Raw genomic sequence first — 72,089 nt, 5'->3', positions numbered from 1 at the left:
CAGGATGTCACTGCAAATCCTCCAAAGAGAGTAAAAGAAACTAAAACGTCATCAAGTACCACAAACATAAAAGAACCAATTCGGGAAAGTAAGCCAGGTACTTTGTCAAAGAAGGACGACAAACTAATAAAAAATCAATCAGTTACAGAACTACCTGGTCCATTTAAACTCTCAAATATAGTTGGAGTAAGTTGCTACGCAAATGTAGCAATGAATAGTCTATTTCAATTGCCACCAATTGTTGACAACATTTACTTACACGGTACAGACCAATTGTGTCTGCAAATGTTAGTACTTCATAGAAACGCAACAAACAATCCTGACAACAATTATAGTGTTTATGGAATGAGGCAACAATTGGACTACTGTGCTGGAATGGTTAAATTCACTATAAACTCACAGGAAGATCCACAAGAATTTCTAATGTACTTACTACAAGTACTGGAAAATAAAAGCATACCTATAAATGAAATCTTCCAGATTTCATACATGTGGAGACATACCTGCACTCTCTGCAACAATGTGACACAAGAACAAATCCCCAATGAACGCTTTGTATATATATCAATACCTAATTGTGAATCCATTCCATTTCAGCAACTTGTACAAAATGCAAACCATGGTAGATTATGTACTACCTGCAATTTGGATAATCGCTCCACCTTATTAATACAAACACATAGGCCCTCATTACGACCCTGGCGGAAATCGAAAAACGATGGTGGAAATGCAATACCGCCATCGAATAACGCCCGGTGCGATTATGACACGTCACCGCAAAGTACGATGCCATTAGCGACACCGCAGTGAACGCCAACGCTAACTGCACCAAGTACGCGCGCACGCGCCATGCCAAACCGTAATTACCACCATGGCGCAACGGTACGCGAATTCTGACCCCAGCGGACATGCACCTAACGCCATCAAGCACGGCGGAAAGTACCATTCCGCCATGGTGAGAAGTACGGCATCGTGAACCAACCGTAAACGGCCCTACTGAGTGCCTGTACACCGCTCCCTGGCCACATTGTACAACTCCCCGTAGGTGCAATGAAGCCACACAATGCAACCAGTGAAATGTACAAGTCATCCATGCCTGCCAACGAACAAATGAATCTCAAGAGGGGCCAATGGGAGCTGCAGGGCACAGATGGCACGAATACAGAAGCCACACAAATGGACATGACCTCAGTCTCCCTCCAAGAAACGCACGCAAACACAGGCACCTGTGACCAGCCATATTCTGATAATCACATCATACCACCAATCCAACTGGCTGACCGGCATCTGTTACACAAAAGCCAATCCCCCGCCCCTGAGCATCACATCATCAAAACAGTCACATTGGCAGCCCTCATCCCTGACCTCACTGGGCTTCGTAGGCAAACGCGCCCAGCACAGTACCACGCAACTATACTCCGAAGCTGGAACCCAATGCAGATCTCCTCACAATACATCGCTCCACAAATAGGAATATGACACATCACCTGCAAAGAAGAACGCTACACGGTTCATATCAGAATAGGAATTTAATGCACAACAAATTCACCAAGCCCATACAGCCATTAGGCCATGAACTCCAAAATACATTTCACCATTGTGGGCTGCATCCGCAATAAATGACCAGCTACTTCTTGTGTGACGCCCTGTACCCTCATGGCACACAGGGGCTACATTCTCGTACGAAAAGGCAACATGGAAGCGCCTCGACCCGCAGGGCCGTCCCAATAGGGAGGCACTAGTCCAGCTGAAAGGCCGAAATGTTGCTCCTAGCCACTAGTACTGCGTAAGGGCATGTGGCCCATTGGCGATCGTCCCATAAGATCGTAATGCTGCTCCACTGATTAACACGAAGCAGCAGGTGTCGGGAGTAAAATCCACCTGCAGGAGTGGCATACAGATGGCAGTGGCAAAAGGGGAGGAGATACCTGTCACCCAAATGAAATGAAAAAGAATAGTATGGCCATCAGAACTACATTTGAATTACTCACTTCAATGATCACACCAAATCCACAGCCATATGCATGCTAGCCCACTCCAAAGGATCATCACCAACCAAAAACCACTAGCGAATCATAACTATCTATATCGAGGTGAAAACACTATCACAAACGCCTGCTTCCATACTCACATGACATGTGAAACTTCCATTGAGTCTGTGCGTAATGCAGCCTGCAAAATCCACTGTGCCCCAGCCCGTAATTCCAGTGTTGTGAAGCAACATGTAATTGGGAACGTCCGGCCTTATCGCCCACTTTGCTATTGCGCATCCCATACTATTCATATCAATCATTGCATCCTCGCCATGGCCCCTGTCCCAAGGACATTGAACAATAGAACGTTATATTTGCAGTCAGACCTGTGGGCATCTCCTCGCCGCTAGCTGAAAACCGAAAGCGCCGTCCTTCGAATTCCTCATTTGCAACATCACGTCGAAAAGGCATCTGTGGCCGCTTGAAATCACAAATTAATCCATCTAGTGCGGCTGTGTGTGAAAATGGCAACTGCCTTCACTCACAAATGGGACGCCCCGCCCGTCGGTGAACCTCGGTGCAGTGTTGCATGAGGGTCCACCGTTACTCGAGTACTACGTTCCACTGACCCTTCACAAGTCTGTTCGCGACTGCAAAGATAGTATGTGAAACAATGGGACCAAAGCAGAATGAACATATCAACCAATGTTACACTGCCATCGGGTACAAATACATGATTGTAATGGCAAGATGCCATTCGTCGAATTGCAGCGTTGTGTGCGGGACGTGCTCGCCCAAAGGGGAGAGCAGCTTGCACAGGTGGAATGAATCACCACAGGTGGAGGCCATACAGCCTGGAAACACATAAATTGCACACCCAACCCCCTCCCACAACCACACCCACTCCGAAATGCTACCGGCAGGACTAGCCATGTTGGCCCTGGGGGACCTGATAGCACTGCAAGTACTCCAACTTCAAGAAGAAGACGAACACCGACTACAACCGGCCGCACGGAGGAGACGCAGGAGGAGGAGGAGGAGGAGGGCAAGGCAGGGCCAGCAAGGGCCGCCAGCACAGCCACTACCACCACGCAGGCAGCCCGCAATCCCACGCCTCCGAGCACATCCGTTCAACCTCACTGATGAGCAGATCCACACCCTCTACCGTTTGGACCGGGACACCATAACTGCCATTGTGGACATGACACAGGCTGACCTTGTCAGCATGATAGATAGCCCAACCGCCATCCCACCCCTACTGAAGGTGGTGTCTGCACTCCACTTCCTGGCCACAGGCACCTACCAGCACACAGTCGGACAGTTGCATGGCATTTCACAGCCACTGTTCTCACGGACACTATTGCAAGTGCTCGATGCCCTCCTGCAGCACGCAGACGACTACATCTCTCTACCACGCTCGGAGCAGGAAATTACCAACACAAAAGTGGGATTCCATGCACTTGCCGGCATACCGGGCTGCATTGGTGCCATCGACTGCACCCATGTGGAATTGGTTGTCCCACATGCCATGGAGGCCCAGTACCGCAACCGAAAACAATTTCATTCTCTGAATGTACAAATGGTGTGTGACTCCAACAGGATCATTACACATTGTTGTGCCCGATTCCCAGGATCAACCCATGATTCTATGGTCTTGAGGAACTCTACTATACCACGCTACATGGAGCGACACGCAGGGAACAGATCCTGGCTACTCGGTGAGTCTCATTTCAAGCATGATGATGTGGGGTATGTGATGCGGCAATGACCTGGCAGGAAGGGGGATGGGGTGCGTACGTAGCAATGGCATTCCTCAAAATACCTTTATTGTCCACATACAGGTGATGCCGGGTATCCACTGAAGAGATGGCTCCTTACACCAGTCCGCAACCCACGGGACCAGCATGAGGAGGACTACAACCATGCCCACTCACGTACCCGTGTAGTCATTGAACAGGCATTCGGCCTACTGAAGACTCGTTTCCGCTGCCTCAGCAGGTCTGGCGGGGCACTCCTGTACCGCCATGAGAAGGTTGCAAAGATGGTCATGGCATGTGTCATGCTACACAACATGTGCGTACGTAGAAATGTGCCCATGCCCCCTGACGCAGAACTGCAAGCACCTGAAGATGGTCATGATGAGGGTGGGGATGTGGCAGCACCTCAAGGAGTCTGCGAGGCACAGGAGGGCCGTGACATTCGTCAGCATATCATAGATGCATGCTTCTAGCACTCACGCCTGGTGGCTGATACATGGACACGGGACTCGTGGCACTGTGTGTTTCTGGAACATGCACAATATGGACTGTACGCCTATAATGGCCTCGTACACAAAGATCAATGTCCACGCATCTCATTGTATGATCGTGCATTGTTTATGGCATATGTGATATCATGTTAAACACCCTATCGACCCGCCACCCAAGTGAGCCCAACACACCCCCTCCACCCTCCTACCTCCCCCCCGAACACCAGTGACCAAAGATGCTCATTGTCAGTGGGCAGTCGCTATTGCAAGCCCCCTCTCCGGGTATCAGGGGCACCCCTGCCTGTGGAGCGCAGGTTCCTCCCAGATCTACGTTGGGGGCTGCCCTGGACGGAACTTGCAACGGATGATGTCTCTGCCTGCTCACGTCCATGCATGTCCCTAAGGGTTTGTGAGAGCTCAGTGAGCACACGGCGCACAGCGGCAAGTTCAGCACATACGTCTTTGGACGTCGCATGCAGTTCCCCCCTCAGGCTCTCGGTGCTTCTCTCCATTTGTGCCCTTAGTGTCTCTGTACTTCTCTCCATTTCGGCCCTAAGTGTCTCAGTTGATGTTTCTATGGCTGCCTTAGTACCCCCACATTCATCAGCATGGTCCTTGAGGAGCGTGGCCAGTTGCTGCTGTTGCACGATCACCTGGTCGAGGGACTGTTGCCTCTGCTGTGCCATGGCCATTTGCGGTGGTGTCACAGAGGGGCTGGTCACCTCATGTTGCCTTGCCACAGGGCTTGTGGGGGATGGCCAGTCGTCGTCTTGTGGGTGCCCCTGCGTGGTATCCTCATGGTGTACGGGATGGAACAGACAGGGGGATTGAGACAGGTCATGGATGGATCTGACTTCGACATCCCCGTTTTCTGTGTCGGAGCATGCTGCCATTAATGCAGTGTCACCTATGGTGCTGCTGCCACCAGAAGCAGTGCCTACTGTGGCATCCATTGGGGGGACCTGTGGTGGTGCTGTTGTGGGCATGCTGGCTGCTGGGGTGCCTGTTGGAGTTCCCTCCTGTGTGCTGCCACTCGATTTGTGCTGCTGCCGTGTCTTGATGCGTGCAGCTGAGGTGGAGGGTCTTTGGCCGTTGGTCTTGGCCCTCTTTGCAGGTGTGCTGGTAGGGGTGTCCTGGAGCTCGTCGTTTGAATCGGACCCTGTGGTGGAGTAAAGGAGGGCGAGCGTTATAAATGGGTCTGTGGAAATTGGAATGGCAATGTATCACATGCATTGGGGTGGTACCTGAGGGTGATTTGGGTTGGGGCCTTGGAGGTGGTTTCATTTGTGTGTGGAGTGAGGGTGCAGTTGTTTTGCAGCCTGCAGTTAGGGTGTGCCTGCTGCACGTGTAGAGGGTGTTTTTAGGATTTTTAATTATTTATGTATTTAATGTGACTTTTAAAGTGTGCTATCAGGCCTATGTATGTGGCCGTTCTCCTGGACATGTGTTACTGTTGCACTATGTGGACACGTGGTACTTCACATGATTGGACATTGTGGTTTTGGCATTGTTTTATTTGGGGCACCTACCTGATTCTTCGGTTGTCTGCACTCCTTTCTCCATCCCTCCGACTCCCTCTATACTCGCCATTCCAATGGTGGAGGCACAGATTTCTTCCCAGGGGGTCAACTTGATAGGTGATTCCGATCGACCACCGGTAGCTGTGGCAATGTTGCGGTTGGCAGAAAGTATGCTACGGACGCGGATCCGCAGGTCGTCCCATCGCTTTCTGCATTGCTGTGGGTTGCGGGGTGCGGTCCCCACCGCACTTACCCGCTGTGCCACCAGGGCCCATATGGCCTTCTTGTTCGCAAGTGCCGTCCTGGTCATTTGCGTGGAGAAGACGGCGGCAGCATTCTCCTGGAGGGTCTCTGTGAGCACGGTGAGTTCCTCACGGGAGAAGTGGACCTGCCGCTTGCGGTCGCACGCTTTCTTCGCTACTTTTCCCATTTTTCTTGGTTTCACTAGGGTGGCTAACGGGTTGGGATGTGTCTCAGGGTAGTGTTTTTAATGGTTGTGTGGAAATAGTGTTTTTATAGGTGTACGGCGTGATGTTTCCCGTTCCGGGACCATGTTTTTACTTCCGTTTCCGTATATTTCCGGTCACCGTACTTTCCGGTTGCCGCTCATTGCGGTGACCGCTAAGATGGGTGGCGGAATTGCACCTAGGGCGCCGTACGGCGGCGGTGTGGGCCGTTTTGGGGTCATTTCCGCCATCGCGGACTTTGCACTTCCGCCATGGCGTGGTGCTCGTGCCCGATGGGTCGGAATGAGCCGCACTTTGCTCCGTCGTGCAATGGCGGAAACGCTATTTACGCTATGGCGGTCCGGTCGGTCGATTTCCGCCAGGGTCGTAATGAGGGCCATAGTAAATACGTAATACTAATGCTTCTACGTTACATGGTACCAAAAACAACTGCAAGCTGACTGGATGCACACATGGTCAAGTATCACTTCATAAGAAAACCTTCACAACAATAGGTATAATCTACCACGCAGGAGTCACAACCAATTCAGGTCACTACACTGCATATATAAAAAATAAATGTGGATGGTTTGAATGCATTGATAGTACCATTACTCTAAAGCAGAGATTACCAGCAAATCTTTCAAACACTTATTTAATGTTCTTAAAACCAAAATGTATTAACTAAACTGTACTTAAACCTTAACTAAATTTGTAGTAAACAAATATGAACTGTTAGAATATTCCAACAGGTATCTAACTGCCCAAAGATTCTACAACAAGTAATCAGATAAATGAATACCACTAAATTAGAGCAAAAAATAGATAGTTAGAATACACCAACTGGTATCTAACTAACCCAAAATTTTACAATATCCAAACTAATGAATCAATACCACTAAATTATATAAAAAAATAGACAGTTAGAATACGCCGATTGGTACCTTACTGCCCCAAAATTTTACAATATCCAAACAAATAAATCAATACTACTAAAATATATTAAAAAATAGACAGTTAGAATACGCCAACTGGTATCTAACTGCTACCAAATTTTACAATATCCAAACAAATAAATGAGATGTAACTGCTCCAAAAATCTGCAAACACTGAAAAAAAAAACAAATAGACTGTAGCATAGCAAAAAAAGTTTTTTTTTTAATCCAACATGGATTTTCTTTTCTCCCACAGACCAATGATTTTAGCAACAAACACAGAAACTGAGCAAATTGCACAGTACACTGGTTTGTAGTGTACTAAATATGAGGGTGAAAAGAAAAATGTTGATTATACAATGTTATAAGTAGTTACAAAATACCAATGCTAACCTGATCTTTTCTTTTATCACAGAAATGAACAAGAAATACATGTACTCCAGTTATTAAACCAAACAGTAAGTATATTATAATAAGTACAACCATCGCAGCATATCACAGCCATAGTGGCTTATAACTTTGTTCCTTATACATTTGTTTTTGGATCCCAAAGTTATAAGCCACTATGAGTGTGATATGCTGTGGTGGTTGTGGCCAGGACATAGAGTCTTGGGTGCATGGCCATATGGCCATGCTCCCAAGACTCTATGCCCTGGCCACAACCACTGTAGTATATCACACCCATAAAGTCAAATATTTTAACTATGCCTTATGGGAACTTTTAATGTCCGCGGACATAATGAGTGTTCTTAGAACACTTTCAACTTGCCAGCAAACAATACGGACATCGTCCTCAGGACACCCCCATTTTGTTTATTTACGAACATTTCAGAACACCGCGAGTGTTCTTAGAACAGTTTCAGCTTGCTTGCGAATAACACGGACTGCGTCCTCAGGATACACCTTTTTCGTTTATTTACAAACATTTCAGAACACCACGAGTGTTCTTAGAACACTTTCAAGTTCTCAGCGAACAATACGGACAGCGGCCTCAGGACACCCCCATTTTGTTTATTTACGAACATTTCAGGACACCGCAAGTGTTCTTAGAACACTTTCAAGTTGCCAGCAAACAATACGGACAGCGTCCTCAGGACACCCCCATTTTGTTTATTTACGAACATTTCAGGACACCACGAGTGTTACTAGAACACTTTCAACTTGCCAGCGAACAATACAGACAGTGTCCTCAGGACACCCCCATTTTGTTTATTTACAAACATTTCTGGACACCGCAAGTGTTCTCAGAACACTTTCAACTTGTCAGCGAACAATACGGACAGCGTCCTCAGGACACCCCCATTTTGTTTTTTTACGAACATTTCAGGACACTGCGAGTGTTCTTAGAACATTTTCAAGTTTCCAGCGAACAATATGGACAGTGTCCTCAGGACACCCCCGTTTTGTTTATTTACAAACATTTCAGGACACCGCAAGTGTTCTTAGAACACTTTCAACTTGCCAGCGAACAATACGGACAGCGTCCTCAGGACACCCTCATTTTATTTATTTACGAACATTTCAGGACACCACGAGTGTTCTTAGAACACTTTCAACTTGCCAGCAAACAATATGGACAGCGTAATCATGACACACCCATTTTGTTTATTTACGAACATTTCAGGACACCGTGAGTGCTCTTAGAACACTTTCAACTTGCCAGCGAACAATACGGACAGCGTCCTCAGGACACTCCCATTTTTTTGTATTTACGAACATTTCAGGACACCGCGAGTAATCTTAGAACACTTTCAACTTGCCAGAAAACAATACGGACAGCGTCCTCAGGACACCCCCATTTTGTTTATTTACGAACATTTCAGGACACAGCGAGTGCTCTTAGAACACTTTCAAGTTGCCAGCTAACAATATGGACAGCGTCCTCAGGACACCCCCATTTTGTTTATTTACGAACATTTCAGGACACCGTGAGTGCTCTTAGAACACTTTCAACTTGCCAGCAAACAATACGGACAGCGTCCTCAGGACACTCCCATTTTGTTTATTTACGAACATTTCAGGAAACTGCAAGTGTTCTTAGAACACTTTCAACTTTTCAGCTAACAATACGGACAGCGTCCTCAGGACACCCCCATTTTGTTTATTTGCGAATGTTTCAGGACACCGCGAGTGTTCTTAGAACACTTTCAACTTGCCAGCGAACAATACGGCCAGCGTCCTCAGGACACCCCCATTTTGTTTATTTACGAAGATTTCAGGACACAGCAAGTGTTCTTAGAACACTTTCAACTTCCCAGCGAACAATACGGACAGCGTCCTCAGGACACTCCCATTTTTTTTATTTACGAACATTTCAGGACACAGCTAGTGCTCTTAGAACACTTTCAAGTTGCCAGCGAACAATACGGACAGCATCCTCAGGACACCCCCATTTTGTTTATTAACAAACATTTCAGGACACAGCGAGTGTTCTTAGAACACTTTCAAGTTTCCAGCAAACAATATGGACAGTGTTCTCTGGACACCCCCATTTTAATTATTTACGAACATTTCAGGACACAGCAAGTGTTCTTATAACACTTTCAACTTGCCAGCGAACAATACGGACAGCGTCCTCAGAACGCCCTCATTTTATTTATTTACGAACATTTCAGGACACCGCGAGTGTCCTTAGAACACTTTCAACTTGCCAGCAAACAATACGGACAGCATCCTCAGGACACCCCCATTTTGTTTATTTACGAACATTTCAGGAAACAGCGAGTGCTCTTAGAACACTTTCAAGTTGCCAGCGAACAATACAGACAGCGTCCTCAGGACACCCCCATTTTGTTTATTTACGAACATTTCAGGACATCGCGAGTGTTCTTAGATCACTTTCAATTTGCCAGCGAACAATACGGACAGCGTCCTCAGGACACCCCATTTTGTTTATTTACGAACATTTCAGGACACCTCGAGTGTTCTTAGAACACTTTCAACTTGCCAGCGAACAATACGGACAGCGTCCTCAGGACACCCCTATTTTGTTTATTTACGAACATTTCAGGACACCACAAGTGTTCTTAGAACACTTTCAACTTGCCAGCAAACAATACGGACAGCGTCCTCAGGACACTCCCATTTTGTTTATTTACGAACATTTCAGGACACCGCAAGTGTTCTTAGAACACTTTCAACTTTTCAGCTAACAATACGGACAGCGTCCTCAGGACACCCCCATTTTGTTTATTTGCGAATGTTTCAGGACACCGCGAGTGTTCTTAGGACACTTTCAACTTGCCAGCGAACAATACGGACAGCGTCCTCAGGACACCCCCATTTTGTTTATTTACGAACATTTCAGGACACAGCAAGTGTTCTTAGAACACTTTCAACTTGCCAGCGAACAATACGGACAGCGTCCTCAGGACACTCCCATTTTTTTTATTTACGAACATTTCAGGACACAGCTAGTGCTCTTAGAACCCTTTCAAGTTGCCAGCGAACAATACGGACAGCATCCTCAGGACACCCCCATTTTGTTTATTAACAAACATTTCAGGACGCAGCGAGTGTTCTTAGAACACTTTCAAGTTTCCAGCGAACAATATGGACAGTGTTCTCAGGACACCCCCATTTTGTTTATTTACAAACATTTCAGGACACCGCAAGTGTTCTTATAACACTTTCAAATTGCCAGCGAACAATACGGACAGCGTCCTCAGAACACCCTCATTTTATTTATTTACGAACATTTCAGGACACCGCAAGTGTTCTTAGAACACTTTCAACTTGCCAGCAAACAATACGGACAGTGTCCTCAGGACACCCCCATTTTGTTTATTTACGAACATTTAAGAACACAGCTAGTGCTCTTAGTACACTTTCAAGTTGCCAGCGAACAATACGGACAGTGTCCTCAGGACACCCCTATTTTGTTTATTTACGAACATTTCAGGACACCGTGAGTGCTCTTAGAACACTTTCAACTTGCCAGCAAACAATACGGACAGCGTCCTCAGGACACCCCCATTTTGTTTATTTCCGAACATTTCAGGAGACTGCAAGTGTTCTTAGAACACTTTCAACTTTCCAGCTAACAATACGGACAGCGTCCTCAGGACATCCCCTTTTTGTTTATTTGCGAATGTTTCAGGACACCGCGAGTGTTCTTAGAACACTTTCAACTTGCCAGCGAACAATACGGACAGCGTCCTCAGGACACCCCCATTTTGTTTATTTACGAACATTTCAGGACACAGCGAGTGCTCTTAGAACAATTTCAAGTTGCCAGCGAATAATACAGACAGCGTCCTCAGGACACCTCCATTTTGTTTATTTACGAACATTTCAGGACATCGCGAGTGTTCTTAGATCACTTTCAATTTGCCAGCGAACAATACGGACAGCATCCTCAGGACACCCCCATTTTGTTTATTTACGAACATTTCAGGAAACAGCGAGTGCTCTTAGAACACTTTCAAGCTGCCAGCGAACAATACAGACAGCGTCCTCAGGACACCCCCATTTTGTTTATTTACGAACATTTCAGGACATCGCAAGTGTTCTTAGATCACTTTCAATTTGCCAGCGAACAATACGGACAGCGTCCTCAGGACACCCCCATTTTGTTTATTTACGAACATTTCAGGACACCTCCAGTGTTCTTAGAACACTTTCAACTTGCCAGCGAACAATACGGACAGCGTCCTCAGGACACCCCTATTTTGTTTATTTACGAACATTTCAGGACACCACGAGTGTTCTTAGAACACTTTCACCTTGCCAGCAAACAATACGGACAGCGTCCTCAGGACACTCCCATTTTGTTTATTTACGAACATTTCAGGACACTGCAAGTGTTCTTAGAACACTTTCAACTTTTCAGCTAACAATACGGACAGCGTCCTCAGGACACCCCCATTTTGTTTATTTGCGAACGTTTCAGGACACCGCGAGTGTTCTTAGGACACTTTCAACTTGCCAGCGAACAATACGGACAGCGTCCTCAGGACACCCCCATTTTGTTTATTTACGAACATTTCAGGACACAGCAAGTGTTCTTAGAACACTTTCAACTTGCCAGCGAACAATACGGACAGCGTCCTCAGGACACTCCCATTTTTTTTATTTACGAACATTTCAGGACACAGCTAGTGCTCTTAGAACCCTTTCAAGTTGCCAGCGAACAATACGGACAGCATCCTCAGGACACCCCCATTTTGTTTATTAACAAACATTTCAGGACGCAGCGAGTGTTCTTAGAACACTTTCAAGTTTCCAGCGAACAATATGGACAGTGTTCTCAGGACACCCCCATTTTGTTTATTTACAAACATTTCAGGACACCGCAAGTGTTCTTATAACACTTTCAACTTGCCAGCGAACAATACGGACAGCGTCCTCAGAACACCCTCATTTTATTTATTTACGAACATTTCAGGACACCGCGAGTGTTCTTAGAACACTTTCAACTTGCCAGCAAACAATACGGACAGTGTCCTCAGGACACCCCCATTTTGTTTATTTACGAACATTTAAGAACACAGCTAGTGCTCTTAGTACACTTTCAAGTTTCCAGCGAACAATACGGACAGTGTCCTCAGGACACCCCCATTTTGTTTATTTACGAACATTTCAGGACACCGTGAGTGCTCTTAGAACACTTTCAACTTGCCAGCAAACAATACGGACAGCGTCCTCAGGACACCCCCATTTTGTTTATTTCCGAACATTTCAGGAGACTGCAAGTGTTCTTAGAACACTTTCAACTTTCCAGCTAACAATACGGACAGCGTCCTCAGGACATCCCCTTTTTGTTTATTTGCGAATGTTTCAGGACACCGCGAGTGTTCTTAGAACACTTTCAACTTGCCAGCGAACAATACGGACAGCGTCCTCAGGACACCCCCATTTTGTTTATTTACGAACATTTCAGGACACAGCGAGTGCTCTTAGAACAATTTCAAGTTGCCAGCGAATAATACAGACAGCGTCCTCAGGACACCCCTATTTTGTTTATTTACGAACATTTCAGGACATCGCGAGTGTTCTTAGATCACTTTCAATTTGCCAGCGAACAATACGGACAGTGTCCTGAGGACACCCCCATTTTGTTTATTTACGAACATTTTAGGACACGGCAAGTGTTCTTAGAACACTATCAACTTATCTACGAACAAAACGGACAGACATACCGTTCTAAGGACACCCCCATTTTATTTATTTACGAACAGATCAGGACACCGCATTCTCAGGACTCCCCCATTTTATTTATTTAACATTTCAGACACCGCGAGTGTTCTTAGAACAATTTCAACTTACCAGCGAACAATACGGACAGCGTCCTCAGGACACCCCCAACTTCTTTACTTAAGGACATTTCAGGACACCGCGAGTGTTCTTAGAACAGTTTCACCTTGCTTGCGAACACGGACACATATTGCATCGTCAGAACACCCCCATTTAGTTTATTTAGAACATTTCACCTTGCTTGCGAACACGGACACATATTGCATCCTCAGAACACCCCCATTTAGTTTATTTAGAACATTTCAGAACAGCCGTGTTGTCTGCAGACAAATCGAACACAACAAGAGGGTCTACCACATAAGAAAATACAACATTTAACCCATCTCATACTCTTCCACCCTCCCCAAACACTCTTACACACCAACACACTCTACTAAATGCAATATTTCAACCAAGTTTCACTGCGCTGTCCGCGGACGTCCGTGAATCCAATATGGCGGGCGCTACCGAAAATCTGACGTGCTTCACGCTCTACGCCGTCCAATCAGCGAACACGTTTCATGTCCGCGGACATGACGTAAGCCGATTGGCCAATCAGGACACTGTCCGAGGAGCGAACAAGGAAGTGTGTCTGCGGACTGAGCACAGCTATCACTAATTTTTTTGTACCTATTTTTTGGTCATTTTAAAAAAACTACTGGACGGATTTTCACCACGCTTTCGGGACCAAGCTGCTACTCCTGGTCCATATTTGGTGAAAATCCATCCAGCGGTTTGGGCTGTAGGCACGAGCAAAGTTTTTTCCCCATTCAGTCTATGGGGAAAAAATGTTTTGGGACCCCCCTTATAACTTTGCCCCCCTGGACGAGTCCTCACCAAACTTTTCCAAAAAAATCAGAGTGGGCTATATACTTTTTTTGCAAAGTTTGGTGAGGATTTGTCCAGGGGGAGCAAAGTTATAGGCCGCCCAAAAAGTGCTCTGCCTATGGAAACAGCAACTTAACCATAACTACATGGACGCTACCGTGGCCATGTGATATATATATATATATATATATATATATATATATATATATATATATATATATATATATATATATATATATATTCATTGATGGCACTGCCTGCAGTATATTCACTACGTATAGTCACCTGCCTTTTACTTCACATTCCTTCAAGAACCTCCTTTAAGAGGCTGTCATTTCTTCATGGGTACGTTATGTAAGGGTTTATTCATGGATACCTTATTTTCAAGGATCCTTCATGGGATAGATACCAATACTGGTGTCCCATGTACACCGACTGGTGTTGTGCATGTCGCAATTTCCGGCTTCCAACATATAGGAAGAATTGGAGTGGGACTTCCGGTAGAGGCATTTGGCTCCTCTTCTACACAGTATACATCTGAAAACTCACATCAGTTAGTGATGATTTTGAAGTTAGTTTTCAGGGGATATAATCAATCTACAATGTTCATACGAATTGTTCTATGGGCTGTATGATTTTCACAGTTCGTATATTTTGCAATTTACATCTTTTGAAAACTGACAGGAAATAAAAGCTTACTTTGATGTATGTTTTCAGGAGCTGTAAATTACATGCAAGTCCGAATTGGAGAAGTCATATACACCTCTAATACGCTTGTTTGTTTGTTTGTTTATTTATTTGTATAGCGCTCTTGACCCAGGGGTATATGTGCGCTTTGAACATCAGGTTACAGGTAACAGAAGGGGACAATAGTATAGTAGTAATAAGGCATAGGAAGGTTGACAGGAAGGCAGTTAGTGCATAGATAATAATAGGCAGGCAACATAGGAAACATTTGAGCATTAGGTATACATACATACATGGTTGGTCGGTTATTTGTTGAGTAACCAGGAGTGGGAGTTCCAAAAGTTGTGATGCCAGAGCTGGGAAGCTGGATCCACCGGCTCTTTTGAGGGAGTATTTGGGCACTGTTAGTTGTAGTGTGTTAGACGATCTGGTGGTTCTAGTGTTCTGTCTTAATGTAAATTTGTTAGAGAGATAGGGCAGGGCAAGATGGTTAAGAGCTTTGTATGTAAGGCATATAGTTTTCAGGTCTATTTTTCGTTGGATGGACAGCCATTTGCAAGCAATTCTGGTGGCGGAGATGTGTTCTCTTCTGGGAAGATTTAGGGCGGCACGGAGTGCATTGTTTTGTAGGACTTGCAATTTATTGATTACTGTTTTGTTGGCACCTACATAGAGGCTATTACAGTAGTCCAGTTTGGATTGAATGAGTGCTCTGGCTAGAATGAGGCAGTTGTTAGGGGAGATCAATGGTCTGCAGGCCCTAATTAATTTACCAGTGTAGGCAGTGGCTGAGGCAGTCATATTGATTTGTTTAGCTAGATTGGTATTCGTGTCTAGGTAGAAACCAAGGGTTTTTACGCTCTTGGCGATGGGTATGGTGTTACCGTCAATAGTAAAGCTAGTGTAGCCGGGACAGAGTTTTCGGATGGTGTTAGGTGAGCCGACAAGGAGCAGTTCGGTCTTATCATCATTCAGGCACAGGCCATGTGTGGCCATCCATGCCTGAATGATGGAAAAGACTTCATTGATCCATTTGGCGTCCACGTTGTAATTACCTGATAAAGTGAGGAGTATCTGGGTGTCATCTGAGTAGTTCTTGTAGGTGACACCCAGATTGTCCAGCTTATCGAATAGGGGCTTTGTGAATATATTGTATAGGGTGGGTGAGACACAGGATCCTTGTGGGACACCGCAGGTGATGGGGATGGGGTCAGCCGCTGCAAGGGGAGAGAAGACCCGCATGGTCCTATTGTCCAGGAAATATTGGATCCATGTGACCGCAGATTGGGAGAAGTGAGCTGCCAAAGACAAATGGTTGCACAGGATTTTATGGTCGACCAGGTCAAAGGTAGCAGAAAGGTCGAGGAGAAGAAGGATGGCAGCCTTACCTTTGTCTTTGAGTTCGTCTATCTGGCACTTGAGATCAACAAGGGCCGTTTCTGTCCCGTGTTGTGGTCGAAAGCCAGATTGGCGAGTTCCTAGTAAATGATTTGCCTCGAGGTAGTCCTGGATTTATTAGAAATGCTCATTAAAGTTAATGTTGACTTTAAAGTGAGCTTTCATACAAACACTCCTGACACATGCACCTAGGAAACATGCACCTCTGATACACGCACCTATGATATGTGCACCTAGGCCTGTAGGATTGTTTAGCGTGTTTTGGGAGCACAGAGCGCAGCACCACTGCACAGGATCAATGTATAGCATGTTTTTTGAAGTGCAGCGCCACTGCATGGGTTTGATGCATTGATATAATGTGGTACAGCAAGACATGTGTTATTGAGCATTTTTTTTATGCAGCGCCACTGCATGGGTTTAATGCAATTGCTTCAAGCTATGTGTTGCCAGTGCAACATATGGATATGTAAATGAAGACAGGCTTTTCTCATTTAAAAGCGGATTTTATTTTTCATATTCAAAATGCACACAATTTTTTTTTCTTTTCATCTGAAATGCCTATGTTGCAAGAGACACATTTGAAGATTAACTAATATAATTAACTGTACTAACATGATTCTAATTTCTTAATAATATAATGTGTTCTTCACTGCAAAATGAGGCAGGCTGAAACTCATTTCAGACTGTGTGTACATTATTTCTTCTTGTTCTGTGCTGCTTTTTCCACAGTATTTTGCAGGAAGCAAGGATTCGAATAGCAGGAAATCAGTTTTGTTACAGTTGCTTATTGTAAAAGATTTCTATTGTGCGCAGAGGGTGGATAGGGCATGAATGAATTTCATTGGTTAGGATCCTTTGGTAGGAGGTTCATTTTGGCGGTAGGAAAATACTGCTAGGCCCCAGATCTATACAAAATACCCTACAGGCCACATGCACCTATGTCACATGATCCTATGACACCTGTCTGTACCACACACACTCTTACAACTCACACTCTAAAGACACACACTCCTACCACAAATGCTCCAATGACAAACGCACTCCTATGACATCTACCCCTATGATACATGTTCCTATGACACGCGCACATACTACACATGCACCTAAAAGACATACCCTGTGGACTTATGCAACATGCTGCTATGATACATGCACCAATCACATACACACACAGCATATGAGTTGTATAGTTTGCATATGAAGAAATTAATATCTCCTGAAAACTCACATCAAAGGCAAATCAGGACTAAATTTCATCTCAGTTTTAAGGAGATGGAATACATGTTCACTTTTCATACAAACTGTACCAAGATGCATATGAGTTTCACAGATTGTGCATTTCACAGTTTACAACTGAAAACTGACAACAAAGTTAGGGCTGATTTTGATGTTAGTTTTCAGGGATGTAAAGAATGTACATTTTTCATATGAACTGTAGCAATGGTTGCATGAGTTTTGCAGTTTGCCGATTACACAATTACATTTTTAGAAAACTCACATAAAAGGCAGCGTTTACTTCTAAGGGGGCTTCGGTTGCTGACAAAACGACTGCTGTTTACAAGCCAATCCCGCTGAAGGAAGGCATAATTGTGGACGTCATGAATGCCCGTGAGGATGCAAGTTGAGCACCCAGCGGCCTGGAGGAAACGCAGATGCTAAGTGGGAAACTGCAGGGCACCAAAGTGTCATTTATGGCTCAAGAAGCTAATCCAGACAATGAGGAACATGAAGAGGCAGGTACACCTGACACGTCAGAGACATATGAGGACTCTTTTATCTCTGGGAGAGAGATAAATCAGTCTCTTGGCTCTTTCAAAATAGAGAACTAATGGCTCAAGATGAACTATGGCAGGCAATGCTGTGAATGGAGAGCACAATGGCAGAGATAACTCAGTCTCTGGCCAGTCTAAGTGAAGAGGCCAAGGTGGACAGGCATCACCTTCTTAATACACTCCAGCTGTTGGTCTGTCTTGTTGCTTCCCATCCTAATCATGTGGGGAAAGATAGGATGTCATCAGTTCTTGATACTCCCAAACATGATGTAATGGCATCTGGAATCACAGCTCTGGGAATGCTGCTGGACAAACAGAAGATCAGGGCTGAGCAACAGGGGGACAACCAGGGGAATAAGCAGCCCAGAATCACAGCAGCAAGGCCAGTAAGTGCTGGTGGCAACAGAGAGACAGCAAAGGTGGCTGGATGGTGTGATCAGGACAGGCACAGTTCGAAAAGTAGTCCTCTTAGAGTTACCCAATATCCAACTCTTTATAAGGATTCGACTGAACATGCCCACTGCACATCAAGAGACACATGGGGAGGATGTGTGACCTGGGCGGCCATTATGAAATCTTGTGATATGATTTTGAGCACTGCACCATCCAAAGAATACTAGGTGTGACTGCAGGCTTGTGACAGTTCTGGAAGACCCAGAAGACCATTTACAAGAATGGAGGGAGCAACATGTAATAGTGATATTCAGGGACAAACCCATGGGAAAAAGAACTCCTACATATGGGCTTTTGTGGCAGCAATCCAAGAATTATTGTGTATCTCTGAGTTTCATTTAGGAATTTTAGCTCAGTACACATCCCATCTGACTGTATGTTTTGTGAGAGTTTAGTGTACACTTTTGTTTTTAATAATGCACAGTTTTGGGCTTGTGTATTACAGTACAGGGAAGCCCTAGCCTGGAAGGGGATCAAGGTTTTTCTGGATGTAAAACATGCACAGTGCACAATCCACAATCTCTGGTTTGATGAGATCAGGCCACTCCGCCAGGGGTCGTCCACAGAGAGTGGCGCACAGAAGAGAGTTTAGTGTACACTTTTGTTTTTAATAATGCACAGTTTCGGGCTTGTGTATTACAGTACAGGGAAGCCCTAGCCTGGAAGTGGATCAAGGTTTTTCTGGATGTAAAACATGCACAGTGCACAATCCACAATCTCTGGTTTGATGAGATCAGGCCACTCCGCCAAGGGTCGTCCACAGAGAGTGGCGCACAGAAGAGTCGGTTTGAGATGGGTTTGGTAAATTATATGACTGTCGTAAATAAGCACAGTCTGATTATTGATCTGACCCAAGGGCAACTGGACCACACCTTGTGGGAGGGCCAAAAGATGAATTGGGCCTTGTCAGTTTATAATTTCCAGAGCTCAACGAGGTACACACCACTCTAAGGGTTCATTGTGGATATCTCCAAGTCCAGTTAATATCTAAAACAAATATCCCCACAAGGGTAGTTTTCTGGGGTTGAATCAAAGAGCGAGGACCCAGAATGGATAGAATATCTGGCCCAATTTGAAAGTTATATGCCTACAGGAGACCTAGCTGACTGAAGGTTTCTTTTTTCCAGGATTCCACACATTTATTCTGAGTGTGGATGAAGGTTCCAAAGAGAGGAACAAAGGTGGGCTGACCACCCTAATTCGTAGCTAGGAGGCCTAGGAGGTCTGTAGAGCGAACTCTAACAGGAAACTCTCATTGACCTGGTGTCTTAAGGGGCGGTACAAGTAAAAGAAAAGTTAAAGCTAAATCTGGTTATTGTCTATGTGCCCCCAAAGATGGGAAAAGGCTTTTGCAGAGATTAGAGCAGGTCTGAATGATCTCACATGCTCTCACATGAGGAGCTGACCTAGGAAATATAATCATGTTGGGAGACTGGAATGCTAAGCTTGGTCAGCCCATGATAGTATATTAAGGGAAGAGACCTGTGGCATAACCCAGAGGCATGCTGTGTTTAATAACCCTGATAGCAGGGGGAGAGAGTTAGAACAATTCCATGGTGAATTTTTTTGTTCAAACTGTTAGGACTGTAGGCGATTACCATCCTCAGAGGAAAAATCCGAAATGTCAATGATCATCCATTATAGACTATTTGTTCATTGAAGCCCACCTTTTCAACCGGGTGGTGGAATTTGGATGGAGGACAGAAGGTAGAGTGACCACTTCCCCCTGACTCTAGGCCTAATATTGACAGGACACCATGGCCAGAATGATAGTTCATCAGAACGGCTGAATAAACAGGCTTCTGTGTAGCGCCATCTTAGAATGTGTACATTCTCACCCTCTTTCTGCATGTATTGCTTATTAGCCAGCAGAGACGGTCTTAAAAGAATTACAAAATGTCCTGAATAAACGAGGCGTGCACAACCACATTTGATGTTGTCAGCGTTATTATTGTTGTTTTAGAAGTGGCGCAATGCGAACAATTTAAGTGTGCAATTTGACCATATTTACACATACCAAGTTAAAAAAGCTGTGTTTCAAATATCATACTTGAACTGTATGTATGTGTTTTATGATCCTGTTGCTGAAAATACACAAAGATGAAAGGAACGTGTTACAGTAGTGCTGGCCAGTAAATGTGAGCATTAAGATCCAAAGTATGTGCTGTAATCTCAGAATTCAGTAATGTCCCAATCATAATAGTCGATTTGATGCATACAAGTTTTTACCGTCTGGCATGATCGTGTCTGTGATTAGCCAACGCATGTCATCTGAACTGTGATTATGCTCCAAAAAAAATTCCGTCAAAGGGGTCAGTGGCTATGTCAAGTGGGCTATGTCAAGTGGGCCCAAAAGAACGATATTGGTGCAAAACATACAGAGACCATAGCAACATGTTCGGCCATGGCCACTGACAATCCTGAAAGCCATGGCTGGTGGGCCCAAAAGAAAGCTATTGGTACAACATGTACAGTGGCCACGGCAGAAGGCCATCGCTAGTGGGCCCTAAGGAACTAAGGTATAGCTAAACCATGGCAATTCAGTGAAAAAACATTTGTTTGAGAGAGTTAAGGTGATCAAATTTAATTTTCAATCAAGTCCACCTTGGAGAAGAAAATGCATCACACAAACCAAAGAGTGATATGGGGTAATGGCCATGATGGTGCCAGGTTGGGAAAAACAACAATTGAGGGTAGTGGGGGGCCCATGGAAGAGGAGGGGAGGCAGGGATTAGTAATTCAGTGCTGTTGTATGTGTAGCTCATTGCCATTAACAGTGAATATTGTGGGATTCTCACAAGAATGGGTGAGTGAAAAAATGCAAGTAATGTGCACCTGCACATCTCCTAGGCAGGGGGTAATGGGTCTCTGTACTGAAGGCCATGGATATTCAGGCCCAAAGAAACCTGTTGGTGCAACATGTACAGAGGCCATGGTCAAATGCTGTAGTCACTGGCCATGGCCTCTGTATTGGAATTTGTATTCCAATATAACAGATTACCTTCCAAAGTACATACATGCTTACATACTATTCTTCTTTTTACTTACAATTCAATACTGTGTGTTACATTTAAAGAAATACAGGCAAGATACATTGGATTGGGCAAGATTGAAAATGTACTTATATAATATGTTTATAAACAGGGTTGTCATATTTCAAAATGTAATTAATCAAACTAATGCTACAGACCCAATCCCACTGCGCTACCTTATTTTCAAACACTCTCATCAAGACCTCGTGTGGGTTCTGTGGTTAAAGTCATGGTACTAATTTAACTTAAGAAACAGCTCTTTTAACAATTGTGCATGCCCTTGGGTCCATAAGCAACCATATGAGCCAGAGGTGAGTTTTTATTGACAGTTTGTGTTTGAAGAAACAGCTCACCCCTGTGCCTTAATATCAGTGCCTTCATAGACAAAAACACTAATTCAAGGCACAAATACTCCATCGGGATAGACTGTGGTATGTGCAGCATACTATGTCAAAAAAATAAAATCAATACGATTCAACCAATCCAGGTTATACATTTGGAGAGCTTCTAAACCATACAATATAGGGTAGAACCACTGTTTGTATAATAATAAAACCCTGCTCATGGAGAATCCTGCTCTTTCTCTTACAAATCGTTTAATCAAAAAGGTTAATTGTCTTGGCTTCATGGTCTTAGCTTTTATTAAGTTTTTATAGATCACAGACTTCATTAATTCAAGACCAAGATTTTTCTATGTAGGAGTGTACTGAATGTTGGCCAACTTGGTTTCAATAACTGGTGGGTTTAATTTTTTTTTAGAGGACACCAGCATCACCTTCGTTTTCTCTGGATTTATGGTCAACTCGTTTTCATTGGCTTATCGTGCCAGTACTCCAAGTAAACCCTTAATTACAGCTGCAGTATGGCTAAGCAGAACAATTTCATCTGAATACAGAATTGCAGTAACCGGATCCTGACCAATTCTGGGTGACCATTTGGCCTCAATCTCTAATTGGCAAATCAAATCCTCTGAATATAAATTAAAGAGGAGGGGAGCCATCATACATATCTGTTTAACTCCTCTACACTGAATTCACCAGAGAGTTGGTTTCCATGTCGAAACCTCGTTCTAGCGGTGGTATTCTTATGAAGTCACTTGATTACCTGCACTGCAGAAGCCACAGAGGGCAGCCCATTCAGACATTTTAACCCATAATCACTCTCTGTTGACTAGGTCAAAAGCCGACTTCAAGCCCACAAAAGCTATATATAGTGAACAGCTCAATGTACTTTTTGCGTTAATAATCAGTCTTTCCAGAATCGTGATATGACAATTCATACTGGTGAAAACCTAGTGTGAAAACCTGTTTGTATGTAAAAGTTATTTTCTGTCCACCCATATTTGTAGGTGTTTCAGAATGCATGTGCCAAACACATTCCATGTAATAATGATAACAGCCAGTAATTCTCTGGCGGTAAACTGTCTCCCGCCTTATAAATACGAACCTGTATGGATCTGATCCAGGATAGTGGAATCTCCCTCTGCTGATGTACCTTCAAAATCAGAGTACATATTAACGTTGCCTAATGTTCAGGATCAGTCTTTAACACAGTCATAGCGAGACCATTTGGTCCAGGAGCCCTTGAGTTTTTTGCTTTTCCTATTATCTCAATTATACATTCCCCATTAAAATACATTAGCCGCAAGTACTTCTCTACCCTCTTGTCTATTCCATTTTGTCTGCATCTGCACATCTTTGCTTCAACGAACACCCGCCAGGTTTGTTCAGAGATAGGATTTATTATGTTTTTCGTCTCCTTTGGGTCTCTAGCCAAAGAAAGGGTATGCCAAATTGTTTTAGGATTATGGCTCAGCATGACTTTTAACAGTTGCTGCCATTTATATATTAAGCTTAGGCTTTGTAGTTATGGCAATTTTGATACACATTTTTGGCCTTTTTGATATTAGCTAGGGCATCAGTGTGTACACCGTTTAATGGTTCTCATTTGGTATACCTTGCGCTTAGCCAATTGTATTTCCATATCAAAAGGTTTTGACCTTTTATTCTCTGCCAGAGTTAGGGGTTTTCCCTTTACTACCACAACTTTTGAAGTGGTATCGGAGAACCAGGATTCAATACCCTTTGCTGTAAGCTTATCCAAATAGTTAAACCCATCAGTTAAGGTATCTGCAAGTGCTTTACTGGCCCTTCTGATATTTCCTTCAGACCAGCGAACCCTGTTTCCTCCCTGGTTAATGTCCAAATCGCTCGGTCCTATTTCCATTGGTTCCTCACCTATTCCTTTTAAGTGTAACACCAATATACCATGATCACTATACTGGGTATGGGCGACACACAATAAAAGTGCACATTTTAACAGTGGTCCATGTCCACATAATTATCAACATGTCCAAATGTCTTGCCCACATTCCATGTTGTATTATCAGGAAAATCATTCATTAAATGACCATTAAGGGTTGTGAGTTTCCAACCGGATATCACGTGGAGACATTCACGTCCCTTAATATCAGATTCTTTCAGCAACATATTACTTGTTTGCAATATATCGGGAAACTTTGCCCCGGGCGCAAATTAACAACATCTTGCATTCAGGTCACGACCCAAAAGAATTATGTCAGCATGAACCCAGTGACCTAGGGCCCTTTAAGACGAGGTAGCAATACTTTGAGATAGATGGGGTTGCAGAAGTTACTCAAACATCTATAATCAAACCGACTCAGGAAGTTGGCAAAACTGGGTGCTGTTTTATTTGCAATTGTTTAAAACAGGGAGTTACAACGGACATCAACGGATGTTTGCTCGATTTCTCTCAGAGTGTATCAGAAAATACACAACATTTTATAACATAAACTTGTCACTAGTGACATCCCACTATGTGGCAAACTACAAAAACCTACTTGGGGATGTGATAAGATTATAGGGAACACCTAAGTATACGTTCCATACTGACGGGGGAAGTGATTGGGTCTCTACTGACAGGTGGGCAACAAAACCCATCCCAAGTGCACAATATCCTTCGTGTGATACTAATACTCGACACTTCATTGTTTACACAAACTAAAGGGCTTTTCGATTACGTGGCCCCCTACCATTGGTTTGGCACCTTTGTACCTTTCTGGAATATTCTACATGCTAGCAGCACGCAGACTACACTACCAGGTGCAGGGAGGGTCGGAGTGATCATGCCTCTCTATCCAATTGGTCCCACATCAATCATCACTCTTGCAGTCTGCCAGTCAATTAGGCTTTGAACTTGGCCTTGTAGAGGCTCTCTGCGACTGAGAAATAAAGGGAGTATCTGCTTGGTTTTGGTGTAGCTCGACCCAATGTCTGTTTTTATCTGATCATGTGACTGGGAGACCACATTTTCAAGCCATTTGCAGCATTTAATTCTATCAAATGATGAACTCTTGACGACTTAAGTGTTTTTCCATTCCACCTCAAACAGAAGTGTGTTTCTTTCTCATGTTCATTGTAACTACTGGATGGACAACCAGGCTCACAGTGGCCTCATCTTCTTGGTTCTGGGCAAGCCAAGCCGTTCCTGAATGTCTCTTTCGCCATCAGTAATTTTCCAACTGCACCACACTGAAAAACTCTTTCCAATCACAGGGTTTCAGCCTTGCTTAAAGTGCACTGTGGAATATCCAGGTTCTATACATTCCTACGTATTATACATTGGCGTATCACCGCAAAACTATTTACTATGTACCCAGCCTTAGGATCACTTTGTCTACTTCCGTTACTGCGTCTGTACAGGTGTAAACTGAGTTACATGTTCTTCAGCATTTCTGGAGCATGAGCATCTTCATCTCGAGCCTGAAATGTTGCTCATCTTTACCATCTCCCCTTCAGAGCTTATAGAATGTCTATATTCTTCTGCCTCGTTCATCTTTTCTAGCTGCGTCATCTTCTGCTCTGCATGATGACAGCAATCTTTGTTTTGTTCAAATGCACATTTCCTCTGGAACTTCATCCTAAAGAACACTATGGGCCTCATTACGAGTTAGGAGGTAGCTACCCCCAAACTCGAGTCCGGGTCCCGCAAAAGGGGATTTACCAGGCCATTCCGACCTTGGAGGGCCCAGTAATTCCCATTCACAGGACCCGGACCCGGTACGTCCCCATTCCCATTTAGCTCCTATAGGGCTCAATGGGTAAGGGGAGGATGGTAGCAGCGGTACCGTTACTAACGGTACCGCTGCTACCATCCTAGTCTGCTCACGGGTGCCTCTCTGCATGCCTGGTCTGACCAGGCATCCAGAGTGGCACCCACGAGCAAACTCAGATTGTTGTGGCGAGGTAACAACAGTGCCGGTAGCACTACTGGCACCATTTTTGCCTTACAACAACACTCCTAATGAGGCCCTACGTCTTCGTGCATGTATGTAGGGCAGTCCCAATGGATACCTTGTTTCCATGATTTTCTGGGGTACAGGCATACTTACTGGTACTGCATGTGTTGCAATTTCCGGCTCCCAACATATAGGCAGCATTGGGGCAGAGCTTTTGGTGGGGATACTTGACTCCTCTTCTACAAGACTCTAGGCGGTCAATCCAGGACATCATGAGGTTATCTACGTGTTCAACAATAGGCTCTGTTTTGTCCATCCACGGGGGTCATAAATGCATATTATTAGCATTCTTCTTTTGGTGTCCCCCTGTGTTAAGCCTACTTCCACTGCCAAGACATTACCCTCCACATCTATAGGCTTAATAATTGTTGAAAGGAAATCTTGTGCTACCCCTTGCTATCCCTATTTTTAAACCTCCAGAGGGACGGCCTAATAATCCTTTCTTTCCAGGTGCTTGATGAATCAAATATCCATCTAAGTGGAAAGGCTGACATAACCATGTTTCCTACAACACAAATATATTGGAATTCACAAGGCAGGCAAGAGATCCACTCACTGTTATAAAATAGGAGTGGCCACGCGTATTCCAAAAGATTATATTCATACAATTGTGGGGAAACCCAACAACTGGAGTAAAACTCCTTAACCAGTTTTATCCCTGTATTTTGTTAAAACCTGGGGCTACAATTTTCTTTGGCGTTAAAGTTGGTTGTTGAGTATCACATTTTGAGCAGTACTTACGATGATCACACATTTTAGAATGTGTTCTCATCACCGGTAAAGCATCTAATTTATAGCCCAAAAATTCCAGTGAGTCTTCTTGCGCATGGATCAAGGAAGCTGTAGATGGTAATGCGCAGTGCATTTTGGTCATATCATCAAAATTTGGGCCTAAAGGCTGCACAAAGTCAATGTCATTGGAGTTTAACATGCCAAGAGAAAGGACGTTTACAAATAATTACCACAGGATGGGCAGTTAATTACTTCCTTTTTATTAGTAGAGTACACCTGAGTAATAGTTAATATTCAATTGTCCAGTACCAAATTTGCGGGCATTAAGTTTTGATGAACTGTGCTCTCAGTATCACGCATATTCCTGACTATTGGTTTATTTATTTGTGCTAGTGGGATGCTGGTGGATCGGGGTAATGCGTGCTGCTCATTTGCAATGCAAATTGGTACTTCCTCAGGTTGTAGGGGGGCCTACCTAATATTATTATCATTCAATAGCCAACTGGTTGGAGTTATTTTTTCCACTGTATTTCCTTCTTCCTAGCTTTCTTAGTCTGCAGAATAGGTTTGGTCTTCGATACAATGGTTGAGTTCAGAGGTAGAGTATCTAAGCCCAAAGTGGGAGTTTGAGTTTTTTTTAACATCTTTCCTGTACGTGTGGGATAATTAAGGGGTAAGGATAAGGCATCTCCAATAGGGACATTTATTGTACAACGTCCTGGGATTCAATGATTATAGGGACCGAATCAGCCATGGTATTGGCCCCCTCCTCCACCGTAGACAACCGCTTTTTTAATTGAGTGCCTTCAAATAGTGTACCAATGATTGTACTCTGCCTTGTCACCTCCTCATGAATGCACCCACATAGTTGCAGTACAATCTTTATTACAAAATGTACAACATCACTGTTTGATCCTGATATTGAGTTTAAAGAGGTTTGTTGACTATTAATATGATTATTGGGGTCAGAAGGGAGTGCATGTAAGCAAGGCGGTGTATCGTCCATTGGGTGAAGCAGACAAACGCTGTGTTAAGAACCCAAGAACGGGGTTTAGACTTTGAGAAGTTGCAGATCATTGTACTAAGACCCCAGGGGGAACAGTATCTTCATAATTGTTTTGTGCCAACAGCTGCCTCTATTACTGGCCGCATGGAGTTACTAACTTGGTAGCATAGTTCTAATAGCAAATTATATTCAATGCCACCAAATGTAGAATGGAGGTCAGATTTATTTGCATTTTGTGCCTCATGAACTTGTACATTGGGCTCTATCTGCTCCATGTTATTCAGACGCACAGTAGTGTCCTGTTTATTCTTAAAAAATGAAGTAATGTCCTTTGTTTTGTTCTGGGGTTTTTTGTCAGGCATAGACAGTGCAGAAGATTTTATTGTCTCAGGAATGTTCTCTATTGACGTGCCCCTCGCCCTGACGTGGGGGCACATTTGAAGCCATTACATTTACCATATGGTTTTTGTTTCCTTAGATTGTAGTTTCTGGTTTTGTTGGATGCCTTTGGTGGAGGCATACTAGTTAATTTATTATCCAAATGTGACAGATCTACTCTGATGTTGGTGCTGCTTTTTTCAACGCTTTTAGCATCTATACAAATGGTTTTCTGTGCAAAGTAGGAGCAGAAATTCCAGCGTTGTGGTTTTTGCATGGTCTATTGTGTAAGCACTGTGGCTCAAATGGACTATGCCCCACAGTCACCACAAGAAAAGAATGTATCACCAAAGCACCCGTAGTTAGTACCTCTTTACACAATACGTGGCTCAAAAGGAATGGCCCCACAGGATGGCCAATTGTAAGAAATAAGCACCTACAATTCGGACAAAACAAGTTGGGAGTGACACACCTTCTCCGCAAGGGACCATATAGCGTCAGTCTCCTTGGCTCCTTGGCCCATGGACTGCAGACTGCCAGCTAACACCCACTTCAGGGCCGCTCCGCGGGAAGGTCTGAGTTTATAGCTGTGTACGGAGGCAGGAGGCGGGGCTCAGTACAGCAGCAATAGTAAAGAGATCCATGCAGGGACAGGACCAGCAAACACGGCAGACACAGCAAACCGCCACGTAACACCCACTATTACATCTATTACTGCTCAGGAAAGGTATCGAATGGAAACATGCGGACACCAGGTGCAGATGCTACATGGGCTGCAAGGACGATTTGACTCACTTCCTGTTAATTTGTCCACGTTTTACAGAACTTCGAAGAAAGTGGTTGACCTCGTTTTTTAAAAAAACAAAATGGAATAAGGACATGCAGTGCTGCAATAAACTATATAGTTAGTTGTGAAGCAAGCCCTTTTGTGGACAGTTTGGTTGAGTTTCTTACATGGCCAAATCTTTTTAATGTCAACATGATTTTATGGTTTTAAGAATTCTTTTTTGGAATTGTTGATGTCGATTTGCATATTAATGGAGACATCTGAAATAATTAAAGTTCTTCTAACCGTCTGATCTCACTTTACATTCCTAGCAGACTGTCAGCTATTGTAACAGTGGTCATGGGACTAGCCTTTGAATCCAGAACAAACAAAAAAAAAACATGCTTCCCTTCTCAATGGCCATATTAACCTAAGTTTGCCTTGGGTAACATTGTCAAATGGCCCCCGCTCAAACTTGCATTGATGATGTAAATCCTCTCTTCAATCAGAATGTGATCGTTGTTCTGTGGTGGATGCTCCTGTTCTGTTCAAACTGGAATATGCGAATGCCCCCCTGATCATGCTCTCAAATATCACAACTCACGAAGGTGAATTTTGCCCAGCACTAAACTGGCCTCATGAATTTGCCTTTTTGACTATATCTCCCAGGTTTTAACTCACTGCCCTGGATACCCATTGGAACATTGTCCTACTTCCAACTGCCAGTCTAGCATAGCATCTGTAGATGTGAGATCCTCAAATTACAGAGTTAATTGGTTTGTCTAATCTGATTCATCAGAAGACTGATGCAACAAGCCAGACTAAGGCCAGCATGTCACGTGTTGAATGAAAAGCAAGCTTTCAATCATTTGTTGAATGTAGATCACACGAGCACTGGATAAGCTGCTTGCACTATCTGGTAACATTCTCAAACCGGAACTGGAAACATGCTTACACACCGTGGGGCGAGGGCAGGAGCCCCCCCAGCACCCCAGCCCAGCGGCGAAACCACGAGACGACGAGGAGCACGGACAGGGCCTGCCTGACCCTGTCCCCACACGCCGCCTGACCCACGCATGCCGGGCGCAGCGCGGCCTGAAACCGAGGCTGAGCCTCGCTAAAATCAGCTGTAACCGCCGGCAGGCGGATCACGCCGGCGGCCAGCGCAAAGGCCACTCTAAGGCCTGTTGAGGCCTGCTTACCCCCTCACTCACTCTTCCACACCGTGGGGCGAGGGCAGGAGCCCCCCCAGCACCCCAGCCCAGCGGCGAAACCACGAGACGACGAGGAGCACGGACAGGGCCTGCCTGACCCTGTCCCCACACGCCGCCTGACCCACGCATGCCGGGCGCAGCGCGGCCTGAAACCGAGGCTGAGCCTCGCTAAAATCAGCTGTAACCGCCGGCAGGCGGATCACGCCGGCGGCCAGCGCAAAGGCCACTCTAAGGCCTGTTGAGGCCTGCTTACCCCCTCACTCACTCTTCCACACCGTGGGGCGAGGGCAGGAGCCCCCCCAGCACCCCAGCCCAGCGGCAAAACCACGAGACGACGAGGAGCACGGACAGGGCCTGCCTGACCCTGTCCCCACACGCCGCCTGACCCACGCATGCCGGGCGCAGCGCGGCCTGAAACCGAGGCTGAGCCTCGCTAAAATCAGCTGTAACCGCCGGCAGGCGGATCACGCCGGCGGCCAGCGCAAAGGCCACTCTAAGGCCTGTTGAGGGCCTGTTTGGAGCATCAGGAGCCAGGGGCCACAAACTCTGCCCGTGCTGCTCCAGGTGGAGTGCATAGTCGAGCTTAGAGCCAGGACCCCTTGCCGTCCACCTACAGGGTAAGCATACTGCCCCCCTCCTCCACTATCCACTCCCGACCCTCGAGCTAGAGCCCTGACCTAGCACCTCCTAACATTGCTACGCCCAAGGTCCCACATGCACCGTTGTGCTTCTGAACTGCAACAAAATACTTAATGCACAATCCATAGCCAACCAACCATGCTCTTGCCTTGCTCTGCAATATGCTGCCATCTGACAATAGCACCGTTACCACGGTCGCCCAGCGACCACTGTAATACTGTGTAGTCTCTGTGTTGTGCCCGATGGTCATATCTAGACCACACTACTGTGTTGTGCCTTATGGTCGCATAGTGACCACACTACTGTGTTGTGCCTTATGGTCGTATCTAGACCACACTACTGTGTTGTGCCTTATGGTCGCATAGTGACCACACTACTGTGTTGTGCCTTATGGTCGTATCTAGACCACACTATTGTGTTGTGCCTTATGGTCGTATCTAGACCACACTACTGTGTTGTGCCTTATGGTCGCATAGTGACCACACTACTGTGTTGTGCCTTATGGTCGTATCTAGACCACACTACTGTGTTGTGCCTTATGGTCGTATCTAGACCACACTACTGTGTTGTGCCTTATGGTCGTATCTAGACCACACTATTGTGTTGTGCCTTATGGTCGTATCTAGACCACACTACTGTGTTGTGCCTTATGGTCGTATCTAGACCACACTACTGTGTTGTGCCTTATGGTCGTATCTAGACCACACTACTGTGTTGTGCCTTATGGTCGCATAGTGACCACACTACTGTGTTGTGCCTTATGGTCGTATCTAGACCACACTACTGTGTTGTGCCTTATGGTCGTATCTAGACCACACTATTGTGTTGTGCCTTATGGTCGTATCTAGACCACACTACTGTGTTGTGCCTTATGGTCGTATCTAGACCACACTATTGTGTTGTGCCTTATGGTCGTATCTAGACCACACTACTGTGTTGTGCCTTATGGTCGTATCTAGACCACACTACTGTGTTGTGCCTTATGGTCGTATCTAGACCACACTACTGTGTTGTGCCTTATGGTCGCATAGTGACCACACTACTGTGTTGTGCCTTATGGTCGTATCTAGACCACACTACTGTGTTGTGCCTTATGGTCGTATCTAGACCACACTACTGTGTTGTGCCTTATGGTCGCATAGTGACCACACTACTGTGTTGTGCCTTATGGTCATATCTAGACCACACTATTGTGTTGTGCCTTATGGTCGTATCTAGACCACACTATTGTGTTGTGCCTTATGGTCGCATACTGTGCCCTGATTTTGCTGCCCACATTGCATTCTGTTTCTAGTTGTGCCATGTTGAACGATACCCTCGCCATGCCTCAACAATCCACCAGCTCACCAGCTGCCCCACTGGCATTCCTCTCCAACATTCCTCCCACCTACTTCCTACCATCATTCTTCACTGAAAGCATCCCCACAGCACGTCATCCTCCACCCAGCATAACTTCCTACACCAGACCCATCCACACCAGGAACCAACTCCTAGGTCTCCGTTCTAGATACCCCAGACTCACCCACCAAGCACCTCCCACCACTCTTAACACGCCTAACACGCCATCCCTTACAGTCAAAACACCCTTACCTAAACCCACCATGCCGCACCCCATCCCGGCGACACCACTCAACACCACCCCTACCTCGGCCCAACACACACACAACCTACAGTGTGCCCTCATAAACGCCAGATCCATCCCTGCCCATGCCATTGAAATTCACGAACTCCTAATTAGCTTGGACCTCGACATCTTAGCCATCACCGAGACATGGCTGCACAGCGCTGCAGGGCCAGCCCTCAACCTTACTATCCCACAGGGGTACGCCATTATCCGGCAAGACCGCCTCTCCTCAGTAGGTGGTGGGGTAGCATTCATCCTGAAAGATCACCTCGAGGCCAGACAAATCACCTCCAATCTAGGTGACAACATAGACTCTCTAGCTATAAAAATTGCCCTCTCCCCTAACTCCACCATCACCTTCAACCTAGTCTACCGCCCGCCCGGCCCCCTAACAGAGTTCCATGAGAACCTTGTACACCGCCTAACAGAAAACCTAAAACTCACCTCCAAAAGCATCCTTCTAGGTGACCTTAACCTGGGGTATAACGATAAAAAGGACAAGCCTGCTAAATCTCTTGCACTAGCCTTAAAAGAACTAGGCTTCGACCAAAAAATAACCTCACCCACACACAACAAAGGCCGTATCCTGGACTGGATAGCTGACCACAACTGTCACGTCGACATTAGCTCCATCACCCCGACTCCTTGGTCAGATCACCACCTCATTCACTTCTTTATTCCCGCTGTATCTAACACAAACAAACCTAACCCCATCCCCCCAGCACTGGCAAGATGTGTAAAAAATCTCACTAAAGATAAAATTACACCCCACCTTCACATCCTCTCCACAGACCTCAAGTCATCTGACCCGTCAGAATTAGCAGATATCTACAAGAGCACCATAAGCACCGCCATTGACGCCATTGCCCCCTTGCAGACCAAAAAAGCCAAAACTATCAAACACTCAAATACCTGGTTCTCCACTGAACTCAAAGAACTCCGCTCACAGAAAAGAAAAGCTCTAAACTCCTGGCAGAAATCGCCTTCCCCAGCCACCCTATCCTCCTACAAAAAAATCACTGCCCAATACAAAAAAGCCATAATCACAGCTAAATCAGTCTCTTATAATGATAGAATTGCTAATGCAAGCTCCGAATCCAAAGAACTCTTCGCCATTTTCAACGAACTCACCACACCGGCCACCAAATCACAAGACATTGTTAAAGACCAAATCTGGTGCAACTCCATACAATCTGCCTTGTTAAATAAAATTGAACTCCTACAAACAAAAATTAAGGAGCACCACAAAAACCTATCACTGCACCTCAAATCTCCCACCACCACGAGCCACATGCCCACCCCTAGTTCGGGAACCACATCCACCAAAGCCCCCACTACCCCGTTCAAATTCAGGGAAGTCACAGAACACGAAGTTATTGAGATAATGAACAAGATCAAACCATCCAATTGTAAAGGAGACCCCTGCCCCGCCAGCCTGATCAAAGACTGCACTGAAACACTCGCCCCTTTCCTTAAATCATTCATTAATGCCTCTTTCAAAACCAACACTGTCCCTGACAGTCTAAAAGAAGCCTGGGTGCGCCCGCTTCTAAAAAAAACCACCCTCGACCCTGAAGTAGCTACCAACTACAGGCCCATCACCACTGTGCCTTTCCTGCTCAAGATACTGGATAAAATGGCCTACACACAAATCCAGGATTATCTCGAAACCAACCATATCCTAGGAAAAAGACAGTCAGGCTTCCGACCAGGTCACGGAACTGAGTCAGCCCTACTTGATCTGAAAATACAGCTTGCTGACACTATGGATAAAGGCAAACCGGCACTCCTTCTCCTACTGGATCTATCTGCCGCCTTTGACCTTGTCAACCACGATATCCTAGGCATGCACCTAAAAAATGAAGCACACTTCTCCCCGGAAGCCATTGCATGGGTGGCCTCATTCCTAAATGGCAGACTCATGAAAGTCTTCTCAGACACTGCCTCGGCAACCCCTACCACCATCCACTGCGGCGTCCCACAAGGCTCCTGCACCGCCCCCACTCTCTACAATATATTCACCCTTCCTCTCTTCAATGACCTCGACTGTCGTAACATAGCGTATACCAACTACGCAGACGATACGCAGGTACTACTCCCTCTAACTGGGACCTACGAAGAAGATGCGACAGCATTAACCAAAATCTACACAGCCATCCAAACCTGGATGGCGGCCAACGGCCTCTGCCTAAATGGGGACAAAACCGAAATCCTCATAGTAGGGACCAATGAAATTCTCAACAAACTCCCCCCCCAATACAAATCCTTCAACATCGACAACTCCACCATCTCAGTCTCCAAGACTGTTAAAACCTTAGGCGTTCACCTAGATGCCTCACTATCTATGTCTCGCCAGGTCAACGCCATAGCCTCTTCCTCGGCACTTACCACCAAGATGATAAATGCTGTCAAGCCTTTTCTCTCCGCCAAAAATTGCCTGTCCATCGCCAGAGCCACTATAGGTACAAAACTAGACTACTGTAATGCCCTGTTCCTAGGCACCTCCGCCCACAACCTAAAAAAACTCCAAATCACGCAAAACAATGCGCTCCGGGCAGCACTGTCCATTCCAAAAAGAGAACACATCTCGCAAGCAAGGAAAGATGCCCACTGGCTACCCGTGAAGGAACGCATACTTTTCAAAGCCATGACCATCACACATAGATGCCTATCCCTGGATGCCCCACCCTATCTCGCAGAAAGAATCACACCGAAAGCCTCCATCAGACCCACCAGAGCTCACCGCACCAACATGATTGATGTCCCCACGTTTCAAAGATCCAGGGCGGGAGGAACCAGCTTCCAACACCTCGCACCTAAAAACTGGAACTCCTTACCTACCTCACTAAGGAACGAAAAATCATACCATACCTTCCGTAAAAACCTCAAAACCCTCCTATTCCGCTAAAGTCTTCCACATGCACTCTCATGCTTGCATTGTAACCACAGCATAGCATAACCTCTAAGCTCAATGTTTATTACCAATGTGAAATGTACTCGGTAACTCGGTTTACATCTGTAAACACATTCCTATGCTTGTGTTCATGACTAAGTCTGCTGTAACAGCGCCACGATGCCCCAGGGCAGTTCTGTGCGCTTTATAAATGCAAATAAATAAATAAATGCTTACAGACCCGAAAAATAAGGTCGGGTTCACTTTCTTAGTGAAAAGCGCTCATTCTCAAAGCTATTTACTTAACACAGTGATGGTTGCATACCCTGTGCGTTGTTCAATGCTGTTGTTAAGCTTACCTTAGCTCTTTAGCTCTCTAGCTATGCATAATAAAACACAAAGCATAGCCTTCCTTATAGGGGCAATCACCTCAGCATTGTTTGGGTTGCTAACCAAATCTAGGGTAGGAACATAATGAGAGTGACAGACACATTTTGGTCCAGGTTCTCAAAACGTGTGCGCTTTAACCGCAAAATGTTGTTCCGTTTTTTCAAAGCGCATCTCAGTCTGCCCATCACTGATGCTCCTTCCCACCCCAGGTGTGCATTCATGCACAAATTAGATGTGTTTGCGCATTTCAATGTACATCCCAAATTCACAAATCAGCCAAATTTCTTGTGAAACTCACAAATGGGGTGCTCTTTAAAATGCGCAAAAATGAGCCACCTGTGGGTGATGGGAGACAGTCATATACTTGTACTGGGTACGCACTCGTGGCAATAATGTATGCAAGAAGCATGTATTGCACTGCTGCGTACTCACCAAGAAATGTGCAGATCACCTTTGCGAATAAGGGAACCTGCGCATTTCTAAAAGTGGCGCAAAGGAAACAAGCACACCCTCAGTTTTCTTTCCATTACTTTTTGAGAATCTGTCCGTCTGTCTGCTTTTCCACTCCTGCTGAGTTATGGCTGTTTTTTCCATGTTCACGGATGCCTTTTCCCTTTTTCTGTCACCCCCTCACCCCCAGCTTGAAATCATAGATGCAGTGCCCAGCCATCACAGTTCAAGGCCTAGTCAAAATCTATTTATGAAGGTCGTGCCATTCCAGTTATTTTGAGATGCTTCACCTCGTGCTGTGAAACCCATCGATACTCACGTGCACACTGCCATACACCTGTTACACCATCAGGCTTCCAGAGGGGCCCTCATGAAATGACTTTTCCTGTCCCATATTCCTCCTTTTCTATGTATATCTTGACTTATGCTGCTTGCATTTCAGAGATTCCTCTATCTATGATATCTCATTCGCCTCTGCTCCAGAATTCCTGTGAAGGCCCAAGTGCATGTCGTGTGGGGTCTGCCCTTCTTCTTAATCGCTCTGCTGGGGAAGCATCGTTGCTCCTTCTTGTGCATTCACCTATTGTCTGTGTAACACTAGCACACCCTCTGGCTTAGGAATGTATACCTTTTATAAAAACTCGTGTGCAGTTCTGTGACACCTGTCTGTGCTTGAACCACGCTGTACAAAACGCCATATTGTGAATCGATACGAACAAATACAAACAAAATGGCACCACAATAGTCCACATTTCCACATGTAAAGCAATTGTCCATAATTCTATTTATTCTAATGTCTTAAATATTCCTTTTTATTGTCGTTTTATGAATCGTCAAAGACTATCAACACCAGGTAACATTAACAAATGTAAGGAAATAATGATTTCCTTAAATCAACGCTTGCTGATTTGTTTAAATAGAAACTTCCTACTAAATGCCACGCAGTGTACAATATGTGTTAATTAATACAAAAAGTTAACTGATTTTTTAAAGTATGTTTTCACAATCATTGTTTTCACAGTAATGTATGTCGTTACAAGCCATTGGATTGCAAAATGTCATTCGACTAATTCATAAATGGTACAGTATTTCACAAAATCCATCAGTCTAAAAAATCATGTTGGTAAAACATTCTCCAGCAGTGGCAAAATAATTAAAGGCAAATCAATTCCTAAAAGAAATAATTGCATTTAAAATAACTTCCCCCTCAGTAACTGTAATATCATTTTGTATTTAAATCAGCAAGCCAGGGAAAAGAAAATTGTTTAGCTGCTAATTAACGCTGGATGATGAACTGAAAATTGTATGCAAATGTCTTCTCTCAATAAACGGGTTCCTTTCCAACTCTGTCATTTATAATAATAGTTTTATCAAACTGTAATATTGTAAGAGCATTTCGTCGTGTCCTGAATGAGATGGAATTGCAGCCTGAAGAGGTAGCACACTAGCTGACAGGTCTGATCATCTCGACATGAGACATCTTGATTCACGTGCATGTATCAGTCTTTTTTATTTTGGAAAACATTTCATAAAGACAACAATGAGGGCCTGATATGAGCAACATTTAGATCGAGGAACTTATTTGAATGTATGGATCCAAGTCTCATTCAAAAAAAGACGTTCTATTTTATAAATATATTTGGCAACTTTACTTTTCAGGTTGGAACAACCATTGTGCTTTCGGGGCAATTCACAAAAGGGATTTTGCACAGGCACAATTTGTGCTGAATGTGATCTAATTGCAATATGCCGTTCCTGCCCTGTGCTACAGATGAACATTCCGTCTGAATGGGGAATGACGAAGGAGTGTGCCATATATGAGTTGCTTTGAAGCAACAGGTACAGACACATCCTTGCACAGCATTAAAACCTTTTGCCAGCTTTGCATGCATCCACACCTCAAAAATACGAGTTTAAATAAACATTATAGTTCAGATTGTGAGCCTGTTGTGGCCTTTGGCTAAACTGTGCTTGCAGAAGTCACGAAGTTGGTATGGGATTTTAATTTAATTTATAAAGTGCTTTCGCCAAAGAGCTCCATACAACAAGGTGCCGTACAGAACATTTGGAAGGGAATAAAAAAAAAACAAATAACAATATACTGACAAATAGACTAATTATAGACAACCCAAGTAATTAGTTAGGGTAAAGGATTAGAAATTGGAGTTAAGAAAGACACGTTGGAAGCGGGAGTGAAATGTATGAAGGGCTGGTGATGCCCTGATGTCAAGCAGAAGTGATTTGCAATGGTTAGGGCCAGGAAGAGAGAAAGACCAAAAGTGGGTTCGAGCACAGAGTGGTGCGGGGTAGCAAGAAGGAACTGAGATTCAGAGAGAAGGGAACTTGGAGGGGTGTATAAAGCAAAGAGAAAAGGCAGGGAGTTCCAGGCCAAGGGTATATTGTAGTCGAGGCAGAAGAAGCAGAAAAGTAGGCAACATACAAACAAGAGCCAGGAGACGGAGCAGTAGAGAGGGGGAAACGGAAGTGTGGAGCGATACACAACTAAGACTATCAGCAGTTTATGAACAGTCGAGTTGAAGATAGAGCAAAGGGAGGAAACGAGGAATGAAGAACAGTAACTGAGGCAGAAAAAACAAGTGCAGAACTTAGTGACTTGGTAGTTTGGGGAAAGAGCTATGGACAGACTTGTTAGAAAAGTGATGGATAAAGGTGAGAGATGGGATGACAAAAATGCCTAGGACGCAGGCAGATGAGGAAAGGTGGAGGGATAAAGGAGGGAATGAGATATAAGGGGGACACTGGGGGAGGATAGAAGTAGAAGGGAAAACAGGATTTCAGTGTTGAAAGGATTTAGATCGAAGAAGTGAGCATGCATCCAGGACTGAACAATGGTGAGACATGAGGAGGCAAAGGCTTGGAGAGAGTTAGTGAAGGTGGAGAATGATAGACAAATCGGTGAATCACCTGCCCAGAAGTGGAAGCCAAGACCAAATGAGGAAATGTTAATGGATAGAGGGGCAGTATAGAGAGAAAATAGAAGAGGGCTCAGCACAGAACCTTGATGAACGCCGTGGAGTGAGGTATAGACTGGGGATTGCTGCCATCCCAAGATACAGTAAAAGAGCAATTTCAAGGTAGGAATAAAAACAACATAAGACAGAATCAGAGAATCTGAGAGTCGTTTGAGTGGACAGGGTGTGGGGTGGTCAACAGTATTGAACGCCGCAGATAAGTCTAGTAAGATAAGGATAGACAATAGTTTGGAATGGTGAGCTTCGGTGGAATGAACAGGGCGGAAACGAGATTGTGCAGGGGAAGTAAAGAATGGAGATCAAGGTAGGAGGACATTTGAGAGTACATAAACCATTATCTTACTTTAGCGAGGAAAGGTAAAAGAGAGATTGGGCGAAAATAAAAGGGTGAGGAAAGGTCAAGGCAGGGTTTTTTAAGGATAGGTATAAAACTGCTCCTGTGAAGTAAAAAAGCAGCCGTGAGGAGATAACAGTTGAAGAGGGAGGGAAGAAGACAGACAAACTTTGAGGATAAGAACAGAGGGGAAAACATGAACATGAAGGGTGAGCTTTAAAGAGATAGTAAATAGTTCCTGTGTCATAGAAGGGTGTGAATGAAGACATGGAGGACCAAGATGGTGAGGATAAAAAGAGGAGAGGATGTGGTGGAAGGCAGAGATGAATGAAGCAAATTGACCTTATTAGTAAAGAAGGATGCAAAGGCATCTAGACAACGAGTATTGGATAGAGAGGGATTAGGAAGAGGAGGTGTGAGAATTTGATTAAGAGTTTTAAACATACAATGTCGTTGAGGAGAGTGAGAGAGAATCAAATCCAAATAGCAAGCCTTTTTATCTAGTACCAGCAAGAAATTGTAGACCACAGGTTTTCAGGGGTGATCCATTATGAAGAGCACAGAAAATAAACAACTTTATTGAACAGTCGATTGGGAGAACAAACAGCTCCATGGACCTGAACTGAAATACATTCTAAACTCTACCCAAAATGGCTGCAATATGTTACAAGGAAATCTCCTATTAGCATACTTTATCCATCGTTGCAATTTTGGGCATGTGTTAATACACAACTGGTGGGTTGTCATGGAACCCCTTTAGGTTTATATACATAACAGGCCTTCATTGGATAAAACATCTCTGGGAACATTACCCTCAACTCCCCTTCATGACGTCATGACGCTTAAGCATCCCTCCCATCAATTACATCATTATCTGCTGACCTACAGGGATTCTGGCTACCATTGGTTGGCATCTGCTAAGGTACAGGTTGATAATCCTCTCAATGCGGATTGGACCTCTTCATTAGAGACAGTGCAAGCCACAGCATCCCAAAAAATCTATCCAATGGAATTATGAGAAAACAACAACAAGGTCAGGGGCATTGTTATAGTCTCAGCAACACCATATCCCAGTCCCCAGATTGGTTCCCCTCTCCCCTTGGCCCCTGCACCTGTTTCTCCCTCTCACCTCTATTACATCGGGACAACTCTAGATAGAAACAACTGTGCATAACTCGATTAGTGAAACTGAATTTCTCGTATGTAATTCTCCTTTAACATTGTACTCGCGGCCTGGGCCTGTGGTACCCAGATTAACAACATTGCAATTTATCATTTAGGACTGCACCCTATATTCAACATTTCCTTCTGCAACAATTAATTAGCTACTCTGGGCTTCTTGGTGTCTCACCCTTGGCACCCTGCAAGTGTCAGCAGCAATTCACTTTCACATTGAACTGTGGCCCTTTTAAACCAACCAAAAAATGGTTTCTGTCTAGTCTCCCCTGGGCCTACTAAAATATGGCCAAAGTGTTATTTGTTCATATACCTACCCCTTAAACCCACTACACTTCTAAATTACATTTAAACAACTATAAAAAATATTGCTATTACTGTATGTATACTTTTCATACATACAGTCATGGTTACCTATTCCTAGTTACCTGCTAGTTAAAACGACATATAAGTTCTGTTTTTATCACACATGTCCTTCCGTATGAAGCACCCTACTCTCCCACATGAGGTGTACTCGGTGTAGTATATAGGTGTATTGTATGTCATGATGTTGCCATTCACATTACGTTTTGGCCTTACTGCATTACTTCTTTATTCTGTCTGTGTGCCCCCCTTTGAGCATTGAATTTGTATATTCACAATCCTCCCTTTGATCAATTTATTGATCAACACTTCTTTGTCCTTCCCGCCTAACTCCTCATGTTGTATTCAAATTCTAGACACTCCCCTGAAGCTTTCTTCCCACAGTGACATATTTGTCCAGAATGCATCCCAAAAAGCAGCACCCTCCATCTCTATAACAATCGCCCCAGTCGGCAGCATCATTTTCTAAATCAGACATTGGCATGAAAAGTGTCCCTTAAAACCGCAAAGCCCCTCCCTCCTCTGCTATATTAATTTTCAGAATAATTTGTTTTTGGATGCATCTGGTCAGTGGTATTGCTTGCCCCAATTTGAACGTATCGATTATCATCATATATTTCCTCCTATTCCCGCCCCTCCGGCACCACCTCGACCCCAGCTGACATCCACAAAAGGAAGTGAAAGCCAATTTGAGGATTGAAACCACAATTGTCATGAGCACAGATAACTATGTGGCTACTCAAGAAAGCATTTGTTCAAAATGTTCCATTTTGTGAACCATAGTCCTATGGAGGGAATGCAAGGCATCTATTGCTTCTGTTAGTGTGCTATTTGTGGCATCATTTGAGGGCACGTAAGTGCAGCAGCTGTTCCCTATTTCTCCCCAAACTCTGCCCTCCAGGGCTTTAATATGTCTACTGCATAGTGATTCTGTAGAGCGACCAACCGTAATGTGCGTAGCATATTCCATTACTGCATTTAGCCCTTTCTCTCATTGCATCTGCCAATTGTAACAGTTTGTAGTGGGTGATCTGCAACCACTTTGCATTGGCTGTAGTTTGAATACAAGGGGCTAGCAGGGAAGTGAAGAAAGTAGCAATTTTGCAGAAGAGACTAAATTCCACCAGGATAGGAGTCCAATCGGTCCACACTCAGTAGTTGCTGTTTCTTTTCTTTCTCTGCAAAAGTCATCGATCGACTGGCATGTGGATGTCGTCTTCTTCAGTACTTGCAGTGACGTGTGGATTCAGATTTGCTGTGTCCATGTTTCTCTGAACAAGGGTGAAGACTCCCTTTTGTAGGGCCAAATGATCATTCAAGGGCAACATGTCGGAATGGGGCTGTCCTAGGGCTGGGTATTGGAGGGTGACCGGAGAGCACTGGCCACTCAATTTTGGTGGTAATTGGGCATATGCTTGGTACCCACAGGCCCAAAAATAGTCCATTAGGGCTATGGTACCAACTTGTATATTCAGCAGCCCAAGTGTCCTCCGGCAGGCATGATTAATTCCCAGTTTGATGGAACCCCCTCTTCCCGTAGATCTGAAAAGTAAAGAATATTGTGTGGTTGCATATATGTGTAATGGCTGCTGTCTTTCTTAAATCTAGGTGAGGGCCTGGCCATGATCATTCCAAATGGTGTCCCATTTAGCATTCATAATCACAATTACATTTTAAGCAAATCCCACCAATCCATCTGCCTTACACCGTATAAGCCCCTCCACCCACTGCCCATTGTGGAACACCTAGGCATCTATGTGCAACTGGGGTCACATCCTGCACCAAAGTAACAGGTGTATCGTATCATTCACACATGAAAGAGTGTGCTGAGCGGTAAAGTGATGCTCACCCCTTGTCTGGGTTTCTGTTAATATTCTAGGACAATATGTTTTGTTTCTTCTGCATCTGCCATCTTTTTACTTTTTATATAATTGTCCTCATAAACCGGGTCTACCTCCTCCACTTATTTTGCTTGTACCCTGTGTCCCTGAAACAACCCTCGTATCTCGCAAAATGCCAGGTGTACAAGGAAATGTGCCATTTCTACTGGAACTCCCTGTGAGAGGAAAAACTTTTTGGTATCCCCACGGCATGTGGGATGAGAGAGCCCACATAACATGTGTGCATTACACTATGTCTGCCCGCTACCTTCATGTAGTTATACCAAATGTTGTCAGATTAATTTGAACACTGCTTCTCTGTGCTGGCTTCAAACATGCCTGGATTAAATGCTTCCCTCTTAATTAAAAACACTGATATATTTTAATTTCCTGTTGCTCCACGGTTACTTTCAAACACCTCCCCTCTACTTTAAATCAAAGGAAAGGAAGAACACAAAACAAACACATCACTATACATCCTAACTAACATACATTGCTATATCTCTACTGATGCTAGTCCTCCATTTTGTGGTGCTGCAAAATAAATGTTAGGTCTCTGAAACAAATAGCAAGAGGACAAAAAAATCAGTGAAATGTCTGCAATATTCCCCTTCACTCGTCCCTCCCTTTTTCTCCCGGGAGGGGGCCGTTGCTATTGTCTTGGCGGACATCAGATAAATGGTTCTATAGTTGCCTTATCTCTAACTTGATAGATAATGGGGTGCAGTAGGTGCCTGTAAAATGACCCTCAAACCTGGGCTTGGGCCATTTCCTCATAAAGTTCTTAATGAAAACATTGGCCCTCATTCTGAGTTTGGGGGTAAGTAACGTCCCTTACTGGCATTGCGCAAATAGCGTATCACTGCTGGCACCAATCCGCTAATAGAGGACTATTACGATTTCACGGGCACAGGCTTTACGCCATGCCGGTAAGGTATCTAGCGCCATGCCGCAAAAGGCTCCCAAAAAGCCCTTACCGGCATCAAGCGTAGCACAGATAACACTACCGACACAGTCCAATGCATCATTAGTGGTGACCGAAAATAGCAGTGACCGTAATTAGCGGTCACCGCTATTTATGGTCACCGCCAATAAGCGGAACCGGAAATAGCGTCATTGCACAGGAACGGGAAGAAGCACTGTGGCCATCTTTAAAAACACAATCCATTGCCATCCTCAGCACACAGAACCCCTGGGATACAGCTGATCGTCAGAAAACTTCCTCCTACAAGACCAGAATGCCCCAAGGCCCTGAAGATGGGAGCTGCCCACCTGAGAAAGGAACGATTTAATGAGGACGGGCTCCAGATGCTTGTGGACACATTGCATGAGCATGTAGGCACAGTCAACTCTAGCAACATGAGGAGAGAGGCAGTGCTACGGAAAAAAGAGATCTGGGCACTTGTTGCCCAGAAGGTTAGTGCGTGGGCAACACACCACACACAGTGAAAGACTGCTGTAAGCGATGGGACAACCTGCACCTAGGGGTGCGCAACATACTATCCATTAATCGCAGCCAGGCCATCAGAACAGGAGGAGGTCCTAGTTCCCCTATAAAGCTCACCCCGTGGGAGGAAACATGCACAGGCATGAATGGATGGAATCCATTGAAGATGTAGGAGAGATGGAGTGTGGCGCCACAACATCGGGCGATGGAGGTGAGTGCCCAAAGTAAACATTGCTATGCCAAATCTGATGAAAGTCCCCAATTGTGTGGATGAGCAATCATCCCAATGTATGTATGATGCCTATCAAAACATCAATCATGCCGTCCCTCTCTTCTAACCCCCACAGGCAGTGACCATGACAGCGATGGGCAGGACGCTACCCCTGCACAAGCCACATCCCAAAAGAGGTCCCAGGAAGACAGCAACCGGCCATCAACCTCCAGGGGACAATCCAGGGGGCGCTGTGTCCCTGCATCCAAGCCACCGCAGGTACACATTGCACCTGTGCCACCAAGGCCCGTGGCGGGCACAGCACCACCACCACCTCCACCCACTGTTCAGGCTGGGGACACATGTGAGACACCCCATTCGGAGGAGTCTAGTTTGGCTGGGGAGGTGGCAGCCACGGCACCCCTGACTGTGGATGACAACCAGGAGGACATCTGGGGCACCATGGAGGACGATATAATGGATGTGGTCCATACCCCAACCCAGCTTGCATCCCCCAAGTATCATTTTACGATACCGGGAATGCCACCACCCCAGAGCAGTCCGGCCATGACCACACTGAGAGACATCTCATTCCAGTTTTCTGTGTTGGGGAGGCTGGGCAGGCTGGGCATGACAGCCAGGTTCCCAGCACATCCAAAGGTGCACCCCCACGGCCGCAGCAGGCTTACCAGCTCACTGTACTCGTTTGTGAGTTTGTACAGGACAACCGTCAGGCCAGAGAGGAGTTGCATACAGAGTTAGCTGCACTAGGCCGGTCCATTACGGACAACACTGCCACCCTGGTGAGATCTTTCACGGACAACACCAGTCGCCTCTGCAAGGAGGTCTCGGCCCTCCGGCATGTGTTAGGGCATGCCGCCACACTACCTCAGCAGGCGGCCACACCGTCTTCCTGCAGTTCCACACAAACGAGCCTGCTCTGCAGGTCGGCCCGTGCACAGCACCGATCAGACATGCCGCCCCCTGGGTCAGGGAATGCTGAGTAATAGTTATGGTAGTCCCATGTAGGCTTCGGGGACTCAATGGGACTTGTATGGGGGAGTTGTGGGTGGAGAGGGGGAGGGTGTGTGGGGGAGTTGTGGGGGAGGGGGGGAGGGTGTGTGGGGGAGTTGTGGGGGGAGTGGGAGTGGGGTGAGGGTGTGTGGGGGAGTTTCGGGGGAGGGGGTGAGGGTGGTGGAGGGTTTTGTCACTTACGTTTATATTGTTACATTCAATAGACCGGTTGTGTGCAAAAGAAGATCTGAGTGGACATTCATCATTGCGCATGTGTCATTTATTCATTTACAGTGCATAGTGTACATGTACCCCCACACCATGTGCCCTCTGTCCAACCATCATGTCACCCTCTGCTGCCATGTGTGTCAGAAATATTGTGCAATCACTGACTGGCGCACAGCACCTCCCTCCTGTGCATCGGCACCGTGATGATGTCCTGCCACACCTTCTTCTTCCCCTTCATCATCATCAGGTGGTAGCAGTACAGTGTCAGGGGGCAGGGGCACGTTCTGGCGGATGCACATATTGTGCACCATTACACATGCCATGATGATCTTGGCCACCTTCTCATGCCTATAGAGGAGTGCCCCACCCGACCGGCTGAGGCATCGAAATCGTGCCTTCAGCAGGCCGAAGGTCTGCTCGATGACCACACGGGTACGGGTATGTGAACGATTGTAGTCCTCCTCATGACTGTTCTGTCGGTTTCGGACAGGGGTGAGGAGCCACTGCTTCAAGGGATAGCCACTATCACCTGCATGAGAGCTAAATAAAGGTAAATGTTAGGCGATTCATGATGAACAGCTGTACTAGTCACACATGCCTGCAGGTTATTGTTGCCCACATGCACATGTCCCTGGATGCATTGACACCATTTTCTGTCCCTCAGTGTGTCCTGTGCCATGGACTAATGGTGTGGGTTGCATCTTCAAGTTGATACATGGTGTGCAATGACATCTTGTTGCACATGCATCATGTATGCATACAGCTGTGTTAGTGTCAAATTAGTGAGGTGTTGTGTTCTGTGAGATTTACTTAGAAGGAGCGTTGGCAGTAGTCTGTGCAATATTGGGCAATCAGCACTGATCATTTACATGGTGACATGCAGCACTCCTGTGGGTGTGCCGGCCCTGTGCCAGACAGTGGATTTCCTAGTAGGTTCAGTTTGATGCACTCCTAGGGATGCTTGTCCTGTGTGGTGATATGCTGCAGACAGCAACATGGTGCATATGCACTGCATGGTGCAGGATGACATTATGGAGGGTGAGGGTGGCTGATGAGTGGTGCACACATTTTGTGGAATGTGGGGTGGTTTCCTGTTAGTCATGTAGTGATAGGTGTTGACCTTACTTCATTCATATGGGATTTGGGTGTCATGTACGATATCTGATGGTTTGGGGCACAGTGTTTCGGTGAGGTGCACATTGTGCTGTCACATCATCATTGGCAGCATGGTGGTGTGTCCATCTCTCCCCCCATTTCAATGCCATATGCCAGTTCTGCTACTTACCAAGCAGCCAGACATGTTGTCTAGCATGTCGCTCCATGAAGCATGGTAGTGTGGAGTTCCGCAGGACCAAAGAGTCATGAGTTGATTCTGGATATCGGGCACAACAATGTGCGATTATCTTGCTGGCGTCGCATACCATCTGCACATTGATGGAGTGGTATTGCTTGCGGTTGCGGTACACCACCTTCATGGCATGCGGGACCACCAACTCCACTAAGGTGCAGTCGAGGGCACCTACAAAATTTGGCATGTCTGCCAGTGCATGGAAGGCAACTTTTGTATCAAATATCTCCTGCGGAGTCCGTGGCAGAGATATGTAGTCCCTGTTGTTCTTGAGGAGGGCATCCGGCACTTGGTTCAGAATCTGGGAAAAAAAGGGTTGTGATATGCCATGCATGTGCCCCACTGTGTGCTGGTAGGTGCCTGTGGCAAGGAAGTGAACAGACACTTCGTACTTTTGTTGTTCCCTTACCTCCAAACTTGGAATGAGGGCTATTTTCTCCTGGATAAAGGGGAGGCTGTGGTAATATGTCATCTTCTTCCTGTGAGCATAGTACTTCTCCTGAGGTAGCGACCAGCCACTTTTTGACAAAGCTGTAACTGACATGAAATCTATTTTAGTGAGATAGTAAGCTGTTTAAGATAGACTAGAAACTCATCCACCAGAACCTGTGCAGCGCTGTGTGCATCAGGACTATAGTGTGCAGGAGTAAAAAGTGCATGAATCCTCCTGCCTGTAACTATTCTGCATGGGGTAAGATGGTGATCAAAATCAGGTGTGTTACATAATTCAAATAAAGAAAGAGGCAAACAACGATGCTAGCTCGTGTGCAGTGTGTTACAAAGTTTTGTGACACGTGTCTTGAGTAGGCAATTTAAGCACTCTACTTTGCAAAGGTAGCGGGCGCCCCTCTCTCGACAGAACAAGGCCTGATAACCTGTTCAGTGGTTATTAACCACTTGAGAGTTTGCAGCCACTGCTTTTACTCGCTGTGCCTTTCACAGATGGGAAATATCCATTTGCATATCAGTCTTTGTCCTGCCCAGGGGCAGTCCAGCACCGAAATGCAATGGCAATTCCAACCTGAACGAGAGTACCAACAGCAACCCCATACACGTGTTTCACCCTTGTTGGGGATCATCAGTGAGGTGAAGCTGATGCCTCTCTAAGCACTGTGAGAGGGAAACCACATCTGGTTGCCCCCAGGAGACCTAGGGTTACCAATCCCAAGTTCCTTGAAATTTAGTTTGCAAAGGTAGCGGGCGCCCCTCTCTCGACAGAACAAGGCCTGATAACCTGTTCAGTGGTTATTAACCACTTGAGAGTTCGCAGCCACTGCTTTTACTCACTGTGCCTTTCACAGATGGGAAATATCCATTTGCATATCAGTCTTTGTCCTGCCCAGGGGCAGTCCAGCACCGAAATGCAATGGCAATTCCAACCTGAACGAGAGTACCACCAGCAACCCCATACACGTGTTTCACCCTTGTTGGGGATCATCAGTGAGGTGAAGCTGATGCCGCTCTAAGCACTGTGAGAGGGAGACCACGTCTGGTTGCCCCCAGGAGACCTAGGGTTACCAATCCCAGGTTCCTTGAAATTTAGTTTGCAAAGGTAGCGGGCGCCCCTCTCTCGACAGAACAAGGCCTGATAACCTGTTCAGTGGTTATTAACCACTTGAGAGTTCGCAGCCACTGCACTCACTGTGCCTTAAGCACTCTACAATACCATTGTCCAGAGGTGGAACGAGGAACACAACTTGTGCTTGATGCCCAGCCCAATAAAGATATGATTTCCCTGAAGAACTCATTGGTGAAGTGTGGTCCGATATCGGATCTCAGTTCTTTACACACTCCCCATCTTGAAAATACTTCTCAGACAAAAAATGTGGCTTCAGATTTGGCATCATTGCGTGATCATGGACCCACCTCAAGCCAGTCTAGGTGCAAATATCGAAACAGCCCTGATGGACGGGGTAACATAGCTTTTAGCATGTGGCCCGTGTTGTAATGCTGGCACCTTAGACAATTATTCACAAATTGTGTCACATGCTCCTGTAAGTTGGGTATGAACCATTGCTCTTGTGCTGGATAATGCAATTGGTCCAGGGCTAGGTGGACCTGTGCCAGAGGTATCACTAGCTTTACTGTTTGAAAATATTCCCCTTCTATGTTCTTCAATCTCCCAATCACCCACACAACTCTCTCACCAACACCCCTCACACATCACACCAATCGCCCATCACACCTTATATTCCCGAACCTCTCACTCAGTCATACACATTCACATGCTCTGTCATACTACCAAATCATAATTTGCACTCTCCAGTCCCTACCAAACCCCAACCCATAATCCCAACTCACACCTTACGCCCCACAATTCCTCCCACAGTATACAGTCCTCCATTCTTTCATGCTACTTCTGCATCTTGCATCCATTCTCCCTTTCTATCACATTCTTCCCTCATCCTTTCTCTCAATCTGCTGCTCACTGCCTCTTCAAAGCCAACCCGTCTCTGTTTATGGCCCCCTGACTCCCTTAAGGCTAAGCTCCCTTTACTTTCGGTACCTCCACTTCTTCTCTGATTTCTGGACCGTCGCCCCACTGCTTCCTTTCTGCTCTCTTGCCCACCGCTTTCCCCTCTGTCCCACTGCTCTCCCTACCACTCCCAGATCACCCATCAAACCCCCTTTCTCTCCTTGCCTAGTCATATTGTGACCATTTTTTAATTTTTGAAAACTGTAGATTTTGGCCCAGATCCTCCAAAAATGGGGCATCTAAAAATAGAGCAAAGGATATACTATTTTTAGCTCACCCATGTTTGGAAATGAGTAGGTCACCTTATTCTCAAAGGTGATCTGCGCATTTCCATGGGGGTTAGCTGTAGCACAAATGATGAACTGGGCAGCGCCTGGCATATGTTTGTGTTGGAAGCGCCCTCCCGACAATGTTCTACAAGCTCGCTGCACATTTCACTGTGACGTGCCCTTCAGGCCTGCCACTGTTAAATGCAACCCCAAAAAACTCACATTGCTATCCTGTTTGAGGAACATAAATGAAAGTGAGACAGCAGCTGTCACTCTTAAAAGAATTGCAGTAGTTAGTAAAGACACTGTCACCTATTCAAAATGGGTGCATACGATTGCCTACAATTACTGCACATTTAAAAGCGCATCTTGTCAATTTGGGATGCGCTTTTAAATGCGCAGAAATTCCCCTGGAATTTCAGCAAAGGGGTGAAAAGATGTTCTTTTTGGGAATGGGCTGCTTTTTTTTTTTTTTGCGCAAGTGATCAGATGTGCTTGCTCATTTCATTTCTTGAGTAAAAAAAAAGTTTGGAAAAACTGGGTCCTTGATTTTATTTTAGCGTAATGGTTGTTTTTGCAAAAGCTGCCATTTTGGTGTGTGTTTTTGCAAAAAACTGCAGTTTTGCGCTTTTAAAAAAAACATCTGCCGCAAAAGCGCTATAAACTGGAGGATCTGCCAATGGCATATACACTGCTTCTTTGGCCATGACATATGCTCTTTCAGTTCTCTTTGGAAATTACATCTGTCCCATTAGCATGGGCAGCACATTCCATCACTGCTAATGATACAGGAAGAGGCAGTGCCTCTGTCAGTCTTCACAATAACTCAGCACATTGTACTGGGGAGCAATCGCTTCTCTGGAAACCCATTCTTTTCCAACTTGCAAGTCAAGAACGTACTGTGGATGTGACATACGCCACGTACAAGTAAATGGTCACACAGTGATCCTCTGACATCTCTAATGCGGTCATCAGTACCACAAACTCTGCTGCTTCGACCAAAATGTCCATCTGCAACCTCATTTACGGCTCAATCTTGCGTGTAGTTTCCTTTGTTAAGTGGATTCATGAGATGGCACCTCACAGTTTGAATAGCAGTATTTGTCAGTATGACCTCACCATACCCTGAAGCTTGTTGGGTTGACAGGGTATGGTGAGGGTAGATTTTGGGAGACAATGGTAGATTTTGGGTGGTCAGAGTATATTTTGCTTTGTCCAATATAGCAAACACTGTGTGCTCTACATAGAGCGTCACTGTACATCACATTGTAATCGTGGCTGATTTCTGTATTGCAAATGCCACTGCTGCGAGCGACTGTTTGTTTATTTGCATGGAAAGTGCCCCTCCATCACTGAATCTAGGGGACTGCTGTAGTAGGCCAAAGGTTTGTGGACTTGCGCTTTCTTCTGAATGAAGACAGCCACCATCAATTGTCCGTTAGAATGTGCAAACAAATTAAACATCTGTGTATAATCTGGTGTTGGCAGAACAGGGGCATTGCTAAATGCTTCTTTCAATTCACTGAACGAATCAATCATCGGTGGTCCAAGCCATTGGGCTCTTTGGTTTCTACGCCTCCCTTAGTCCCTGAAGAAGGGGTTTAATATACATGGAAAAATCAACTATCGATGCCCTGCAATAGTTATGCAATCCTAGGAATGGCTGCATCGATTGTGGTGTGTGCTGTATTGCTGCTATCCTTTCTGGAGTTGACCGTCCCACCCTGTGCTGATATTGTCTGTCCTAGGTGCACTACCTCCTTTTGACAATACTGCAGCTTATCCTTTTCCACATTGTATCCCTTTTCTGTCAAAAATGTGAGCAGTGTTATTGACTCTTCCCTACATTGGCCCTTGGTTGAACTGCTCACCAAAAGATCATCAACATATTGTATTACTGTGCTGTGCACCTGTAAGTTATACAAGTCCATTTGTAACACCCTGTTAAAAACACTCAGGGATTTGCAATAAATCCATATAGTAAATGGGTATGTTGGAACCTGGTGCTGCAATGATATTCTGTGAATCTGGATGTGATTGAATCGAAAATACTGCATTTTTTAAGTAGATCACTATAAAATAACCTGCTCCAGTGGGGATGTTACAGAAGATGGTGGCCAGATTTGGTGCCAACAGAAACCCCGCCTCCACTATGCTATGTTATTCAATGGGTGGAGATCCTGGATCATCCTCCATGACCCCCCTTTGCTTTTTTGATAGGATTGATGGGTGTGTTCCATGGGGATTCTGAAGCCTTGATGATGCACTATCACCACAGGCAAATATTGTTAAATATATTCCCATGTCTGCCTCTCTAGACAGGGGGTACTGTTTTACCCGGGATTATATTGCCTCTTCCTTTAGCTTTATGCAGACTGCCCTAGCCCCTTTCAGCAACCTTACATCATGGGGACCACTGGTCCATAGTTTTGCTGGTACTTTGCTCAAATCTGCTTGCGTGTGTTAATACTGCACATACATTCGGTTGTTATTGCACATGTTGGACAACTTTTTCCAGTATTGTCCACCACAATGCTTAGTGGACGAAGGGAAGGAAGAGCAGGAGCAAGCCAGGGTGAGAAGTTTGTGGGTGGGACAAAATGCATGCTAAGGTCAACAGGCACACAGAACCATCCCCAAAATGGCTCCTTGTATGAATGGTGGCTGCAAGGTTGATACTTACATAAGCAGGGTGGGTTTGCCTTCACAAACAAATCTGTGTTAGGGTTTTTTTTAATCAAAAGGAAACCTATCTTTGTAGCACTGGAGCACTGTTTTATTAAAGGTAACATATAAGGCAAGGAGGGCAGTAAAAAGAGTAAGGTCTTGAGTTCATTTCTGAATTGCAAGAGGGTTCGCAATGTCAAGATTACTAATGTGGTGGTGTTCTAGTAGCTAGGAATGTAGAAAGAGAACGCCTGGTCCTGCTTTCTTTTCTTGCATGCGAGATTTGTCTTAAAAATATAGGTGTATTGACTCCTTGGAGAGTGTCCCACTTGAGCAACTGAATTAAGCAGGCAAATGTGAGCTGTTGTTGTCTGTCAGTCTTAAAGTGTATTGTGGCTGTGATGAGAAGCCAGCACGGCTACCCTAGCATGGGAGAAATATGGTCCAATTTCTTGCAACGTTATGAGACATGTCACAGCATATTAAGTTGTTAAGTCGACGCAGATGCCAGCCAGGATGCATTTCAGAGGGCATTTGCCTATCAATACATGAGTTAAGTTTACCAGAGCCTTCACTGTAGTTCTGAGGCATTTGGATGAGAGGTGGTATTTTATCTTATAGAGGATGGTTAGCTGGTTCCAGGCAAAGAAGTGTGGGTATTTGTGTTGATGTGCTATTGGATGGAGAGAGTTCTGTCTATCTGATTTGCCCAGTGTTTTGGCAGTTGGGGGCAGGTGAGGTGCAAATCCGCCAAGGTGCATCAATTTAACCACAGTTGAATAGTATCCTGCTTAAATAGATGATTGAGTAGGATTAATTCCATTTTTGTGGGATTGAGCTGTCAGGAAAATGCTTTTCACCCAGGCTTGGATGGTGATAATAGTGGTAATATTCCTGAAGTATGAGATGTCCTTACATTTAGGTATATATGTATAAAACAGGACAAACAAATGGGCCCCCTCTTTTTAGAACAACCCTACTCCACGGTCGGGGGTAGACCTAATCATATTAAATACACAAAGGTGGAAGGTACAGGCACCATCATCTCATTTGCCTAATAATAGAGGTAAATTCATATAGCACAGAACAAACAGAAAAAATGAATGTCCTGCACAACCTCAATATACTATTAAATTTCAATTCAATTTATTCAAAAAAATTATTGATCTTTTCTTAAAAAAATATATTTCTTCATTGTCAAAAGAATTCATACATTTTATAAAAACATACAGCCACCCATTTTTATCCCTTGAACAACCTTCAATTAAAGGAAATCACCTGTGTAAATCATAAATAAATCACATAACAGAATTTACAACATACAACCAAGACCGTACATAAAGAATACATTTTTCAACATGTGTCTCAGAAATTAAAATCCCAACATGTTTCTGTTCACAATGTCTTCAATGACGGAACATTCATCGGGGGAATTTTTGTTAGAGAAGTGGATTCCTTCAACACCAATAGTTCAAGGATCAAGAAAAAATTCCTTCCATAATGGGGGTTTCCTAAAAACCTTTGATTGATTATTGAGTCTCCTGCAACTGTTTTCTTTATATTAGTTGCCTACTGCTTGAAACATCAAGTTCTTCAAATACACGTCATGCTTATGAATAGCATAAAAAACCCCAACAGATATCTGAATGGCTCGTATTTAATGACCACACTTCTGGTCTCCGCCCATTGCTGGACTAAAGATTTAGATTGATCCACAGCATGCCAGTAAATGCACACACCCCTGAAACGTTAGTTTCCACCAGAACGCGCTACGCCAGTATAACTGGGTATTGTATGAATATTGCTAAAGGGAGATATCAGAGTCATTGAGGACAAATCACAACAGCTCCATGTATATATCATAGGTTACCAGGAACAAATGTAGCATTGTGTGACTCCACAGTTTTTCAGGTTTAGGGTAAAGTTTGCCCTATTTCTAAAAACATTAGGACATAGTAGAACATCATTGCACCATGACACGTGCAGTTTGCCATGTTAAGGCACCAGTACAAAAATTGTCTTAGAGCAAAAAAGATACATTTTCACTGCATGTATGCACCAGGGCAAAGGTTGCCCAGTGGTAATACAACATTTTTCAAGGTTTAACCTGGTCCTTTATTTTGTGTTTCTCTAGTTTTGTAGCTGCCTCATTAATTATCTTCAGCTCACTTCCTTTGATGGAGGGTTGCATGATGAAAGAACTTATGTTTTGAAAGGGCAGAGTTGTTGACTCTAATCAGCGTTTTTCTCTCGCATATGGCTGTGCCAAGCCTGCTGTGATGAACTCTTTACAATCTGCTGCGAGCTACCTAACCCCTCTGCAGTCTCCTCCTCCCTACTTCCATGCAAGGCCCTCTGCAACGCACTGGCCACACACTTCACCACAAAAACTCTGGACATCCTGAACACCCTTGCTACCCTCTCCCCAACCCCTCCCAAGCCCTTGCTTCGTATGGGCTCCCACACTCCTTCCTCCTTTTTCTCCTCCTTCTCCCCTGTCACATCTGATGAGGTCAACAGAGCTGGCCGCTCTGTGAAGGTCTTCCAAACATGTTTCCCCTTGCTCCTCCAGAACCATTAAGGAAAACATTGGCTCTTTAGCCCTGACTTTTGCTGATTTCTGCAACAACTCTTTTGCTACTGGATTTTCCCCCTCCTCCCTCAAGCACTCCCTTGTGTGCCCCCTACTAAAAAAATCCTTCAGCAGACCCTACTTGTCCAGATAAATAACACCCTATTTCTATCACCCCCTTCTTGGGAAACTCTTTAAGAATTTGGCCTTCCCCCAATTTACCGCACACAATGAACTTGTTGGCGGTCTCCATGATGATCAATCTGGATTCCGAGCATCCAGAGTCATGGAAACTGGTCTTCTGAACACCTGTGAAGAACTGCTTGCATATCTGGATGCTAACTCTCCAGCTATCTTCATTATACTTGAGTCAGTCAACCACTCTATCCTCATAAAATGGCTCCATGATACCCTGGGTATCTCAGAACGGGCACTGAACTGGCTAACCTCCTTCCTAACTGACTGTACATCCCAGGTTACTCTGGGCATCTTCTCCTCGCCAACCTCATTCTCCACCTGTGGTGTCCCCCAGGGCTCCAATCTCTCCCCCTGGCTCTTTAGAACTTACCTTGCTACGCTAACATGCATCATTTCTTCCTTCTCTTCCAACTTCCAGTGCTACGCAGAAGACACTCAACTCTTATTCAAACTTCCTGCTGACCCCTGTGCTTCTTGCATCATCCCAGACTGCCTATCTGCTATTCAGTCCTGGTGCACTACAATGGTCTCTGCCTCAATGCCAGTAAGACTGAGATCCTTCCTAATGGGACCTCTGCTACCCCTTTAATCCCCTCACTCTGGCCATCCTCTATGGGCTCCCCCCTTCTCCTTCATCAGAAGCAAAAAACCCTGGAGTCATCTTTGACTCTTCTCTCTCCTTCCTCCCTCACATTCAGGACATTGCAAAGAAGATCTAAAATACAGATCTAAAATTGCTTAGTCAAGCAGACATCAATATAAGTGAATGACAAAATGTAAGTCCTTACATTAGTGACAAGTACATCACTTGAGCGCATAGAGATAGCAAACTGTGAAACTTAGATTGAGCACAGTCAACTTATTGGATATGTCATGGATTCATAACAATAAAGACATCAGACTATGAAACATAAACTCCTCACCAAATTTAGTACACACCATATTCTCCTGCCCATTAATGTTTATGGTGAATCGGATTGGGGTATTTTGAATTTTGGGTTTAAGTTAGATGTAATTAAGCAGAAATGTTTCAGAATCTACTTGTGAGATATCCATTTCCCTACATAATATGTGTAGTAAACTTAGAACAAATTAAAAGAACATTTGGTTTTGAAGTGAAGGTCAAGTGAGAAGGAAAAAATAAGTGAATTGCCTTAACAAAATGTAATCTCGAATATTCCAAACATTGGAAGAATAACATTTGATTTGAAACATTGACAAAGGGTACAACAGGTAATGAGGTCCTTTAATTCATTTGTAAAATCGTCACATTATCATGCAACAGAGGCCACCGAATATAGGAGGTGCTCTTTTCTGTAACAAATCAAGGAAATTAAATAATGTATTTTAAATTTGATGTTCAATTTCTAAGAGAATGTATCTTCTAAATATAGAAATTGGCATGGCTTCACATATGTTTTCAGACAGAAGACTTTTTTTGGGCAGCTATCAACATCATGAATGAACCGCTGAGGACCTTCTGGTTAGTGTTGCCTGACTTCTGTCCTACATGGAGCAGAAAACCACTGGACAACAGTTCATCTGAGTTAGCTTCTGAGCCCTTGAATTTAGGTAGCAAGCTATTCCAAACGACACTCCCTTTTTGGCTGTACAAATCTTCCTATGCTTTTTAATAAGGTGCCATGAATTTCCTGGGTCAAGTTAACTCTGTTGTCAACTTGCAAGAATCAAATAATATGGCCCTTGCCCATTATATTCAGTCTTTTTATACCTCTTACTTCCCCCAACATCAATGTAGTCAGCAGCATCAATTTTCTAATGGATTTGTTCTCTGATTGTAGACCCAGAACGTCTACCCCTCAAATTGTCATTTTCTAAAGGTTTAGAACATCATCAGGAGGAATTATTAGATTCGATTTCACTGCCTCCCGTGTGTGTGAGTGTTTCTTTCTTGTATAATATTTATATCATAAATCATTTCAGGTGTGCTCATGTAGATTGTGCTTACTAACTTTGAATTGTTTGGAAACCTCTCCTGAGTCCTTCACTGTACCTTTGAATCATATAGTTTAACAATTTCTTAATAATAATTAATTACATGGAGATATGTACATTTTCTGAACACATAATTTGATCAGTTTGATTGAGAGTTATATGATTAATTGGAAAATGTTTGCCATGATTCCATGGCTTGTATGGTATTGGAATTATGGACATGTTCATAATTAATTGGGCCTTTAAAATGCATCACATTCTGTCCATATCTGCAAGCGGTTTTGAAAGTGTTAGCTTGGAGAGATTCTTGAGATCATAAGTCATGTATAGAAAATACACTAATTGTTAATATAATGAACAGAGCTTCTGTAAGGCTTCAAGTTGTCACTTACTTTGATGGGTGTTTCATCATTCCATGATTCCAGACATTAAGTGGATTTTGAACACACATAAAACCAGCATTAACTTTAACTAATGTTTTCTAAGCCAAAAGACAATGTGGACACTAGAGTCATCTGTGTATTAAAAACCATTTAATTGATAGTAGGTTAACAGTAATCAACTCAAGAGTGCACATTAGAAATGACATTACCTTCTGGCACCATAGGTGCTTAAATAATTCCTCTTTGTGTCTGATTTTTCCAGTAAGCTTTTGAATGTTTTGCTTAGAACAAGATGGCCGTGTTTACTTTTGAAGTGCAGTTTAAAGATTAACTGCAGACAACTTGTCTCAAACTTAATAAAATATAGCAAGGATTCTTCTGCAAGATTTAATGCAGAATAACAGTCACTTAAAGTAGTAAATAATTCATTGATTGACCATGAAATTGTGTCACTATATTTTAATGCAATGATTGATCTCCCTAAAATGACAAGTTTCAGAAATATATTCATCAATCAGCAAAATAATTGTATTGGGAACTCGAGGAAGCTTGAAAAACTAAGAAGACTCATGGGGGCATTTTGGCACTCCAACTCTCTGCCACAAAAAATAATGGATTTAAGTGTACATAACTTCTCTATGTTTGTAAGGGCCACATTTAGTAAATCCGCTACTAACAAAGTTACTTGTTCCCGTTCTAGTTACACCTAAATTTATTCTAGGGAGATCACGCTAATGAAAAATCATATGCATTGAAGAATCAGAGAAATATGAGAAGGTTCTGATACTAAAGAGGTAAAGAATGTCTAGATTCCAAAGGAAAGGCAGGCATGAAAGAATTGGGGTGAAAGCCATAGGTACCTCCTGTTACAAAAAGAAGAGGTTTGGATGCTAAAGGAAATTCTGCAGAATACTAGCCAAAACATCTGGAATATTGACAATGCAGGAGCATGCCTGGAGGTCACAGAAATAATTAATCCTAGTCCAGACGAAGTTTGGTGCAATCACTTCATGGAACTTTATAAAGAAATGAGCATGGGAACTTTCATTCTGCCTTCTAAGAATAATTGGGATTTGGATATTGCCATAGAAAATGTGCTTATCATTAGAGAATCTAGCTTGAATTCTCAGGCACCGGAAACACAGGCATGTGTAATCTTGTAATGAAGATAAAACAAAGTTCTCCCACCATCTTGGCATTATTCTGTTTTAGTCCCCATTTTTAAGAAAGGGAATTGTATGGAGCCTAGAGTTACCAACCAATTGCTCTTCTGGACATAGAAAGCAAAATATTTGCTAGGTGCGTCCTGAAGAGCTTGGGGGAGTGGATTTTGAATCAGGAAGAGTATCCAAATTTCAGACAGGCTTTAAGAATGCCACTGGAGCAGATGCCCGTGGTCTTGTCATTCAGTCCCTAATTGATCATTTCGTGTACAGAAGGGAAGGACCCTACATATGTGGCACGTATTGACTTAAATCTGGAAAGCTCAAGGTGTCGATTCATGGAATTAATGTGCGCAGAAAATTCCCGCGCAGGGGTGCCAAAATGTGCGATTCGCAGTAAAAGTGCGAAATCGCAGTGCAAGTGCGAAAATCGCAGGGAAACCAGCGCACATCGATTCATGGAAGGCCGTGCGCGAGAAAAATATTGGATGTGCGCTGAAAAAGTGCACAGGATATCTAACGGCGTGCGCCACGGCCACAGCGAAATCGCACATAGTGTAGCGACACAAAAAAAGTAGGCGTAACACGGGGCGTAACACTCGGAATGGGGAACAACTCGTCAAAATGTGGGCGTCACGGGGGAAGTACAGGAGGCAAGTGCGCGGAACGCCCACACGCTCACCTACAACACGTATTCATGGAATCCATTAGTGCAAACCAGCGCACGGTCAAACCAGCGCACAGGCCCAAACACGTCCGCCACAAGAAAGCAGGCGGTAGTGTCCCTGCCCCTGAAATAAATGTGCGCCAAAATGTGTGCCAACAAAAAGCACCTATATACAGCTATGATGAATGTCACATACTGTGGCCCTCTAAGACAAATGACATGCAAAGGGGTACGCGACAAACACGGACACCCGCTGTGTGAAAAATAGTGTGTGCGTGCATTCTGTGCTGCGCGGAAAGTCCCACACACGAATAGCCTGGGTCTGTGTATTCCGGGGTGCGCGGGAAGTCCCACACGCAAATTGGCTGGGTCCGTGTATTCCGGAGTGCGTGGGATGTCCCACATGCGATTGGCCTGGGTACATGTATTCCGGGGTGCGCGGGAAGTTCCACACGCTAATTCTGCAGTGTATGTGTATTCCGGGGTGCGTGTGAAGTTCCACACACGTCCCCCTGCACCCCCACCCACCAGCATCCAGGGGCACCCTCCACCAGGTCCCCACACATGTCTCCCATCACCCCCACCCCCCAGCAGTGCAGGGCACCCTCCACCAGGCCCCCACACATGTCCCCCTGCACCCCCACCCACCAGCATCCAGGGGCACCCTCCACCAGGCCCCCACTCATGTCCAACTCATGTCCCCCTGCACCCCCACCACCCAGCAGTCAGGGGCACCCTCTACCAGGCCCCCACTCATGTCTCCCATCACCCCCACCCACCAGCATCCAGGGGCACCCTCCACCAGGCCCCCACTCATGTTTCCCATCACCCCCACCCCCCAGCAGTGCAGGGCACCCTCCACCAGGCCCTCGCACATGTCCCCCTGCAACCCCACCCACCAGCATCCAGGGGCACCCTCCATCAGGCCCCCACTCATGTCTCCCATCACCCCCACCCCCCAGCAGTGCGGGGCACCCTCCACCAGGCCCCCACTCATGTCTCCCATCACCCCCACCCCCCAGCAGTGCAGGGCACCCTCCGCCAGGCCCCCACACGTGTCTCCCATCAACCCCAACCCCCAGCAGTCAGGGGAACCCTCCACCAGGCCCCCACTCATGTCTCCCATCACCCCCGCACCTCAGCAGTGCAGGGCACCCTCCACCAGGCCCCCACTCATGTCTCCCATCACCCCCACCCTGCAGCAGTGCAGGGCACCCTCCACCAGGCCCCCACACATGTCTCCCATCACCCCCACCCCCCAGCAGTGCAGGGCACCCTCCACCAGGCCCCCACTCATGTATCCCACCACCCCCACCCCCCAGCAGTGCAGGGCACCCTCCACCAGGCCCCCAGTCATGTCCCCCTGCACCCCCACCAACCAGCAGTCAGGGGCACCCTCCACCAGGCCCCCACTCATGTCTCCCATCACCCCCACCCGCCAGCAGTGCAGGGCACCCTCCACCAGGACCCCACACATGTCTCCCATCACCCCCGCCCCCCAGCAGTCAGGGGCACCCTCCACGAGGCCCCCACTCATGTCGCCCATCACCCCCACCCCCCAGCAGTGCAGGGCACCCTCCACCAGGACCCCACTCATGTCTCCCATCACCCCCACCCTCCATGAGTGCAGGGCACCCTCCACCAGGCCCCCACACATGTCTCCCATCACCCCCACCCCCAGCAGTGCAGGGCACCCTCCACCAGGCCCCACTCATGTCTCCCACCACCCCCAGCCCCCAGCAGTGCAGGGCACCCTCCACAGGCTCCCACACATGTCCAACTCATGTCTCCCAGCACCCCCACCCCCCAGCATCCAGGGGCACCCTCCACCAGGCCCCCACTCATGTCCAACTCATGTCTCCCAGCACCCCCACCCCCCAGCATCCAGGAACACCCTCCACCAGGCCCCCACTCATGTCCAACTCATGTCTCCCAGCACCCCCACCCCCCAGCAGTGCAGGGGCACCCTCCACCAGGCCCCCACTCATGTCTCCCATCACCCCCACCCACCAGCATCGAGAAGCACCCTCCACCAGGCCCCCACTCATGTCCCCCTGCACCCCCACCCCCCAGCAGTGCAGGGCACCCTCCACCAGGCCACCACTCATGTCTCCCATCACCCCCACCCCCCAGCAGTGCAGGGCACCCTCCACCAGGCCCCCACTCATGTCTCCCATCAACCCCACCCCCCAGCAGTACAGGGCACCCTCCACCAGGCCCCCACACATGTCCCCCTGCACCTCCACCCACCAGCATCCAGGGGCACCCTCCACCAGGCCCCCACTCATGTCCAACTCATGTCCCCCTGCACCCCCACCCCCCATCAGTCAAGGGCACCCTCCACCAGGCCCCCACTCATGTCTCCCATCATCCCCACCCCCCAGCAGTGCAGGGCACCCTCCACCAGGCCCCCACTCATGTCCCCCTGCACCCCCACCCCCCCAGCAGTGGAAGGCCCCCACTCATGTCTCCCATCACCCCACCCCCCAGCAGTGCAGGGCACCCTCCACCAGGCCCCCACACATGTCTCCCATCACCCCCACCCCCCAGCAGTGCAGGGCACCCTCCACCAGGCCCCCACTCATGTCCCCCTGCACCTCCACCCCCAGCTGTCAGGGGCACCCTCCACCAGGCCCCCACTCATGTCCCCCTGCACCCCCACCCCCCAGCAGTGCAGGGCACCCTCCACTGTGCCCCTGCACATGTCCCCCTGCACCCCCACCCACCAGCATCCAGGGGCACCCTCCACCAGGCCCCCACTCATGTCTCCCATCACCCCTACCCCCCAGCAGTGCAGGGCACCCTCCACCAGGCCCCCACTCATGTCTCCCATCACCCCCACCCACCAGCAGTGCAGGGCACCGTCCACCAGGCCCCCACACATGTCTCCCATCACCCCCACCCCCCAGCAGTCAGGGGAACCCTCCACCAGGCCCCCACTCATGTCTCCCATCACCCCCACCCCTCAGCAGTGCAGGGCACCCTCCACCAGGCCCCCACTCATGTCTCCCATCACCCCCAGCAGTGCAGGGCACCCTCCACCAGGCCCCCACACATGTCTCCCATCACCCCACCCCCAGCAGTGCAGGGCACCCTCCACCAGGCCCCCACTCATGTATCCCACCACCCCCACCCCCCAGCAGTGCAGGGCACCCTCCACCAGGCCCCCACTCATGTCCCGCTGCACCCCCACCAACCAGCAGTCAGGGGCACCCTCCACCAGGCCCCCACTCATGTCTCCCATCACCCCCACCCCGCAGCAGTGCAGGACACCCTCCACCAGGCCCCCACACATGTCTCCCATCACCCCCACCCCCCAGCAGTCAGGGGCACCCTCCACGAGGCCCCCACTCATGTCTCCAATCACCACCACCCCCCAGCAGTGCAGGGCACCCTCCACCAGGCTCCCACTCATGTCTCCCATCACCCCCACCCCCCAGCAGTGCAGGGCACCCTCCACCAGGCCCCCACACATGTCTCCCATCACCCCCACCCCCAGCAGTGCAGGGCACCCACCACCAGGCCCCACTCATGTCTCCCACCACCCCCACCCCCCAGCAGTGCAGGGCACCCTCCACCAGGCCCCCACACATGTCCAACTCATGTCTCCCAGCACCCCCACCCCCCAGCATCCAGGGGCACCCTCCACCAGGCCCCCACTCATGTCCAACTCATGTCTCCCAGCAGCCCCAGCCCCCAGCATTCAGGGGAACCCTCCACCAGGCCGCCACTCATGTCCAACTCATGTCTCCCAGCACCCCCACCCCCCAGCAGTGCAGGGGCACCCTCCACCATGCCCCCACTCATGTCTCCAATCACACCCACCCACCAGCATCCAGGGGCACCCTCCATCAGGCCCCCACTCATGTCCCCCTGCACCCCCATCCCCCAGCAGTGCAGGGCACCCTCCACCAGGACCCCACTCATGTCTCCCGTCACCCCCACCCCCCAACAGTGCAGGGCATCCTCCACCAGGCCCCCACTCATGTCTCCCATCAACCCCACCCCCCAGCAGTACAGGGCCCCCTCCACCAGGCCCCCACACATGTCCCCCTGCACCTCCACCCACCAGCATCCAGGGGCACCCTCCACCAGGCCCCCACTCATATCCAACTCATGTCCCCCTGCACCCCCACCCCCCAGCAGTCAGGGGCACCCTCCACCAGGCCCCCACACATGTCTCCCATCTCCCCCACCCCCCAGCAGTGCAGGGCACCCTCCACCAGGCCCCCACTCATGTCCCCCTGCACCCCCACCCCCCAGCAGTGCAGGGCACCCTCCACCAGGCCCCCACTCATGTCTCCCATCACCCCCACCCCCAGCAGTGCAGGGCACCCTCCACCAGGCCCCCACACATGTCTCCCATCACCCCCACCCCCCAACAGTGCAGGGCATCCTCCACCAGGCCCCCACTCATGTCTCCCATCACCCCCACCCCCAGCAGTGCAGGGCACCCTCCATCAGGCCCCCACTCATGTCCCCCTGCACCCCCACCCCCCAGCAGTCAGGGGCACCCTCCACCAGGCCCCCACTCATGTCCCCCTGCACCCCCACCCCCCAGCAGTGCAGGGCACCCTCCACCAGGCCCCCACTCATGTCCCCCTGCACCCCCACCCCCCAGCAGTGCAAGGCACCCTCCACCAGGCCCCCACTCATGTCTCCCATCACCCCCACCCCCCAGCAGTGCAGGGCACCCTCCATCAGGCCCCCCCACATGTCTCCCATCACCCCCATCCCCCAGCAGTGCAGGGCACCCTCCACCTGGCTCCCACTCATGTCCCCCTGCACCCCCACCCCCCAGCAGTCAGGGGTACCCTCCACCAGGCCCCCACTCATGTCCCCCTGCACTCCCACCCCCCAGCAGTCAGAGGCACCCTCCAGCAAGCCCCCACTCATGCCCAACTCATGTCCCCCAGCACCCCCACCCCTCAGCATACAGGGGCACCCTCCACCAGGCCCCCCACACATGTCCCCCTGCACCCCCCCAGCATCCAGGGGCACCCTCCACCAGGCCCCCACTCATGTCTCCCATCACCCCCACCCCCCAGCAGTGCAGGGCACCCTCCACCAGGCCCCCACTCATGTCTCCCATCACCCCCACCCACCAGCATCCAGGGGCACCCTCCACCAGGCCCCCACTCATGTCTCCCATCACCCCCACCCCCAGCAGTCAGGGGCACCCTCCACCATGCCCCCACTCGTGTCCAACTCATGTCTCCCAGCACCCCTACCCCCCAGAATCCAGGGGCACCCTCCACCAGGCCCCCACTCATGTGCAACTCATGTCTCCCAGCACCCCCAACCCCCAGCATCCAGGGGCACCCTCCACCAGGCCCCCACACATGTCCCCCTGCACCCCCACCCCCCAGCATCCAGGGGCACCCTCCACCAGGCCCCCACTCATGTCTCTCATCACCCCCACCCCCAGCAGTGCAGGGCACCCTCCACCAGGCCCCCACACATGTCCCCCTGCACCCCCACCCACCAGCATCCAGGGGCACCCTCCACCAGGCCCCCACTCATGTCTCCCATCACCCCCACCTACCAGCATCCAGGGGCACCCTCCACCAGGCCCCCACTCATGTCTCCCATCACCCCCACCCCCCAGCATTCAGGGGAACCCTCCACCAGGCCGCCACTCATGTCCAACTCATGTCTCCCAGCACCCCCACCCCCCAGCAGTGCAGGGGCACCCTCCACCATGCCCCCACTCATGTCTCCAATCACCCCCACCCACCAGCATCCAGGGGCACCCTCCACCAGGCCCCCACTCATGTCCCCCTGCACCCCCATCCCCCAGCAGTGCAGGGCACCCTCCACCAGGACCCCACTCATGTCTCCCGTCACCCCCTCCCCCCAACAGTGCAGGGCACCCTCCACCAGGCCCCCACTCATGTCTCCCATCAACCCCACCCCCCAGCAGTACAGGGCCCCCTTCCACCAGGCCCCCACACGTGTCCCCCTGCACCCCCACCCACCAGCATCCAGGGGCACCCTCCACCAGGGCCCCACTCATGCCCAACTCATGTCCCCCTGCACCCCCACCCCCCAGCAGTCAGGGGCACCCTCCACCAGGCCCCCACACATGTCTCCCATCTCTACCAACCCCCAGCAGTGCAGGGCACCCTCCACCAGGCCCCCACTCATGTCCCCCTGCACCCCCACCCCCCAGCAGTGCAGGGCACCCTCCACCAGGCCCCCACTCATGTCTCCCATCACCCCCACCCCCCAGCAGTGCAGGGCACCCTCCACCAGGCCCCCACACATGTCTCCCATCACCCCCACCCCCAGCAGTGCAGGGCACCCTCCACCAGGCCCCCACTCATGTCTCCCATCAGCCCCACCCCCCAGCAGTGCAGGGCACCCTCCACCAGGCCCCCACACATGTCTCCCAACACCCCCACCCCCCAGCAGTGCAGGGCACCCTCCACCAGGCCCCCACTCATGTCCCCCCAGCCCCCAGCCCCCAGCAGTCAGGGGCACCCTCCACCAGGCCCTCACTCATGTCCCCCTGAACCCCCCAGCAGTGCAGGGCACCCTCCACCAGGCCCCCACTCATGTCCCCCTGCACCCCCACCCCCCAGCAGTGCAAGGCACCCTCCACCAGGCCCCCACTCATGTCTCCCATCACCCCCACCCCCCAGCAGTGCAGGGCACCCTCCACCAGGCCCCCACACATGTCTCCCTCACCCCCACCCCCCAGCAGTGCAGGGCACCCTCCACCTGGCTCCCACTCATGTCCCCCTGCACCCCCACCCCCCAGCAGTCAGGGGTACCCTCCACCAGGCCCCCACTCATGTCCCCCTGCACCCCCACCCCCCAGCAGTCAGAGGCACCCTCCAGCAAGCCCCCACTCATGCCCAACTCATGTCCCCCAGCACCCCCACCCCTCAGCATCCAGGGGCAACCTCCACCAGGCCCCAACACATGTCCCCCTGCACCCCCCCCAGGATCCAGGGGCACCTTCCACCAGGCCCCCACTCATGTCTCCCATCACCCCCACCCCCCAGCAGTGCAGGGCACCCTCCACCAGGCCCCCACTCATGTCTCCCATCACCCCCACCCACCAGCATCCAGGGGCACCCTCCACCAGGCCCCCACTCATGTCTCCCATCACCCCCACCCCCAGCAGTCAGGGGCACCCTCCACCATGCCCCCACTCATGTCCAACTCATGTCTCCCAGCACCCCTACCCCCCAGAATCCAGGGGCACCCTCCACCAGGCCCCCACTCATGTGCAACTCATGTCTCCCAGCACCCCCAACCCCCAGCATCCAGGGGCACCCTCCACCAGGCCCCCACACATGTCCCCCTGCACCCCCACCCCCCAGCATCCAGGGGCACCCTCCACCAGGCCCCCACTCATGTCTCTCATCACCCCCACCCCCAGCAGTGCAGGGCACCCTCCACCAGGCCCCCACACATGTCCCCCTGCACCCCCACCCACCAGCATCCAGGGGCACCCTCCACCAGGCCCCCACTCATGTCTCCCATCACCCCCACCTACCAGCATCCAGGGGCACCCTCCACCAGGCCCCCACTCATGTCTCCCATCACCCCCACCCCCCAGCAGTGCAGGGCACCCTCCACCAGGCCCCCACACATGTCTCCCATCACCCCCACCCCCCAGCAGTGCAGGGCACCCTCCACCAGGCCCCCACACATGTCCCCCTGCACCTCCACTACCCAGCATCCAGGGGCACCCTCCACCAGGCCCCCACTCATGTCTCCCATCACCCCCACCCACCAGCATCCAGGGGCACCCTCCACCAGGCCCCCACTCATGTCTCCCATCACCACCCCCAGCATCCAGGGGGACCCTCCACCATGCCCCCACTCATGTCTCCCATCACCCCCACCCCCCAGCAGTGCAGGGCACCCTCCACTAGGCCCCCACTCATGTCCCCTTGCACCCCCACCCACCAGCATCCAGGGGCACCCTCCACCAGGCCCTCACTCATGTCTCCCATCACCCCCACCCTCCAGCAGTGCAGGGCACCCTCCACCAGGCCCCCAATCATGTCTCCCATCACCCCCACCCACCAGCATCCAGGGGTACCCTCCACCAGGCCCCCACTCATGTCTCCCATCACCCCCACCCCCCATCAGTCAGGGGCACCCTCCACCAGGCCCCCACTCATGTCCAACTCATGTCTCCCAGCACCCCCACCCCCCAGCATCCAGGGGCACCCTCCACCAGGCCCCCACTCATGTCCAACTCATGTCTCCCAGCACCCCCAACCCCCAGCATCCAGGGGCACCCTCCACCAGGCCCACACATGTCCCCCTGCACCCCCACCCCCCAGCAGTGCAGGGCACCCTCCACCAGGCCCCCACACATGTACCCCTGTACCCCCACCTCCCAGCATCAAGGGGCACCCTCCACCAGGCCCCCACTCATATCTCCCATCACCCCCACCCACCAGCATCCAGGGGAACCCTCCACCAGGCCCCCACTCATGTCTCCCATCACCCCCCCAGCATCCAGGGGCACCCTCCACCAGGCCCCCACTCATGTCTCCCATCACCCCCACCCCCAGCAGTGCAGGGCACCCTCCACCAGGCCCCCACACATGGCCCCTTGCACCCCTACCCACCAGCATCCAGGGGCACCCTCCACCAGGCCCCCACTCATGTCTCCCATCACCCCCACCCCCCAGAAGTGCAGGGCACCCTCCACCAGGCCCCCACTCATGTCTCCCATCACCCCCACCACCAGCATCCAGGGGCACCCTCCACCAGGCCCCCACTCATGTCTCCCATCACCCCCACCCCCCAGCAGTCAGGGGCACCCTCCACCAGGCCACCACTCATGTTCAACTCATGTCTCCCAGCACCCCCAACCCCCAGCATCCAGGGGCACCCTCCACCAGGCCCCCACACATGTCCCCCTGCACCCCCACCCCCCAGCATCCAGGGGCACCCTCCACCATGCCCCCACTCATGTTTCCCATCACCCCCACCCCCCAGCAGTGCGGGGCACCCTCCACCAGGCCCCCACACATGTCCCCCTGCACCCCCACACACAAGCATCCACCAGGCCCCCACTCATGTCTCCCATCACCCCCACCCACCAGCATCCAGGGGCATCCTCCACCAGGCCCCCACTCATGTCTCCCATCACCCCCACCGCCCAGCAGTGCAGGGCACCCTCCACCAGGCCCCCACACATGTCTCCCATCACCCCGAGCCACCAGCAGTGCAGGGCACCCTCCACCAGGCCCCCACTCAGGTCTCCCACCACCCCCACCCCCTAGCAGTGCAGGGCACCCACCCTCCACCAGGCCCTCACTCTTGTCCCCCTGCACCCCCACCCCCAGCAGTCAGGGGCACCCTCCACCAGGCCCCCACTCATGTCTCCCATCACCCCCACCCCCCAGCAGTCATGGGCACCCTCCAACAGGCCCCCACACATGTCCCCTTGCACCCCCACCCACCAGCATCCAGGGCTACCCTCCACCAGGCCCCCACTCATGTCTCCCATCACCCCCACCCCCCAGCAGTGCAGGGCACCCTCCACCAGGACCCCCCTCATGTCTCCCATCACGCCCGCCCACCAGCATCCAGGGGCACCCTCCACCAGGCCCCCACTCATGTCTCCCATCACCCTCACCCCCCAGCAGTCAGGGGCACCCTCCACCAGGCCCCCACTCATGTCCAACTCATGTCTCCCAGCACCCCCAACCCCCAGCATCCAGGGGCACCCTCCACCAGGCCCCCACACATGCCCCCTGCACCCCCACCCCCCAGCATCCAGGGCACCCCCCACCAGGCCCCCACTCATGTCTCCCATCCCCCCACCCCCCAGCAGTGCAGGGCACCCTCCACCAGGCCCCCACACATGTCCCCCTGCACCCCCACCCACCAGCCTCCAGGGGAACCCTCCACCAGGCCCCCACTCATGTCTCCCATCACCCCCACCCACCAGCATCCAGGGGCACCCTCCACCAGGCCCCCACTCATGTCTCCCATCACCCCCACCCCCCATCAGTCAGGGGCACCCTCCACCAGGCCCCCACTCATGTCCAACTCATGTCTCCCAGCACCCCCACCCCCCAGCATCCAGGGGCACCCTCCACCAGGCCCCCACTCATGTCCAACTCATGTCTCCCAGCACCCCCAACCCCCAGCATCCAGGGGCACCCTCCACCAGGCCCACACATGTCCCCCTGCACCCCCACCCCCCAGCAGTGCAGGGCACCCTCCACCAGGCCCCCACACATGTACCCCTGTACCCCCACCTCCCAGCATCAAGGGGCACCCTCCACCAGGCCCCCACTCATGTCTCCCATCACCCCCACCCACCAGCATCCAGGGGAACCCTCCACCAGGCCCCCACTCATGTCTCCCATCACCCCCCCAGCATCCAGGGGCACCCTCCACCAGGCCCCCACTCATGTCTCCCATCACCCCCACCCCCAGCAGTGCAGGGCACCCTCCACCAGGCCCCCACACATGGCCCCTTGCACCCCTACCCACCAGCATCCAGGGGCACCCTCCACCAGGCCCCCACTCATGTCTCCCATCACCCCCACCCCCCAGAAGTGCAGGGCACCCTCCACCAGGCCCCCACTCATGTCTCCCATCACCCCCACCACCAGCATCCAGGGGCACCCTCCACCAGGCCCCCACTCATGTCTCCCATCACCCCCACCCCCCAGCAGTCAGGGGCACCCTCCACCAGGCCACCACTCATGTTCAACTCATGTCTCCCAGCACCCCCAACCCCCAGCATCCAGGGGCACCCTCCACCAGGCCCCCACACATGTCCCCCTGCACCCCCACCCCCCAGCATCCAGGGGCACCCTCCACCATGCCCCCACTCATGTTTCCCATCACCCCCACCCCCCAGCAGTGCGGGGCACCCTCCACCAGGCCCCCACACATGTCCCCCTGCACCCCCACACACAAGCATCCACCAGGCCCCCACTCATGTCTCCCATCACCCCCACCCACCAGCATCCAGGGGCATCCTCCACCAGGCCCCCACTCATGTCTCCCATCACCCCCACCGCCCAGCAGTGCAGGGCACCCTCCACCAGGCCCCCACACATGTCTCCCATCACCCCGAGCCACCAGCAGTGCAGGGCACCCTCCACCAGGCCCCCACTCAGGTCTCCCACCACCCCCACCCCCTAGCAGTGCAGGGCACCCACCCTCCACCAGGCCCTCACTCTTGTCCCCCTGCACCCCCACCCCCAGCAGTCAGGGGCACCCTCCACCAGGCCCCCACTCATGTCTCCCATCACCCCCACCCCCCAGCAGTCATGGGCACCCTCCAACAGGCCCCCACACATGTCCCCTTGCACCCCCACCCACCAGCATCCAGGGCTACCCTCCACCAGGCCCCCACTCATGTCTCCCATCACCCCCACCCCCCAGCAGTGCAGGGCACCCTCCACCAGGACCCCCCTCATGTCTCCCATCACGCCCGCCCACCAGCATCCAGGGGCACCCTCCACCAGGCCCCCACTCATGTCTCCCATCACCCTCACCCCCCAGCAGTCAGGGGCACCCTCCACCAGGCCCCCACTCATGTCCAACTCATGTCTCCCAGCACCCCCAACCCCCAGCATCCAGGGGCACCCTCCACCAGGCCCCCACACATGCCCCCTGCACCCCCACCCCCCAGCATCCAGGGCACCCCCCACCAGGCCCCCACTCATGTCTCCCATCCCCCCACCCCCCAGCAGTGCAGGGCACCCTCCACCAGGCCCCCACACATGTCCCCCTGCACCCCCACCCACCAGCCTCCAGGGGAACCCTCCACCAGGCCCCCACTCATGTCTCCCATCACCCCCACCCACCAGCATCCAGGGGCACCCTCCACCAGGCCCCCACTCATGTCTCCCATCACCCCCACCGCCCAGCAGTGCAGGACACCCTCCACCAGGCCCCCACACATGTCTCCCATCACCCCCAGCCCCCAGCAGTGCAGGGCACCCTCCACCAGGCCCCCACTCATGCCTCTCACCACCCCCACCCCCTAGCAGTGCAGGGCACCCTCCACCAGGCCCCCACTCTTGTCCCCCTGCACCCCCACCCCCAAGCAGTCAGGGGCACCCTCCACCAGGCCCCCACTCATGTCTCCCATCACCCCCACCCCCCAGCAGTCAGGGGCACCCTCCACCAGGCCCCCACTCATGTCTCCCATCACCCCCACCCCCCAGCAGTCAGGGGCACCCTCCACCAGGCCCCCACTCATGTCTCCCATCACCCCCACCCCCCGGCAGTCAGGGGCACCCTCCACCAGGCCCCCACTCATGTCACCCATCACCCCAACCCCCCAGCCGTGCGATTTGCCTGGGTATGTGTATTCCTGGGGTGCGCAGGGAGTCTCACATGCGATACCATCAGGGTACGTGTATTATGGGTCTGTGTGAACTTCCACACGCGATACCAGCAGGCTACGTGTATTACGGGGTTCGCGGGAAGTTCCACACGCGATAGCCCTGGGTACGTGCATTTCGGGGTGCGTGTGAAGTTTCACACGCGAATTTGCAGGGTACGTGCATTTCGGTGTGCGCGTGAAGTTCCACACGCGACTGGGCCTGTGAGAGTGGGGTACGTGTATTCCAGGGGTGGGGGGGAATATTTACTCGCGACTGGGCCTGGGAGAGCATGTTACGTGTATTCCTGGAGAGGGCGGGAAGATTCACACGGTCGCCTACAACGCGTCAAAAAATAAATGGTCTGAAGTGGGAGAATGGAAAACCAGGCTCCCGTCCTTCACCTCTCGCGCTTGGCCTAGAGGGTCACGACCCAAACACCCGCCACGAGAAGAGTTTGCCCATTTACCAGACGACCA

Source organism: Ambystoma mexicanum, chromosome 1q (genome assembly GCF_040938575.1).
Source record: "Ambystoma mexicanum isolate Mex_15411 chromosome 1q, UKY_AmexF1_1, whole genome shotgun sequence".
NCBI classification, from domain to species: domain Eukaryota; kingdom Metazoa; phylum Chordata; class Amphibia; order Caudata; family Ambystomatidae; genus Ambystoma; species Ambystoma mexicanum.
This window is presented reverse-complemented; position numbering follows the sequence as displayed.